The sequence below is a fragment of the Oncorhynchus gorbuscha genome, linkage group LG03 (genome assembly GCF_021184085.1).
Source record: "Oncorhynchus gorbuscha isolate QuinsamMale2020 ecotype Even-year linkage group LG03, OgorEven_v1.0, whole genome shotgun sequence".
Classification (NCBI taxonomy): domain Eukaryota; kingdom Metazoa; phylum Chordata; class Actinopteri; order Salmoniformes; family Salmonidae; genus Oncorhynchus; species Oncorhynchus gorbuscha.
The window spans coordinates 62,876,035-62,948,123 of NC_060175.1; the positions used below are offsets into that span (position 1 = coordinate 62,876,035).

At 43.8% G+C, this 72,089-nt stretch overlaps 2 protein-coding genes and 1 long non-coding RNA gene across 3 annotated transcripts in view; 1 reads left to right on the forward strand and 2 right to left on the reverse strand.

Annotated features, from left to right (window-relative positions):
* Positions 1-34,496: 34,496 nt before the first annotated feature.
* LOC124031682 (protein TASOR-like) lies at positions 34,497-58,666 on the reverse strand. Its single transcript, XM_046343243.1, is given in 22 exon segments — positions 34,497-36,347; positions 36,541-36,675; positions 36,838-37,016; positions 42,581-42,603; positions 42,605-42,690; positions 43,187-43,346; positions 43,743-43,865; positions 44,582-44,755; positions 44,758-45,879; positions 45,999-46,306; positions 47,173-47,949; positions 48,100-48,174; positions 48,290-48,362; positions 48,892-49,001; positions 49,368-49,471; positions 49,605-49,707; positions 50,227-50,521; positions 52,013-52,104; positions 52,600-52,672; positions 52,883-52,975; positions 53,275-53,420; positions 58,241-58,666. Coding segments are annotated over 22 exon segments (5,973 nt in total). The 5' UTR covers positions 58,551-58,666; the 3' UTR covers positions 34,497-34,935.
* A 3,164-nt stretch (positions 58,667-61,830) lies between these two features.
* On the reverse strand, positions 61,831-63,142 carry LOC124017349 (RNA polymerase II-associated protein 3-like; the record flags this gene model as incomplete). Its single annotated transcript, XM_046332605.1, has 1 exon — positions 61,831-63,142. A coding segment is annotated over one exon (1,191 nt), but the record flags the coding sequence as incomplete, so codon positions are not given.
* An 8,710-nt stretch (positions 63,143-71,852) lies between these two features.
* LOC124031683 overlaps positions 71,853-72,089 on the forward strand; it is a 986-nt gene continuing 749 nt past the window's right edge. Inside the window, exon 1 of the long non-coding RNA XR_006838156.1 lies at positions 71,853-71,934. This is a non-coding gene — a long non-coding RNA (uncharacterized LOC124031683). The remainder of the gene's footprint in view (positions 71,935-72,089) is intronic.

The window sequence follows — 72,089 nt, forward strand, 5'->3', positions numbered from 1 at the left end:
CTGTGGAGAACTCAATTGATTGGACATGATTTGGAAAGGCACACACCTGTATATGTAAGGTCCCACAGTTGACAGTGCATGTCAGAGCAAAAACCAAGCCATGAGGTCGAAGTAATTATCCGTAGAGCCCCCGAGACAGGATTGTGTTGGGGCACATATCTGGGAAAGGGTATCAAAATCATTCTAAAATTGAATAAATTTCGAACCACTAAGACTCTTCCTAGAGCTGGCATCCGTATAAACTGAGCAATCGAGGAAGAAGGGCCTTGGTCAGGGACATTACCAATAACCAATGGTCACTCTGACAGAGATCCAGAGTTCCTCTGTGGAGATGGGAGAACCTTCCAGAAGGACAACCATCTCTGCAGCACTTCACCAATCAGGCCTTTATGGTAGAGTGGCCAGACAAAAGCCCCTCCTCAGTAAAAGGCACATGACAACCCGCTTGGAGTTTGCCAAAAGGCACCTAAAGACACTCAGACCATGAGAACACAAGATTCTCTGGTCTTATCAAACCAAGATTGAACTCTTTGCTCTCAATACCAAGCGTCATGTCTGAAGGAAACTTGGCACCATCCCTAGATGGTGCCATCCAGAAAGTATTTACACCCCTTGGCATTCTCCACATTTTGTGTTATAGCCTGCATTTAAACTGGATTACATTTCTGTGTCATTGGCCTACACACGATGCCCCATAATGTCAAAGTGGACTTGTGTTTTCGGTACTTTTGACAAGCTAATTAAAAATGAAAATCTGAAATGTCTTCAGTTAATAAGTAATGAACCCCTTTGTTATTGCAAGCCAAAATAAGTTCAGCAAATAATAATAGACCGTTTGCAATAAGTGTTTAACAGTTTAAACAGTTAAAAGAAAACTGAGGTGGATCAACATTGTAGTTATTTCACAGTACGACAGAGTGAAAAGAAGGAAGCTTGTACAGAACACACATATTCCAAAACATGCAATAAGGCACTAAAGTAAAACTGTAAACAAATAACCTTATGTCCTGAATACAAATAGTTATTTTTGGGGTGATAACCAAGGCAACATATCACTGAGTAACACTTCATATTGTCAAGCATGGTGGTGGCTGCATCATGTCATGTCATCAGCAAACACTAGGGAGGTTTTTTTTTATAAAAAAAAGTGTATAGAACTAAACCGACAAAATTCTAGAGGAAACCTGGTTTTGTCTGCTTTCCAACAGACACTGGGAGACAAAGTCATCTTTCAGCAAGACAATAATCTAAAACACAAGACCAAATATACGCTGGAGTTGCTTACCAAGATGACACTGAATGTTCCTAAGTGACCTAGTTACAGTTTTGATTTAAATTGTCTTGAATATATATGGCAAGACTTGGCTGTCTAGCAAATAATAATGTGCAAATATTGTACAATCCAGATATGCAAAGCGCTTAGAGACGTACCCAGAAAGAAGTACAGCTGTAATCCCTACCAAAGGTGATTCTAAGATGTATTGACTCAGAGTGTGGAATAGTTATCTAACAAGATACAGTTGAAGTCGGAAGTTTACATACATTTAGGTTGGAGTCATTAAAACTTGTTTTTCAACCACTCCACAAATTTCTTGTTAACAGACTATAGTTTTGGCAAGTCGGTTAAGACATCTACTTTGTGCATGACATGAAGTAATTTTTCCAATAATTGTTTACAGACAGACTATTTCACTTATAATTTACTGAATCACAATTCCAGTGTGGCAGACGTTAACCTGTTAACCTATAACCTGTTAACAGGTTAACCCATACACTAAGTTGACTGTGCTTTTAAACAGATTGGACAATTCCAGAAAATTATGTTATAGCTTTAGAAGATTCTCATAGGCTAATTGACATCATTTGAGTCAATTGGAAGTGTACCTGTGGATGTATTTGAAGACCTACCTTCAAACTAAGTGCCTCTTTGCTTGACATCATGGGAAATTGAAAAGAAATCGGGCCAAGACCTCCACGAGTCTGGCTCATCCTTGAGAGCAAATTCCAAATGCCTGAATGTACCACCTTCATCTGTACAAACAATAGTAAACACCATGGGACCACGCAACCGTCATACCGCTCAGGATGGAGACGTGTTCTCTCTCCTAGAGATGAACATACTTTGGTGCGAAAAGTGCAAATCATCCCCAGAACAACAGCCAAGGACCATGTGAAGATGCTGGAGGAAACAGGTAGAAAAGTGTCTATATTCACAATAAAACGAGTCCTACTTCGATGTCACCTGAAAGGTCGCTCAGCAAGGAAGAAGCCACTGCTCCAAAACCACCATAAAAAAAGCCAGACTACGGTTTCCAACTGTACATGGGACAAAGATTGTACGTTTTGGAGAAATGTCCTCTGGTCTGATGAAACTGTTTTGCCATAATGACCATCGTTATGTTTCGAGGAAAAAGGGGGAGGCTTGCAAGCCGAAGAACACCATCCCAACCATGAATCATGGGGGTGGCAGCATCATGTTATGGGAGTGCTTTGCTGCAGGAGGGACTGGTGCACTTCACAAAATAGATGGCATCAGGAGGTAGGAAAATTATGTGGATATATTGAAGCAACATCTCAAGACTTCAGTCAGGAAGTTAAAGCTTGGTCGCAAATGGGTCTTCCAAATGGACAATGACCCCAAGCATACAAATGCTGTGGCAAACTGGCTTAAGGACAACAAAGTCAAGGTAATGGAGTGGCCATCACAAAGCCCTGACCTCATTTTTATATAGAATTGTGGGCAGAACTGAAAAAGTGTGTGCGAACAAGGAGGCCTACAAACCTGACTCAGTTACACCAGCTCTGTGAGGAGGACTGGGCCAAAATTCACCCAGCTTATTGTGGGAAGCTTGTGGAAGGCTACACAAAAAACGTTTGACCCAAGTTAAACAATTTAAAGGCAAGGCTACCAAATACTAATTTAGTGTATGTGAACTTCTGATCCACTGGGAATGTGATGAAATAAATAATTCTCTCTACTATTATTCATTTCACATTCTTAAAATAAAGTGGTGATCCTAACTGACCTAAGACAGGGAATTTCTACTGGGATTAAATGTCAGGAATTATGAAAACTGAGTTTAAATGCATTTGGCATTTGTGTATGTAAACTTCTGACTTCAACTGTATATTTGTGTTTTATTTTTCATCAAAACTGTCAGGATTTGGCCAGGGTTGTTCCGGTTTTTGGTCACTAGATGCCCCCATTGTGCCTTTTGACCTTTTGTTTTCCCTTGATCCCCATTATTATTTGCATCTGTGCCTCGTTTCCCCTGATTGTATTTAAACCCTTTGTTTTCCTCTGTTCTTTGTTCTGTGTTTGTATGTTAGCACCCAGCCCTAGTACTCTGTGATCTCTTGTTGATCCCGGTGGACTCTCTTGTGGAATTCTGTTTTTTTGTTCTTGTTTGTTTGTTTTTGAGTATCTTTTGAGGCTTTTTGTGCTATACCTTCCACCTTGTGGATTTACCTTTTTGTCTTGGAGGATTACCTTTGTTCTTGTGGAATTCCTTTTGAGGTTGTGGAGTTACATGTTTTCCTGAAGAACTTCACTTTTTACTTCATTAAATACACCGTCTCAAGTACTGCTGTGTCTGCCTCATCTTCTGGGTTATGCCAACTATTCGTGGCTCAGTTGGTTAAGTGACTGTTTCTCACTCTGGAGACCTGGGTTCGTAACTGGGTCCTGACAAAAACATTTTCCATGACACTATTATTTTGTGTATTTTGTGTAGATCGTTGACCCCAAAAAATACAATTAAATACATTCTAATATTCCTTGTAACACAAACATTTGGAAAAAGTGTGAATACTTTCTGAAGAGACTGTAATGGTCACCGTATTAAATGTGAATGTTTTAAGCCTTCAATCCCCCATCCTCTGTTAATGGCAAAAAGAAGGCAGATTGAAGAGGGAAAGAGAGAAAGAGGAAAGGGTCGCGAGAGAGAGGAGGAGATAACGGGGCGAGTGAGATAAAGAAGGCACAGCAGTAGAGAGTAAGGAGGGAAACAACCATCATTATTTAATCATGAGAGTGATGGAGAAACATGGTATGCTCTAAATGAGATTGTGGGAGATAAAGTGAGCTGTGTTGTGTTTGTAACACACAGCAAAGCACTGCAGGGTGTTTATAAAGCACAGCTCGTAGCTGGGGGATGGAAAAATCCTGCAGAGTAACTTTCACAGCTGACAGAGACTGAGTGAGAGAGAGGCATCTCTGCTCAGGATTCCACCTGGGGAGAAGGATCAGAAGCTTTCACTTCGAACAGAACAGTTGGATACATGTGGATAGCTTATGAAGTACAATTTTGGGGTCCTGAAGTTAGAAGCAACAATTGAATACTTCGTGAAGGATTGCTTATAATGAAAAAGTACTTTGGGGAAAGAGAAAACAAACAGGATTCATCCTCTTTGAGAAGTTTGTTTGAGCAGGTCTTGGAGGTGTCGTAGAGTAAATATCTGATAGTGTGATTAACTTCTGGTCATGTTCTTTAATCTTATTCATGACACTTATGAGTCAGTGGCAGCAATCAAGTTTTAATTGCATTTTGGTGACGATGAGGACATACCACCTTTTACAGGAGGGGAGTTACTCTTCAGGTAAAATTAACTGATATTCTGTATATTAACCCCTGGTACGTTTACTCTTGACTACAAAGACAGAACATTCTTAATGAAAACATGCATCAGGATATCGCAAAGTGTTGTGACTGTTTGTTTCTTCCTAAATACAATATTTGGTAGTTCCACTAGAATGAGTTAAATGCATATAATTAACAGGGCATATATGTGATAAGTGGATAATACAAGTCACTGGATAATTTTAAAAAGGGGGCACAGATAAAACTTCTAGAAAGAGAGGTAATTTACAGATTATAAAGACTTTCTATGGTTTATATAGTGATACATTTTTCATGCTTAGCCCTGTAAAAGTATTCTGACCATCCACTATTAAGATCTCTCTTGGGCATTTCCATGTAAAAGCCCCAATACCTCATTGTATTAACATGTGAAGTTCATAGGAGCACATCACACTTGGTGTCAAATGGAAGCTAAGAGTCTATATTTGAGAAATTAAGGCATATATATATATATATATATATATATATATATATATATATATATATATATATATATATATATATATATATATATATATATATATATATATATCAAACGTTTGGACAGACCTAAACATTCAAGGGTTTTTCTTTATTATTTACTATGTTCTACATTGTAGAATAACAGTGAAGACATCAGAACTGTGAAATAACACATATGGAACCATGTAGTAACAGAAAAGTGTTAAACAGATCAACATTTTTAAGATTTTAGATTCTTCAAAGTAGTCACCCTTTGCACACTCTTGTAGACCTCTTTGCACACTCTTGGATTTTTAAAACAAATATTTTGGTTACTACAGGATTCCATATATATTATTTCATAGTTGTGATGTCTTCACTATTTCTCTACTAGAAAATAGTAAAAATAAAGAAAAACCCTTGAATAAGTAGTCGTGCCAAACTTTTGACTGGTACTGCATATATAATTGTTCAACCATTTTCCATCCAAATGATTCACAGTACAGTAGTGCACAGTACACATTAGTACATTACAGTAAAGAAAAGTAGAGTACAGTATAGGTCAGTAAAATACATTACAGTTGAGCACACTAGAGTACAGTATAATTTACTGTATTGTACTGTGGGTTATTGAACTCTACTCTACTGTTTTGTACTGTACTGTGCTCTACTATGCTCTACTGTGATGTCCAAACTTGTGAAACATAGACATCTATGACCGGTACCAATTTGGTGAGGTCCCAAAATTTGTTTGGGGGTGGAGCTCATTAGAATAATAGACAGTGTCTGGAATAATACCATGAAAAGGAGGATATAACATTGTTCTACCTTTGTGTACTTATTCAGGACACACATAAAGAGAATGACATTCATAATTATGCATTTCTGTGTAGTACAAATCAGGGACCCATGATCTCATTCTGTTACCATCATTATTTTATAGTGTGTTAATCCACTTAATTTACTGTTCAATAACCAAAATAGATGTTTTCAGACTTAAGGTGTCATATCATAGCAGACACCCCATTCTTTCTGCAGACATCTTTGAATCTTCAATGAGAGAGGGGAGGTTTTACTAAGTAGAATATGTCATATCTAATTGTTTTAAGTTGGTCATACCGTAGATAATTTTGCTATTTGACATTCCATATAGGATGGCTTTAGGTATAAAAAAATATATATACAATAATTATTTTATAAAATGTTGAATTTGACCTTTTCTACTATAGCCCACAGAAACAGATTCATAAATGGCAAAAATGAAGATGTAAGAAAGCCCAGGAAAGATGTGTTTTTTTGGACACATATTTAACCTCTTATTTTTGTTGGCACAAAACTACCTCCATATTTCCATTAATTTGTACGGGTTACATTTAGACGAGTCTCGTGGGGCTTATGAGGGATCACAGAGCAAAATGTTGGACACCATTCTGTGTCTCCCCTTGCCATAGAGTGGTCATTCGTTTGTAGACCAAACCGTTCTGACAATACAGATGTTTTCGTGAGAAGACTGATTTTCGGGTTGTCTCATGGACTGTCTGAGTGGGGAGGGGAAATCTGAAAACTTGCTGAATAATTTTGCACGCCCAATTTTTCAGTTTTTTTATTTGTTAAAAAAGCTTGAAATATCCAATAAATGTTGTTTCACTTGACGATTGTGTCCCACTTGTTGTTGATTCTTCACAAAAAAAATACAGTTTTATATCTTTATGTTTGAAGCCTGAAATGTGGCAAAAGGTTGCAAAGTTCAAGGGGTCCGAATACTTTCGCAAGGCACTGTAGGAGGGGATGAGCATAGCTGAAGGACAGGACTGAAAACAAACTAAAGATAACTTGTTTAAAATATACTGTGTCCGTAAAATGTATTTATTATGTATAAGCTGGAAGTCAAAGCCTAAGTGGTGTTGGCCAGTAGTTTACTCCAATTAGGGGAGCGGTGGTAGGGTTAGCAGAAAATAATAAGGGGGGGGGGGGGGGGGGGGTTGGAAAATGTGTGATAGCAGTAATGTTAGCTTTCTTTGTGTTATCACTCTTTTTGCAGCCCTCTTTCCAATTCATTTTTGCCATAGGGATTTTACCCATTGTCACGCCCTGACCATAGAGAGCTGCATATTCTCTATGTTGGTTGGGGTGTGATAGTGACTAGGGTGGGTTATCTAGGTGAATAATGATCTATGTTGGCCTGGTATGGTTCCCAATCAGAGGCTGTTTATCGTTGTCTCTGATTGGGGATCATATTTAGGCAGCATTTTCTCCATTGTGCTTTGTGGGATCTAGTTGCCTGTGAGCATTATATTAGCTTCATATTTTGTTTGTTCATTTTTGTTGTTTTGTTCTTCAAAGTTTTCTATTCCAAAATAAAGGATGGAAACATACCACGCTGCATCTTGGTCCAATCCTTATAACGATCGTGACACCCATTGACAAAAAATGCCAGTAAACAACCAATTATTGCTCACATATAACCTTAATCATATGTTATGTGATTCACAGCTATACATCAGACTCATTTTCATAATGTTCAGGTCAACAGAACTTTGACCTTTGATATCTAGGGTATATATCAGAATTACCTGTATAAATAACTTTTAAAAAGAATCCCTGATACATTTTTAAGTGGTTCTGAAAGGTCATGAAATGTTCTAATTATATATAACCTTTGGAATTCAACAGCTACTCCTTAAAAATTGCAAATATTGTGCATTTACAATATAATGTTATGCATTATAATTGTATGGAACTGGGCAGCTATGTTTTAGGATTGTCACTTTGGTGATAGAGGCACCAAATTTCACACACACCTAGGTCAGTGTTTCAAAAACATGTATATACCAAAGATGGCGCCGACAGAGAGGGCTGCCTCGCTTCTAGTCCTTAGGAAATTTAGCAGTATATCGTTTTTTTATGTATTATTTCTTACATTGTTATCCCAGAAAATCTTCAGTGTTATTACATACAGCCAGAAAGAACTATTGGATATCAGAGCGACGTCAACTTCCCAGCACTACGACCAGGAATACAAATTTCCCAAAGCCACCTTACCTGTCACCCTAGACCCACTTCAATTTGCTTACCGCCCCAATAAATCCACAGACGATGCAACCGCAATCACACTGCATACTGCCCTATCCCATCTGGACAAGCGGAATACCTATGTAAGAATGCTGTTCATTGATTATAGCTCAGCATTCAACACCATAGTACCCTCCAAGCTCATCATTAAGCTTAAGACCATGGGTCTCAACCCTGCCCTGTGCAAAAGGGTCCTGGACTTACTGACGGTCTGCCCCCAGGTCGTGAAGGTAGGAAATAATATCTTCACTTTGCTGATCCTCAACACTGGGGCCCCACAAGGGTGGGTGCTCAGCCCCCTCCTTGTACTCCCTGTTCACCCATGACTGAGTGGCCATCCACACCTCCAACTCAATCATCAAGTTTCCAGATGACACAACAGTAGTAGGCTTGATTACCAACAACGACGAGACAGCCTACAGGGAGGAGGTGAGGTCTCTCGGAATGTGGTGTCAGGAAAATAACCTCTCTCTCAACAAAACAAAGGAGATGATTGTGGACTTCAGGAAAGAGCAGAGGGAGCACCGCCTGTCCAGATCCACAGGACAGCAGTGAATAAGGTGAAAGGTTCCTCAGCGTGCACATCACTAACAAACTGAAATAGTCCACCCACACAGACATTGTGGTGAAGAAGCCGCAACAGTGCCTCTTCAACCTCAGGAGGCTTAAGAAATGTGTCTTGTCACCTAAAACCCTCACAAACTTTTACAGGTGCACAACTGAGAGCATCCTGTTGGGCTGTATCACAGCCTGGTACGACTGCACCACCCATAACCCAGGGCTCTCCAGAAGGTGGTGCGATCTACACAACACATCACCGGGAACAAACTACCTGCCCTTTTTGGCCTTCCTGTCACAGGAAGGTCAAAAAGATCATGAAGGGCAACAACCACCCGAGTCACTGCCTGTTCACGCCGCTACCATCCAGAAGGCGAGGTCAGTACAGGTGCATCAATGCTGGGACCGAGAGACTGAAACACAGCTTCTATCTCAAGGACATCTGACAGTTAAACAGCCAACAATAGCTCGGAGAGGATGCTGCATACATACAGAATTGAAAAAAATTGGCCACTTTAATAAATGGAACATTAGTAACTTTAATAATGCCACTTTAATGTTTACATATCTTTCATTACTCATCTCATATGTATATACTGTATTCTATACTATCTATGCACGTTAGCCTATGCCGCTCTGTCAATGCTCATCCCTATATTTATATTATATATTCTTATTCCATTCCTTTACATAGATTTGTGTGTATTAGGTATTTGTTGTGTAATTGTTGGATATTACTTGTCAGATATTGCTGCACTGTCAGAACTAGAAGCACAAGCATTTTGCTACACTCGCAATAACATCTGCTAACCATGTGTATGTGACCAATAAAATGTTATTTGATTTCACAATGGCTTATTTAAACTGTTAACCCCAGTGTTGGGTAGGTTACTTTCTAAACGTAATCATTTACAGTTACTAGTTACCTGTCTAAAATTGTAATCAGTAACATAACTTTTGGATTACCCAAACTCAGTAACGTAATCTGATACTTTTAGATTACTTTCCCTTTAAGAGGCATCAGAAGAAGACAAAATATATGTTACAAATCAATGTTAAAGTTTACATAGTTGTCCATACATTTTTCTTTATGGGTTGGTTATGTAGGCTTTTTCTAACCCATTGCTTTCTACTACATGTAATAATATGATTAAACGATATCTAATATATTTAATTTATAAATACAAAATTGGATGTTTCAACTACAGATTGCCCCTTTAAGTCTATCAAAAGTGTGAGCGTTTCAGCCTGTGTGTCACACCCTGACCTAAATGTATGTTCTATGTTTTGTTTGGTCAGGGTGTGATCTGAGTGGGCATTCTATGTTGGATGTGTTGTTTGTCTGTTTCTGTGTTTGGGCCTGATATGGTACTCAATCAGGGGCAGGTGTTAGTCATTGTCTCTGATTGGGAGCCATATTTAGGTAGCCTGTTTTGTGTTGGGTTTTGTGGGTGTTTGTTCCTGTCTTTGTGTTTGTTACACCAGATAGGGCCGTTTTCGGTTTTTCACATTTTCTTGTTTTGTATATTGTTCTATTTTCATCTTTATTAAAGATGTATAAAAATAACCACGCTGCGTTTTGGTCCGCCTCTCTTTCAACAGAAGAAAACCGTTACACTGTGTCCATTAGGCCTATGAATTTTTTATCAGCATGATTTTTAATACATTTTTTTAACCTTTATCTATTTATCAGTTAAAAACAAATTCTTATTTTCAATGACAGCCTAGGAACAGTGGATTAACTGCCTTGTTCATGGGCAGAACAACACATTTTTATAACCTTTGCAGCTCAGGGATTTGATCTTGCAACCTTTCGGTTACTAGTTCAATGCTCTACCCAATAGGCTACCTGCTTGAGCATTGAAAGCCCACCTTTTATTCCATAGGCTGGGATCCGCACAATGCAGCTGTTGCAAGAGCGCATTTTTCACTTGCTGTCCACTGGTTTAAAAAACAATGATTGCTAGGCAGCTTAAATGTCTTACATTCAACCATTGTTGAGTTCAAATACACATTTAGATTTGTGAACAGCCATCCATAACAACCACAATAGGTAAGGCGCAAATAGGTCAATGAGAGAGCTGGAGTGTGATTCACATCAATGTGCTATGTAGATATTGTTAGCAGTTGATGTTATTATTCAATAACACAGACTTCAAAGCAAATCAGGGGGAGAAAAATAGGTTTATTCAAAGATTTTTTTTAAATCATAGTTGTTAGGCTGGGAAGTAGATGGTTATTCTTCCCTGTTCTCAATGATTCTCCACAGAACAAAGTGACAGAATGTAATTTATAACCCAACCCTAGCCTGTGGTTGACCAATTAGAATTCCTTGCAATAAAACTGGGCCAATGGCCAAATAACAAGTATCCTGTTTCTGGCTCAATGTATAGACAATTCGGACCAATGAGAACTTGCCACGTAGCTATGAGTCCCGGACTGAAATTCCTCCTGTGTCTCTGACCCATTAATCTTTAATTCCCTATTAAAGAAAAACAACTATTTCCATTGATCATTAATTCCCTCTTGACCTTTAGTCCTCTGCGTTGTATATTTATCTTCAGATATTCGTACAATATCAATAATAAGTGATATCCCTATCGCCGTAGACTACACATCTACTGTCATCCTTACCGCCAAGCGTTTATTCAAGTTGGATAATCTTTGGATGCCGACAGCAGTCACACCATTGGAAGACATAGCTTGGACTGTAGCCTAGAAAAGTCTACTCCTGCTCTTTTCCTGTGATCCATCAAACACATTGGGACTGTGTCATCATAGTGGTCTTTGACTTGTGGTCAGACTCGCTCAGGTGGAACAAACTTAAATTTGTTCCTTTTTTCAATGTTGATTTGAATGTAATTGAGGAAACAGTTAAGTGTCAAACATTCTTTCCCCGCAAATATTTTTTCTGAATTTAAAAGTAATCCTCAAAGTGATCATCTAGTTTTTCAAAAGTATCTGTAATCTGATTGCAATATTTTTTGCTGGTAACGTAACGGATTACAGTTACCGTTTTTTTTGTAATCCATTACTCCCCAACCCTGGTTAACCCCTTAGTAGTATTTTCCCAATTCTACACAGAAAATTAAATGAGAATTAGACAAATTAGGCAGTGGTTTCAAATCACAAAATATATTTGCTAAAATATTTTTATTTTTTGTTAATTTCTGTTCAATACATTTAAGAGTATATTTCTGGAAAATGTACACTGAACAAAAACATAAATGCAACATGCAACAATTTATAAGATTTTACTGAGTTACAGTTCATATAAGGCCCTAAATCTATGGATTTCACATGACTGGATATACAGCTATGCATCTGTTGGTCATAGATATCTTTTAAAAAAGGAGGGGCATGGATCAGAAAGGTAGTCAGTATCTGGTGTGACCACCATTTTCCTCATGCAGCGTGACACATCTCCTTCGCATAGAGTTGATCAGGCTGTTGATTGTGGCCTGTAGAATGTTGTGCAACTCCTTTTCAATGGCTGTGCAAAGTTGGTGGATATTGGCGTACACGTCCATCCAGAGCATCCCAAACATGTTCAATGGGTGACATGTCTGGTGAATATGCAGGTCATGGAAGAACTGGGACATTTTCAGCTTCCAGGAATTATGTACAGATCCTTGTGACATTGGACCAAGCATTATCATACCGAAACATAAGGTGATGGCGGCAGATGAATGGCACGACAATGGGGCTCAGGATCCCGTCACGGTATCTCTCTGAATTCAAATTACCACCGACAAAATGCAATTATGTTTGTGGTCCATAGTTTATGCCTACCCGTACCATAACCTCCACTGCCACCATGGGGCACTCTGTTCACAACATTGACATTAGCAAGCTGGTTGGACTTACTGACAAATTCTCCAAAACAATGTTGGAGGCGGCTTATGATAGAGAAATTAACATTACATTCTCTGGCTACAGCTCTGGTGGACATTCCTGCAGTCATCATGGCAATTGCACGCTCCCTCAAAACTTGAGACATCTGTGGCATTGTGTTGTGCTTATTGATATCCCACACCTGTCAGGTGGATGGATTATTTTGGCAAAGGAGAAATGCTCACTAACAGGGATGCAAAGAAATTTGTGCACAGAATTTAAGAGAAATACGCTTCTTGTGCATATGGAACATTTCTAGGGTCTTTTATTTTAGCTCATGAAACATGGGACCAACACTTTACATGTTGCATTAATATTTTTGTTCAGTGTACATTGTAGTTCCACATTGTAGTGTGGAGTTCAATAGTCATATTCATCATCTAGATTTTCCTCTTCTATTCTTTCATCTTAATCTGCATCTGATGACTGACTTTCACACTTTTGAAGTCTGCATGTCAGTGCACCTAAGCCAATTTGCCAAGCAGATGTGATGGTTGACCCTCAATCCAATTGATTTACAAACTGCTCAGTATTCTGAACCCTCTCCGTTTTCCATCCCTATATGAATGCCTATGGGAAGATGAACATCATCCAATGGGTGTAACATTCACATTCTACATCTGTATTTCTTGCTGTTTGGGGTTTTAGGCTGGGTTTCTGTATTGCACTTTGTGACATTGGCTGATGTAAAAAGGGCTTTAGAAATACATTTGATTGATGATTGAATGTATGTTCCCGAAAAAGTGCTCTCAGGAAAACATTGAACTACTACTGGGTATTCAAGTCACCCATCTCTTATAAGAACTGCAGAACATACTGTATGTACATGAACACAATATACAGTAGTTGAATGCAATGACTCTAAGTCACTCTGGATAAGAGAGTCTTCTGGATGACCAAAATGTTGATGTAAAAACAAACACTTGCAAGGCATACTGGGTATAATTATAATGACCTCCGCCCCCAAACAAGCATACATAGACGTCAAGGCCATGTTTGACAAGTTGAACAGCACAGAACGGCACAATTCAATACAGCCCAGTGTACATAAAGTATAGTTTAATTAGAGCAAAGTAGGGTACAATATAGAATATTATGCTGTACTATACTCTACTTTGCTGTACTGTACTCTACTGCATTGTACTGTACTCTACGCCACGGTTTTTACTGTACTGTGATGCACTGTATATTCTGCTGTGTATGCTTTACTGTACTGTACTGTCCAAACTGGGGAACATGGACGTCTATGATTGGTTCAGATTTGGTCCGGGACTGAAAAAATCTGAACCAATTATAGATGTCTATGTTAGGGCCAAATCAAGGCCTGTCCAGACCAGACCATATCTGAACAAATTGTGGACGTTGAAATCAAGGACTTGGCCGATCTGGACAGGACCAAAAAAAACTAAATCGGCACGTTCTTAGTGGGCACATTCAAACATGCTGCAACCACACTGCAATGAAGGACAGTGATGATCTGCACAGAAAATGACCTATAAATGAATTCAATTTGCTTAAAACCCATTTAACCTTTTACATGTAGGCTTTTACATGTAGGCTTAAGTCAAACTTAGTTTCAACTAACCCAAATGGGAAGACTGCCAGAAGCACAGCATATGCAGAGTTTTTGAAAGTGAATGGGAGTGTAGTTGGTTTTGGAACTGTATGAAACTGGGCTTAAGGATTTGTGCCTGACTGACTGAATGGAGATATTGCTGCAATAAATTACCAGGATGTACTTGGAAGCCCATTGAACAGTTGAAAATATGCCCTCCAAAGTAAAACACTAAATTAACCTTCAATTAGCGCACTCTGTCCTATTTCCGGCATATTTGTTTCCCGGGTTTTGAATTGGATCCAAAAGACTCGAAACCATGTGAATCAGGAATCCAATTACAGTGGATGTGGGCTTTGATTCAGAACAGCACAAGTGGAATAACATTCAGTAATGAGTGAAGAGTTGTCTCAGTCTCATGACAAGTCTACAATTGAACTGTCAAAACAGCCATCAGGGTAGAGAGGGACGGAGACATGCAGCTGCAGATGGCCCTCTAATCCCAGACACTGACATGACACCCACAGGCAAAGTGATGACAGGATGTCACGTATTCCAGTCCTTATTAAGCCTAAACCCTAAACACAGCCCTAATGTTAACCATAACCTCACCCAAACTCTCAATCCACATTGTCTCCTGTTTGATAGTAGCCAATGAATGTGCGATTGAAAAGCAATAGTGCTATGCTCCATGCCAGACATATTGCAGACATGTTGATGCTTGTATTGCCATCTAATACCTGCATCTTTCAAGTTTGTTTTGAGAGATGTTTCGCAAGTTCTGTCTCAGAGATTGAGCATCACAATCTAGCAAGCAAAAACAATGACATTTCTCAAAAAGGTAGGGGTTAAAATGATTGAAAAAAAAGTATACCCCCAAGACATACTAACCTCCCCTGTTATTGGTAATGGTGAGAGGTTGGCATGTCTTGGCTATATGATTTTTGACACTCTGTAACTTCCTCACTCATCATTATTCACTATTCAATTAGGATTATCCGTAATCATGGTAGCATCCACATTAATGTAACAAATTTTAGAGACATATTCTATTGTTATTTACAATAAAAGTAACTTCAAAATGAATAATTTACCACTAACCATGAATGAACTGCGAATGAGTCACAAGCTTGATGTAGTCATTGCATGCAAGGAATATGGGACCAAATACTCAACTTTTGACTACTTTATTTATAAGAATCTTTAGGGATGTCAAAAATGTTGACCCCTAACTTTTTTAGATAAAAGTATTGTTAAATACAATTGTATTGGTATAAAATAAGGGGATGGACTGGGAATGAAAAATGGCCATTGACTTTTTGACTCAGACCGGCCCATCAAAAGCCTCCCAGTGATTCTCCACCACCCACGCCACACTTTACGTAAACAAGATTAAATCAAATCAAATCTTATTTGTCACATACACATGGTTAGCAGATGTTAATGCGAGTGTAGCGAAATGCTTGTGCTTCTAGTTCCGACAATGCAGTGATAACCAACAAGTAATCTAACTAACAATTCCAAAACTACTGTCTTATACACAGTGTAAGGGGATAAAGAATATGTACATAAGGATATATGAATGAGTGATGGTACAGAGCAGCATACAGTAGATGGTATCGAGTACAGTATATACATATGAGATGAGTATGTAGACAAAGTAAACAAGTGGCATAGTTAAAGTGGCTAGTGATACATGTAAGGATGCAGTCGATGATGTAGAGTACAGTATATACGTATGCATATCAGATGAATAATGTAGGGTAAGTACATTATATAAGGTAGCATTGTTTAAAGTGGCTAGTGATATATTTACATCATTTCCCGTCAATTCCCATTATTAAAGTGGCTGGAGTTGGGTCAGTGTCAATGACAGTGTGTTGGCAGCAGCCACTCAATGTTAGTGGTGGCTGTTTAACAGTCTGATGGCCTTGAGATAGAAGCTGTTTTTCAGTCTCTCGGTCCCAGCTTTGATGCACCTGTACTGACCTCGCCTTCTGGATGATAGCGGGGTGAACAGGCAGTGGTTCGGGTGGTTGATGTCCTTGATGATCTTTATGGCCTTCCTGTAACATCGGGTGGTGTAGGTGTCCTGGAGGGCAGGTAGTTTGCCCCCGGTGATGCGTTGTGCAGACCTCACTACCCTCTGGAGAGCCTTATGGTTGAGGGCGGCGCAGTTGCCGTACCAGGCGGTGATACAGCCCGCCAGGATGCACTCACAAGTTTGTGAGTGCTTTTGGTGACAAGCCAAATTTCTTCAGCCTCCTGAGGTTGAAGAGGCGCTGCTGCGCTTTCTTCACGACGCTGTCAGTGTGAGTGGACCAATTCAGTTTGTCTGTGATGTGTATGCCGAGGAACTTAAAACTTGCTACCCTCTCCACTACTGTTCCATCGATGTGGATAGGGGGGTGTTCCCTCTGCTGTTTCCTGAAGTCCACAATCATCTCCTTAGCTTTGTTGACGTTGAGTGTGAGGTTATTTTCCTGACACCACACTCAGAGGGCCCTCACCTCCTCCCTGTAGGCCGTCTCGTCGTTGTTGGTAATCAAGCCTACCACTGTTGTGTCGTCCGCAAACTTGATGATTGAGTTGGAGGCGTGCATGGCCACGCAGTCGTGGGTGAACAGGGAGTACAGGAGAGGGCTCAGAACGCACCCTTGTGGGGCCCCCGTGTTGAGGATCAGCGGGGAGGAGATGTTGTTGCCTACCCTCACCACCTGGGGGCGGCCCGTCAGGAAGTCCAGTACCCAGTTGCACAGGGCTGGGTCGAGACCCAGGGTCTCGAGCTTGATGACGAGCTTGGAGGGTACTATGGTGTTGAATGCCGAGCTGTAGTCGATGAACAGCATTCTCACATAGGTATTCCTCTTGTCCAGGTGGGTTAGGGCAGTGTGCAGTGTGGTTGAGATTGCATCGTCTGTGGACCTATTTGGGCGGTAAGCAAATTGGAGTGGGTCTAGGGTGTCAGGTAGGGTGGAGGTGATATGGTCCTTGACTAGTCTCTCAAAGCACTTCATGATGACGGAAGTGAGTGCTACGGGGCGGTAGTCGTTTATCTCAGTTACCTTAGCTTTCTTGGGAACAGGAACAATGGTGGCCCTCTTGAAGCATGTGGGAACAGCAGACTGGTATAGGGATTGATTGAATATGTCCGTAAACATACCGGCCAGCTGGTCTGCGCATGCTCTGAGGGCGCGGCTGGGGATGCCGTCTGGGCCTGCAGCCTTGCGAGGGTTAACACGTTTAAATGTCTTACTCACCTCGGCTGCAGTGAAGGAGAGACTGCATGTTTTCGTTGCAGGCCGTGTCAGTGGCACTGTATTGTCCTCAAAGCGGGCAAAAAAGTTATTTAGTCTGCCTGGGAGCAAGACATCCTGGTCCGTGACTGGGCTGGGTTTCTTCTTGTAGTCCGTGATTGACTGTAGACCCTGCCACATGCCTCTTGTGTCTGAGCCGTTGAATTGAGATTCCACTTTGTCTCTGTACTGACGCTTAGCTTGTTTAATAGCCTTGCGGAGGGAATAGCTGCACTGTTTGTATTCAGTCATGTTGCCAGACACCTTGCCCTGATTAAAAGCAGTGGTTTGCGCTTTCAGTTTCACGCGAATGTTGCCATCAATCCACGGTTTCTGGTTAGGGAATGTTTTTATCGTTGCTATGGGAATGACATCTTCGACGCACGTTCTAATGAACTCGCACACCGAATCAGCGTATTCGTCAATGTTGTTGTCTGACGCAATACGAAACATATTCCAGTCCACGTGCTGGAAGCAGTCTTGGAGTGTGGAGTCAGCTTGGTCTGACCAGCGTTGGACAGACCTCAGCGTGGGAGCCTCTTGTTTTAATTTCTGCCTGTAGGCAGGGATCAACAAAATGGAGTCGTGGTCAGCTTTTCCGAAAGGGGGGCGGGGCAGGGCCTTATATGCGTAGCGGAAGTTAGAGTAACAATGATCCAGGGTTTTACCACCCCTGGTTGCGCAATCGATATGCTGATAAAATTTAGGGAGTCTTGTTTTCAGATTAGCTTTGTTAAAATCCCCAGCTACAATGAATGCAGCCTCCGGATAAATGGTTTCCAGTTTGCAAAGAGTTAAATAAAGTTCGTTCAGAACCATCGATGAGTCTGCCTGGGGGGGATATATACGGCTGTGATTATAATCGAAGAGAATTCTCTTGGAATATAATGCGGACATTACTGGACAATATTTATAACGATAACTTTAGTAAAATATATATAAAATAGAACAAGGGGAAGGAGTTGCTCTTAGGAGGAGGCTGGCAAAAAGGAGCACATATTGGCACAATGGCACTGGCAGTAAGGTGGCAAGAATCTCTGGAACCATCTGATCAGTAAAAAAAATCAAACAGGAATACATTTGTTGGTGAAAAGACTGGTGAGTAGGCAAGTCATAGGGAAAAAATAAAAATAAACATATTTCCTACCTCCTTAAATTAGCAATATCTGCAGCAGCTCCCTTCTCTCAGCAATGCCATCTATAACCAGGTCACTGTTCAGGGCCATTAAAACATCTCGCTCAGTAGCCATGAGCATAAAAGCCTCCAGGTGCTGTTCAGATAGCCTACTCTTGATTTCAGAGTAGAGAAGCTCCGCTCGCTACCTGGGTTACTGACAGGGTAAGTAGGAACCTGTAAGCAAGGCCCAGGAAGTGGTATGCGTCGGTCAATAGGTTGTACTGACTAAGAATACGGTAGCAACACACTGGACAATCCTTGCAAGATGAACAGCTCTTGTTCACCATCTCCATGAGTCCATGATCTTCCATAGTCCTGGTTGTGTATTCTTCAAATCCCAATTGTTTTAACCTAGTCCACTATTCTGCCAGACTCATGGGATCCCTCTGTACATTGGCCACTGTTGCTCTGCTGTCAAATGTGATCAAACATTTGCTTTGTTCTTGAAGAGCTCCGTGGAAGGCCACTGGCACTGGATGTTAGCTGACGGAGGTTTTTAGGGTCCAGAAGAGCCATGTCAGCATACAAAGTGCCATTACTCAGAAATCGCAGATGGATGCTATCTATAACTGTACCCAGAGTTTGATTATGGACACCAATCCTGTATTCACCCTTTTCGTTGACAGAGTGGTCTCTAACTCCAGGTCTGTTTCCTCATCCCGTTCCTGCAACTTCCTGTTGGCCCACTAAATAAATGTGTCTGCAGCTGCCTTGACTTTTTCAAAATATCTTGCCATTCCTTTCAGCTGCTCCTCTGTAGACAACCATGCGATGCGCTGACAGAATGTCCATTCCACTTGTTTGAAGATATTTTGAAACTGCTGAGGTGACCTGAAATATTCTGAGGAATATCTGAGCTGTAGGTATTGGTTCATACTTCAGCAACCCCTCAAAGTATCCTTGTGCCTTGACCCGTGCAGTAATGTTGATGTTTTTCTGATCTTGTATGGTTGAAAGAGTGAGAAGGACATCAACATACAGACCTTCATCTGCATTTCTAAAAGCCCTAAAGGCCTTCTTTAAGGCACTGTCTTTAGCCCACCAGCGTGTCTCTCAAATTGGAGCAAGACGTCTGTGTCTTGTGTCCTTGCTCTCCTTCTCCCAAATGTTCATCCTCTGGTAGGATTCACAGAAGAACACAGCTAGGTTGTTAATGAGAGAAAAAAGTGACCCACTTGCCAAGACACTCTTGGTTGGGTCTGCCAAAACAAGGTTCAAAATGTGTGCATAGCACCACACATGCACTTGATTGGTGGACTTTGCAGAGCCTTACATACTGGAGGCTCCATCAGTGGAATTGCCAAGGCACTTGCTGATGTCAAGCTTCATGTTTTCCAGTACTTCACTCAGTACCTGGACAAGGTATTGGGGGCAGAGTCTCTCGAATCACTCTATTACCATCGATAACGTCATTACCACCATCCAACACACAATGCAGGCCACCATAGCAAGTGAAATCCAGGAAGCTGGTATGTTTTATGACAGAGCATTGATCTTGTGTCGTCATGTCCTGTGTAGTGTCAGTATGGACTTAAAACATACCAGCTTCCTGGATTTCACTTGCTATGGTGGCCTGCATTGTGTGTTGGATGGTGGTAATGACGTTATCGATGGTAATAGAGTGATTAGAGAGACTCTGCCCCCTCTTGACACAGTTTTTTGCATTTCTCTATGCAGGCAGTGAGATGCTCTTTTATCCACAGGTCGTACTTTCCCAGCAGAAGGATCATCTCTAAAAAGGTGCCAAGTTGTCATCTCGCATATAAACTGCTTCAGACTGCATGCCTCTCTAGCTCAGACCCCTCTTGCCTATGGCTTTAACAACATCTATAATGTGCTCTAGCACTTGCCTTCTTCTGCGCACTTGGTCTCTATGAGCAGACATCTGACTGCCGATGAACAAGCTCTCAATGTTACCTTTGGAGGACCTTAGAAAGCAGGCCTCAGCATAACCTCTATGCATAATGCTCTTCTCATGCTCTTCCACTCTCTGATGGATATGCTGCCAGTCTGACCTTTCCATTCATGAAATGGTTTTTCTCTGTGGGCTTTGCAAATGCCAAACAAATGAAGCAGAATAAAGCATGGTTCTCTTCACTATATGACAGCCACTTCCTGTTGGTCCCATCTTTACAAAAGAAAACCTTCTGCACCACAGACTTTTCACACTTTTGTTGGGGGTGGAAACTAAAAAACATAAAATAATAACAAATTGGGGTGGCAGTGGCATCCTGGCTCTGGCTCAATCTACATCTGTCCACTGCAGATGCACTATCCTCAACCTGGATGTGTCACGCTTGCCCCCGCTCCCCCTCCCTGGCGCTCGAAGGCACTCCTGCCTTCTCCCTGTCACGTGCATCAGCGATTATTGGACTCAATCACCTCTGTCATTACCTCCCCTATATCTGTCTGGTTCCCCGCTCTGTTCCCCGCTTCAGCATTGATTGTCTTATGTCCTTGTATACCCGTGTGCTGACGCTGTTCCTGTCTTGTTTTATGTCTGTTCCTGATTAAATGTTTGACTCCCCGTACCTGCTGCTCAACCTCGGCGTCGGTCCTTACAGGATGAGTAATTAGTACAAATTAGTATATTAGTATAATATTATAATATGAAATAAAAGTATAATGGTAAATCAATAGTATAATGTTAGTATAATATTAATATATGAATTATATAATGTTAGTATATTCATATAATTTCATATATGTCACGCCTTGGTCATTGTATTTTGTGTTTTTGGTATATGTTTGGGTAGGCCAGGGTGTGACATGAGTTTATATGTTGTGTTTCGTATTGGGGTTTGTATTAATTGGGATTGTGTATGATTAGGGGTGTGTCTAGTTAGGCTTGGCTGCCTGAGGCGATTCTCAATTGGACTCAGGTGATTCCCGTTGTCTCGGATTGGGAACCGTATTTAGGTAGCCTGAGTTCGCTTTGAATTTTGTGGGTGTTTGTTCCTGTCTCTGTGTAGTGTTCACCAGATAGGCTGTAATAGGTTTCACGTTCCGTTTGTTGTTTTTGTATTTATCAGTTATTTCATGTACCGCGATACTTTCATTAAAGTCATGAGTAACCTACACGCTGCATTTCGGTCTGACTCTCTTCTTACAACAGACGAACGTCGTTACAGAAACACCCACCACCACTCACAGACCGAGCAGTGTGTAAACTGGCAGGAGCTAAAGGAGGACGTTATGGACAGCAGAAGCATGGATTATACGACGTGGGAAGAAATCGACAGGTGGGCGGCCGACCCAGAGAGAGTGCAGGCGCCCGCCTGGGATTCGCTTCAGCAGTGAGAAGAGGGCTACAGGCTAATGGAGTCAAAAAGGAAAACACGGCGACGCAGAGCGAAAACCGAAAGTAACGGGGGAAAGCGCAGAGAGAGAGTGGCTGAGTCAGGAGTCAGACCTGAGCCTACTCTCCCTGTTAATTGTGAGGAGCGGCAATATAAGGACTTCTGGTCTTGCGAGATGAAATTAGACGGTAAAGGACCCTGGGCGCAGCCGGGAGAATATCGCCGTCCCAAGGAAGAAATAGACTCGGCTAAAGCGGAGAGGCGCAGGTAAGAGGAGGCAGCACGGCGACGTGGTTGGAAACCGGAAAAACAGCCCCAAAAAATGATTGGAGGGGCTAGAAGGGAGAATAGTTATGCCAGGTAGGAGACCTGCGCAAACTCCCTGTGCTCACCGTTGGGCTAGAGAGACCGGGCAGGCACCGTGTTATGCTATGGAGCGTACAGTGTTTCCAGTGCAGGTGCAGAGCCAGCTGCGGCACATACCAGCCCTTCCTATTGGCCGGGCTAGAGTGGGCATCGAGCCAGGTAAGCTTGGGCAGGCTCGGTGCTCAAGAGCTCCAGTGCGCCTGCACGGTCCAGTCTATCCAGAGCCACCTCTACACACCAGTCCTCCGGTAGCAGCTCCCCGCACCAGGCTTCCTGTGCGTGTCCTCGATCCAGTACCACCAGTTCCAGCACCACGCACCAGGCCTCCAGCGCTTTTCCCCTCTCCTGCGCTATCGGAGTCTCCCGCCTGTTTAGCGCAGCCAGAGCCTTTCTCCTCTCCTGCGCTGCTGGAGTCTCCAGTCTGCCCAGCGCCACCAGTGCTCCCAGTCTGCCCAGCGCCGCCAGTGCTCCCAGTCTGCCCAGAGCCGCCAGTGCTCCCAGTCTGCCCAGCGCCGCCAGTGCTCCCAGTCTGCCCAGCGCCGCCAGTGCTCCCAGTCTGCCCAGTGCTCCCAGTCTGCCCAGCGCCGCCAGTGCTCCCAGTCTGCCCAGTGCTCCCAGTCTGCCCAGCGCCGCCAGTGCTCCCAGTCTGCCCAGCGCCGCCAGTGCTCCCAGTCTGCCCAGCGCCGCCAGTGCTCCCAGTCTGCCCAGCGCCGCCAGTGCTCCCAGTCTGCCCAGTGCTCCCAGTCTGCCCAGCGCCGCCAGTGCTCCCAGTCTGCCCAGCGCCGCCAGTGCTCCCAGTCTGCCCAGCGCCGCCAGTGCTCCCAGTCTGCCCAGCGCCGCCAGTGCTCCCAGTCTGCCCAGCGCCGCCAGTGCTCCCAGTCTGCCAAGATCTTCTAGATCGGCCAGACAACCTGAATCATCCAGTTCCACCAGCAGGCCAGGATTTACCGGAGCCTACTACCTGCCTGAGCTTCCTCTCAGTACCGGGCTTCCCCTCAGTACCGGGCTTCCCCTCAGTACCGGGCTTCCCCTCAGTACCGGGCTTCCCCTCAGTACCAGGCTGCTTCTGTCCCGAGCTGCCCCTCAGTCCTGAGATGCCCCTCTGTCCTGAGATGCCCCTCTGTCCTGAGATGCCCCTCTGTCCTGAGATGCCCCTCTGTCCTGAGATGCCCCTCTGTCTCGAGCTGCCCCTCTGTCCCGAGCTGCCCCTCTGTCCCGAGCTGCCCCTCTGTCCCGAGCTGCTCCTCAGTTATGTGGGGATCTGGGTGAGGACTATTAGGCCATGGTCGGCGGAGAAAGTGGATTATCCCAGGACGCGAAGGGGAGGAAATAGGACATTAATGGAGTGGGGTCCATGTCTCGAGCCAGAACCGCCACCATGGACAGACGCCCACCCTGACCCTCCCTATGCTCTTGAGGTGCGTCCGGGAGTTCGCACCTTAGGGAGGGGGGGGGGTTCTGTCACACCTTGGTCATTGTATTTTGTGTGTTTGGTATATGTTTGGGTAGGCCAGGGTGTGACATGGGTTTATATGTTGTGTTTCGTATTGGGGTTTGTATTAATTGGGATTGTGTATGATTAGGGGTGTGTCTAGTTAGGCTTGGCTGCCTGAGGCGATTCTCAATTGGACTCAGGTGATTCCCGTTGTCTCGGATTGGGAACCGTATTTAGGTAGCCTGAGTTCGCTTTGTATTTTGTGGGTGTTTGTTCCTGTCTCCGTGTAGTGTTCACCAGATAGGCTGTAATAGGTTTCACGTTCCGTTTGTTGTTTTTGTATTTATCAGTTATTTCATGTACCACGATACTTTCATTAAAGTCATGAATAACCTACACGCTGCATTTCGGTCTGACTCTCTTCTTACAACAGACGAACGTCGTTACAATATAATAGTATACTTTAAACCACTAGTATAATATTAATTCCAATTGGACAATACAGCAGTTTAAGAAATACACAACCAACATTTATAATTTGTAATCCCTTCTGCAAGAAAAATGGTCTACATTGGTGGTTAGTCTCTAATTTGTTAATGCTAAGTACTAACTTGTCAATAATCATAACCATTCATGCATAACAATGAGTTCAACATTTCAAAAGTTTGCTGTAGCACGTCAACCTTTTTTTAATATCCTGCCCCATTCAGGCTGTGATTGGTCGGTTCATGAAAATTGACATTGACGAGAGCTTGTTTCAACAAACGGCATCCAATATAGCTAAACAGCCAGCTAGCAAAACCCAAACATTGCTTATCTTATCCCTATTGTCTTCTGTCTTACCGCTTCAGCTGCAAAGCCTTGAGAAACAGTTTAACTGTTATTGCTGGGCTCAATGGACTGCTCTCTCTGCTCTCTCCTCTCTGCTGCCAGTGCCTTCAGGCGCACTAGGCTGAGATGATTGACTGGTAAAGGCGCCAAATTAATAATTTGTTATTTTGAAACATTTGGCTGTATCAGCCTCAAGGGACTCTTCTCTCTTCGCTTTTTAGCACCACCTTTGTTTTTTCTCTTTTTGTTTGTCCATCTTTCACCGCTCCACTATTTATCCAAATGTCACCACTTAACAGAGATGGGAAAGGGGTGGCGCCCATGTACAGTTAGAATGGACTGGACCAAAAGTAATTGGCTGGGAGAGAGAGGCTGACAGATGTAATACCCAACCACAGTGGCAGTGGGCCGGTAGCCCACTCGCCTGGCCAGTCAGACACACAGCACTTGATTATTTTTATTTAAGTGGGGGCTGGGGTTATTTATATTTTGTGTTGCATTGCCCCAATTGTTAAGTGGCCCACTGGGAAAACTCCAGATGGCCTTTCTCGCTAATGAAAGATAAGGGCCATATGTTTCGAAAGCCGTATCGCAAACTATGATTATTGACATTTCTAAACATTAATTCTTAGGGATTGGTGTCCCATCAACGGGACAGTTGTAAATCATGCAGCGCCTTGTGTCACGATCAGTTTTTAGAGAAACAGCAAATGTCGGTACATATAAGTGTATTATGTGTATTAAAACCACTTGCTCCTACCTGGCATGCAGGCGTCCCATCTAGAGCTCTGGAAATGCAAATGCGCTACGCTAAATGCTAGTTAAAACTCAAACGTTCATTAAAATACACATGCAGGGTATTGAATTAAAGCTACACTCGTTGTGAATCCAGGCAACAAGTCAGATTTTTAAAATGCTTTTCGGCGAAAGCATGAGAAGCTATTATCTGATAGCATGTAACACCCCAAAAGACCCGCAGGGGACGTAAACAAAATAATTAGCATAGTCGGCGCTACACAAACCGCACAAATAAAATATAAAACATTCATTACCTTTGGCCATCTTCTTTGTTGGCACTCCTAGATGTCCCATAATCACTATTGGGTCTTTTTTTCGATTAAATCGGTCCATATATAGCCTAGATATCGATCTATGAAGACTGTGTGATAAATGGAAAGAAATAGCGTTTCATAACGTAACGTAATTTTTAAAAATTCAAAAAGTCGACGATAAACTTTCACAAAACACTTCGAAATACTTTTGTAATGCAACTTTAGATATTAGTAAACGTTAATAAGCGATCAAATTAATCACGAGACGAAGTGTTTTCTATAGGGGTCCGTCTTGAAATACTGCCCGTGTATTTCTCAACCAAAATATCCGGTCGGAGACCAGAAGAAATGGGCTGTCTCTTGTTCGTTTGACCAAGAAACAAATCCTAGGCAAATGACAAGACTGTTGACATCGTGTGGAAGCTGTAGGTACTGCAACCTCAGCCATATTTAATGTCTTTCGCCCATAACAATGGGTTGAAGCGGAGGATGGATATATTTTTCTACTTTCAGTGATCAGATTTTCCTGCACTTTCCAATGAAACGCACGTTCTATTAAAGTCACAGCGATTTAACCAGTTTTATAAACCAGTTTTATAAACGTCTGAGTGTTTTCTATCCACACATACTAATCATATGCATATACTATATTCCTGGTATGAGTAGCAGGGCGCTGAAATGTTGCGCGATTTTTAACAGAATGTTCGAAAAAGTAGAGGGTAGACTGAAGAGGTTAAATTCTTGTTAATATAACTGCACTGTCCAATTTACAGTAGCTATTACTGCGAAAGATGTCATGCTATTGTTTGAGGAGAGCTCCTAACAACAAAACACTTTTTTCACTTCGAAAGGTTTGATAAATTCCCCTCTGAAGGTGAAATGTGCACTTACATTCTGAAATCTTGCTCTGATTTATCATCCAAAGGGTCCCAGAAATTAAATGAAATAACAAAATGTCACTTCATGTTTATAAAAAAAGGGTCTAAATCAAAGTCCAAGTATGCAGGATTGTAGTTCACATGAGGCAGTCGTGGACAAAGATAATGGCCGACTACTGTTTGATAGCTAGGGTAGAAGTTTCCTTTATGCACAGATCTAGGATAAGTTTAACCTCTCCGATTCCTACCCTTTACTTTACGGGAGAAGATTGACATTTGACCTGAGATGTATGGGTGACTGAGAAACATGGGCAACTTCATCCTAAGCTAGCAAAAGATGCCGGCTGATCCATTATGATCTTACTTCTCAGATGTAAACCAAAGTTTAAATAAATCAGGTTCTTCCATTTCATCTGAATGGCAAGAGACAGGTAATTGAATAACAACTTGGATGCTGTATCAAAATCTTACCTGGCTGAAAATCAGCAACCTGCAGATGTGTTGGTATGTCACAGCTCCATATTATCAATATTTGTGACCAAAATAATTATATGTACAACAAGGTAAATACTAAAAGGCCCAAACAAAAGCATACACAAACAAACACTGCCGAGCCACAAGGCCGAGAGGCTACTCCAAGCCTGCAGTCACTAAGAGAGCAATGAGAGCAATCACTTTCTTATCAGGCTTGGCAGAGCCTGGTTGCTGCTTCCACCTAGGGATGGGGTGTGGAAGTGGAAAATTGACAGTATAACAATGGACCATATATCCTAACAACAAGATAAACCCAAAAGTAAAAGTAATTTCTGAAATAAATAGGCATGCCAATGGCAGACATTCCTGCAGTATCTGGTACAAATATATACAGTACCTTGCGAAAGTATTCGGCCCCCTTGAACTTTGCGACCTTTTGCCACATTTCAGGCTTCAAACATAAAGATATAAAACTATATTTTTTTGTGAAGAATCAACAACAAGTGGGACACAATCATGAAGTGGAACGACATTTATTGGATATTTCAGACTTTTTTAACAAATCAAAAACTGAAAAATTGGGCGTGCAAAATTATTCAGCCCCTTTACTTTCAGTGCAGCAAACTCTATCCAGAAGTTCAGTGAGGATCTCTGAATGATCCTATGTTGAACTAAATGACTAATGATGATAAATACAATCCACCTGTGTGTAATCAAGTCTCCGTATAAATGCACCTGCACTGTGATAGTCTCAGAGGTCCGTTAAAAGCGCAGAGAGCATCATGAAGAACAAGGAACACACCAGGCAGGTCCGAGATACTGTTGTGAAGAAGTTTAAAGCCGGATTTGGATACAAAAAGATTTCCCAAGCTTTAAACATCCCAAGGAGCACTGTGCAAGCGATAATATTGAAATGGAAGGAGTATCAGACCACTGCAAATCTACCAAGACCTGGCCGTCCCTCTAAACTTTCAGCTCATACAAGGATAAGACTGATCAGAGATGCAGCCAAGAGGCCCATGATCACTCTGGATGAACTGCAGAGATCTACAGCTGAGGTGGGAGACTCTGTCCATAGGACAACAATCAGTCGTATATTGCACAAATCTGGCAAGAAGAAAGCCATTACTTAAAGATATCCATAAAAAGTGTAGTTTAAAGTTTGCCACAAGCCACCTGGGAGACACACCAAACATGTGGAAGAAGGTGCTCTGGTCAGATGAAACCAAAATTGAACTTTTTGGCAACAATGCAAAACGTTATGTTTGGCGTAAAAGCAACACAGCTATCACCCTGAACACACCATCCCCACTGTCAAACATGGTGGTGGCAGCATCATGGTTTGGGCCTGCTTTTCTTCAGCAGGGACAGGGAAGATGGTTAAAATTGATGGGAAGATGGATGGAGCCAAATACAGGACCATTCTGGAAGAAAACCTGTTGGAGTCTGCAAAAGACCTGAGACTGGGACGGAGATTTGTCTTCCAACAAGACAATGATCCAAAACATAAAGCAAAATCTACAATGGAATGGTTCAAAAATAAACATATCCAGGTGTTAGAATGGCCAAGTCAAAGTCCAGACCTGAATCCATTCGAGAATCTGTGGAAAGAACTGAAAACTGCTGTTCACAAATGCTCTCCATCCAACCTCACTGAGCTTGAGCTGTTTTGCAAGGAGGAATGGGAAAAAAGTTCAGTCTCTCGATGTGCAAAACTGATAGAGACATACCCCAAGCGACTTACAGCTGTAATCGCAGCAAAAGGTGGCGCTTCAAAGTATTAACTTAAGGGGGCTGAATAATTTTGCACGCCCAATTTTTATTTTTTTGATTTGTTAAAAAGGTTTGAAATATCCAATAAATGTCGTTCCACTTCATGATTGTGTCCCACTTGTTGTTGATTCTTCACAAAAAAATAGTTTTATATCTTTATGTTTGAAGCCTGAAATGTGGCAAAAGGTCGCAAAGTTCAAGGGGGCCGAATACTTTCGCAAGGCACTGTATGTACACACTACCGGTCAAAAGTTTTAGAACACCTACTCATTCAAGGGTTTTTCTTTATTTTGACTATTTTCTACATTGTAGAATAATAGTGAATACATCAAAACTATGAAACAACACATATTTGTATTTATTATGGATCCCCATTAGCTGCTGCGAAGGCAGAAGTTACTCTTCCTGGGGTCCAACAAAATGAAGGCAGTTTATACCATTTTAAAAACATTACAATACATTCACAGACTCTGTGCCCTCAGGCCCCTACTACATATATACAGTACAACATCCATGTGTACGTGTGTGTATAGTGCGTATGCTATCGTGTGTGTGTGTATATGCATGTGTCTGTGCCTATGTTTGTGTTGCTTCCAAGTCCCCGCTGTTCCACAAGGTTTTTTTTAATGTGTTTTTTCAATCAAATTTTACTGCTTGCATGAGTTACTTGATGTGGAATAGAGTTCCATGTAGTCAGGGCTCTATTTTGTACTGGATTACCCGTCTGTATCTCCCGTCTGGATTACTGCAACTCGCTGTTGGCTGGGCTCCCTGCCTGTGCCATTAAACCCCTTCAACTCATCCAGAACGCCGCAGCCCGTCTGGTGTTCAACCTTCCCAAGTTCTCTCACGTCACCCCGCTCCTCCGTTCTCTCCACTGGCTTCCAGTTGAAGCTCGCATCCGCTACAAGACCATGGTGCTTGCCTACGGAGCTGTGAGGGGAACGGCACCTCAGTACCTCCAGGCTCTGATCAGGCCCTACACCCAAACAAGGGCACTGCGTTCATCCACCTCTGGCCTGCTCGCCTCCCTACCACTGAGAAAGTACAGCTCCCGCTCAGCCCAGTCAAAACTGTTCGCTGCTCTGGCCCCCAATGGTGGAACAAACTCCCTCACGACGCCAGGACAGCGGAGTCAATCACCACCTTCCGGAGACACCTGAAACCCCACCTCTTTAAGGAATACCTAGGATAGGATAAGTAATCCCTCTCACCCCCCCCTTAAGATTTAGATGCACTATTGTAAAGTGACTGTTCCACTGGATGTCATAAGGTGAATGCACCAATTTGTAAGTCGCTCTGGATAAGAGCATCTGCTAAATGACTTAAATGTAATGTAATGTAAATGTACTGTGCACGTTCCTTAATCTGTTCTGGACTTGTGGCATGTCTTGTGGGGTATGCATGGGTGTCCGAGCTGTGTGGCAGTAGTTCACGCAGACAGCTCGGTGTATTCAACATGTCAATACCTCTCATAAATACAAGCAGTCAATGATTGATGAAGTCAATCTCTCCTCCACTTTGAGCCAGTAGAGTGAAATGCATATTATTAATATTTAGCACTCTGTGTACATCCAAGGGCCAGCCGTGCTGCCCTGTTCTGAACCAATTGCAATTTTCCTAAATCCTTTATAGTGGCACCTGACCACATGACTTGGCCAGGTCGCAGTTGCAAATGAGAACTTGTTCTCAACTAGCCTACCTGGTTAAATAAAGGTGAAAAAAATAAATGACTGAACAGTAGTCCAGGTGCGACAAAACTAGGGCCTGTAGGACCTGCCTTGTTGACAGTGTTGTCAAGGTAGAGCAGCGCCTTATCATGGACATACTTCTAAACATCTTAGCTACTGTTGTGTCAATATGTTTAGACCATGACAGTTTACAATCCAGGGTAACTCCAAGCAGTTTAGTCACCGCAACTTGCTAAATTTCCACATGATTTATTACAAGTTTTAGTTGAGGTTTAGGGTTTAGTGAATGATTTGACCCAAATACAATGCTTTAAGTTTTATAAATATTTAGGACTAACTTATTCCTTGCCACCTGCTCTGAAACTAACTGCAACTCTTTGTTAAGTGTCAATCATTTCAGTCGCTGTAGTAGCTGACTTGTGTGTGTGTGTGTACATACATACATACATACATACATACATACATACATACATACATACACACACACACACACACACACACACACACACACACACACACACACACACACACACACACACACATATATATATATACACTACATTCAAAAGTTTGGGGTCACTTAAAAATGTCCTTGTTTTTGAAAGAAAATCACATTTTTTGTCCATTACAAAATATCACATTGATCAGAAATACAAGTATATATATATTTATATACACTTCTCAAAAAAATAAAGGGAACACTTAAACAACACAATGTAACTCCAAGTCAATCACGCTTCTGTGAAATCAAACTGTCCACTTAGGAAGCAACACTGATTGACAATAAATTTCACATGCTGTTGTGCAAATGGAATAGACAACAGGTGGAAATTATAGGCAATTAGCAAAACACCCCCAATAAAGGAGTGGTTCTGCAGGTGGTAACCACATACCACTTTTCAGTTCCTATGCTTCCTGGCTGATGTTTTGGTCACTTTTGAATGCTGTCGGTGCTTTCACTCTAGTGGTAGCATGAGACGGAGTCTACAACCCACACACGTGGCTCAGGTAGTGCAGCTCATCCAGGATGGCACATCAATGCGAGCTGTGGTAAAAAGGTTTGCGGTGTCTGTCAGCGTAGTGTTCAGAGCATGGAGGCGCTACCAGGAGACAGGCCAGTACATCAGGAGACGTGGATGAGGCCGTAGGAGGGCAACAAACCAGCAGCAGGACCACTACCTCCGCGTTTGTGCTCTTCACAGATGAAAGCAGGTTCACACTGAGCATGGGACAGATACTGGAGACACCGTGGAGAACGTTCTACTGCCTGGAACATCCTCCAGCATGACCGGTTTGGCGGTGGGATCAGTCATGGTGTGGGGTGGCATTTCTTTGGGGGGCCGCACAGCCCTCCATGTGCTCGCCAGAGGTAGCCTGACTGCCATTAGGTACCAAGATGAGATCCTCAGACCCCTTGTGAGACCATATGCTGGTGCGGTTGGCCCTGGGTTCCTCCGAATGCAAGACAATGCTAGACCTCATGTGGCTGGAGTGTGTCAGCAGTTCCTGCAAGAGGAAGGCATTGATGCTATGGACAGGCCCGCCCGTTCCCCAGACCTGAATCCAATTGAGCACATCTGGGACATCATGTCTTGCTTTTACATAAGTATTCAGACCATTTACTCCATAGTTTGTTGAAGCACCTTTGCCAGCGATTACAGCCTCGAGTCTTCTTGGGTATGACTCTAAACGCTTAGCACACCTGTATTTAGGGTGTTTCTTCTCTGCAGATCCTCTCAAGCTCTGTCAGGTTGGATAGGGAGCGATGCTACACAGCTATTTCCAGGTCACTCCGGAGATGTTAGATCGGCTTTAAGTCCTGGCTCTGGCTGGGCAACTCAAGGACATTCAGAGACTTGTCCCGAAGCCACTTCTGCATTGTCTTGGCATTGTCTTGGCTGTGTGCTTAGGGTCATTGTCCTGTTAGAAGGTGAACATTCACCCCCAGTCTGAGGTCCTGAGCGCTCAAGCAGGTTTTCATCAAGGTTCTCTTTGTACTTTGTTCCGTTCATCTTTGCCTCGATTCTGACTAGTCAACAAGTCCCTGCATCTGAAAAACATCCCCACAGCATGATTCTGCCACCACCATGCTTCACCGTAGGGATGGTGCCAGGTTTCCTCCAGACGTGACACTTAGCATTCAGGCCAAAGAGTTCCATCTTGATTTCATCAGACCAGAGAATCTTGTTTCTCATAGTCTGAGAGTCCTTTATGAGCCTTTTGGCAAACTCCAAGTGGACTGTCATGTGACTTTTACAGATGAGTGGCTTCCATCTGGCCACTCTACCATAACGGCCTGATTGGTGGAGTGCTGCAGAGATGGTTGTCCTTCTGGAAGGTTCTTCCATCTCCACAGAGGAGCACTATCAGAATGACCATCGGTTCTTGGTCACTTCCCTGACTAAGGCCCTTCTCCCCCGATTACTCAGTTTGGCCAGCTCTAGGAAGAGTCTTGGTGGTTCCAAACTTCTTGATGGAGACCACTGTTCTTGGGGACCTTTAATGCAGCAGAAATGGTTTTGTACCCTTCCCCAGATTTGTGCCTCGACACAATCTTCTCTCTGAGCTCTAAGGACAACTCCTTCGACCTCATGGCTTGGTTTTTGCTCTGACATGCACTGTCAACTGTGGGACCTTATATAGACAGGTGTGTGCCTTTCCAAATCATATCCAATCATTTGAATTTACCACAGGTGGACTCCAATCAAGTTGTAGAAACATCAAGGATGATCAATGGAAACAGCTCAATTTCGAGTCTCATAGTGAAGGGTCTGAATATTTACGTAAATAAGGTATCTGTTTATGTTTAATACATTTCAAAAATGTCTAAAAACCTAATTTCACATTGTCATTATGGGGTATTGTGTGTAGAATGCTGATATTTTATTTGATTTAGAATAAGACTAATGTAATAGTTTTTTTTTTAAGTCAAGGGGTCTGAATACTTTCAGAAGGCACTGTATGAAGCCAATTTTATTTACAATGAAAGTGTCCTTTGACAAAGCACATTTATGGGAGCAGGATTTATGAACAGGCCTCGAAACCATGTCAGGACGAGTAGAAGCACCAGTTCTGATAGTAGGTCCACTTACTAAGGAAGCAGTCATAGTAGCGCCATAAGTCCAAATTGCAGTTCCACCAATATGTCTTTGGGTCTCTCTAGCATCATTCTGCACCTGGAAGACACTTGTTATACAAAACCTTGCAACAAATATAGCTTGCAACTTAGTTTCAACACGTCATGTACAGTGCCTTCAGAAAGTATTCATACCCCTTGACTTATCCACATGTTGTGTTATAACCGGAATTAAACATTAAAAAAAAAAAAATTATTCTCACTCATCGACACAAAAAAATCATGTTAATCACTATTATTGCACACAGAGCGAGTCCATGCAACTTATTATCTGACTTGCTAAGCAAATTTTTACTCCTGAACTTATTTAGGCTTGCCATAGAAAAAAGGTTGGATATTGTTTTAACGACACAAGACCGTTCAATGGAAACGCACCGTAGGAGGCAATTGTCACAAACTTTCTAAATGTCGACAACAAGAAACAGGTTATTCCACTTCTTCTGATATTGTCTAAAAAAAATAACCCTAGTGCTGACCTAAGCTATGTTGTATGCAGGATGTTGTGAACTGGAGAAAAAACTCAATTATTTTTGGACCATGCTCTATGTTATTCTCTCCTATGACATGGCTCTCAACCTTATCAAAGTCCCATTTATTTTGATGGGCCTACTATTGTTATACTTCTGAACCCGGCGGTTGCTAGACTCCATTAGACCAATAAGAGATGTCATTCAGATTATTGGAGGTTCATAGCACCACATACCAAATTGTTAGTATAGATTTGTAGCTCCCATCGATTGGCTTATAACGCCTCCATGACAGACTAACCCTCATATGTCCAAAAAGCTGCCAGGACAACTCGCTCATGGTTTGATCTCCAGGTGTGCAGATACAAAAAGAAAACTCAATAACAGGTGGTGACAGCTGTGGTGCATGCTTTTAGATTGCTAGTCATCATGATTATGCTAATAGTTATCAAAGCGACATATAATTTGAAACATGTTTATTTTAATAGATATTCTTCTTTGAACAACCAAGGATGTAAAAAAGAAAACCAACAGTGAAAAGTGAGTGCCTTCCACTTATGTTTTTTTTCTTTAAAAAAAAATTAGCCTGTCTCTTCCCCCTTGTTCAGAAACTGTTCTAAAACCGAAAATAACAAAAAATAAAAGGTCATTACATTTCTTGGCAATTATAAATATAGTGGTTGGAACAGGGGTCTGAAAAGGCGCACATGTAAAGAGCGTACGTTTATACACGACAGTAACGACACTCGGCACTGCCTGTAGCAAGTTTATTTGTAAAAAAAAAACCAGGATCCTTCTGTTCAGTATCAATTCAATGTGTTTATGACAAGTAAATATGTACATTCAGCTCTATCAGTGTGACGTGCCCATTACCCCCTCTCTATAATTATGATCGTCTGTTCAGGGGGAGTAGTTGTGTGAGTATGTGTAATCTGAGTAGTAATCTTGTTCACCTGGCCTGGGCCAGGGGCCTTCAGGTGGGGCTCCTCTACCTCGGCACTCCCCTAACGACCCGGGACCCATTCCCCTAGAAACCATGCTCCCGCGTTCCATACCCCCATCCATCTGTCCAGGCATGGCACCTATACAGCTGAAGCGACCATCGCTGAGTGGATGTACACTGGCCAAGCCGCCTCGACTACCTCCAGTACCTCCAAGGATTGGCAGCATTGGCCTAGCTATTGAGCCCCCCCTGGTGGCTACAGAGGCAATAGCCATGCCCGCTCCAAGGCTTTCTATACTGTTCACTGGAGTCCGGCCCCCCTGACTTCCAGGGGTACTGCCACCAGGAGTGCCTGTCCTCTCCCTCTCCCCGCTTTGGGTGAGACGGCTGTGGGAAACAGAGCCAGGCGTGGCCCCTCCCTGGCTGTTAGGTGTTCCACCTCCTAACCCCCATGGACTCTCCCCAGGCCCACTGAGTGTCCTGTCCCCCTGCTGGGTGGGGGTCCCATTAGTGCTGGAGCTGACCCCTTCCAGGTAGCCGTGCTGGGCCATTTCGCTCTGAGAATAGCCCAGGCCTAAGGAGGCAACAGCAGAGTCTGAGTATGTAAGTGCAGTGGATGGAGAAAAGGAAGAGACCTTTATGGCTGTGCTTGACAGAATGCTAGTACTGCTGGCTATAGAGAAGGATGCTCCAACACCAACTCCTGCTGCTCCAGTATCAGAGCCAGGCATCCTAAATGACTGAGACAGAGCCCCACCCAACGTGAGATGTGGTGGAAGGGGAGGCTGGGGGATGTCTGATAGGGTGAGGGGGGCCTGGCTGGTCAGAGGCCCTGTGGTGAGAGTGGAGCCTGGGGCTGTAGTAGGTGCTGTGGCTGGGTGTCTGTAGTCCTGTTCTTGGTTGCTGCTGCAGGGTGAGGCGGGGTAGGCCGGGGAGGCCGTGTAGCCGGAGGAGCCAGAGTAGGATGCCCACTGGGTGGAGGGACACAGGAAGCTCTGGTGGGGGTTGACAGCAAACGCTCCTGGCGAAGTGCTGCCTACGTCCGCCAAGCCTGCCCTCCCAACCTGGTTAGAGGCTTTGAACTGGGAGATGGCTGATTTGAGAGCAGCGAAGTCGGCCAGGTTAGTGGTGCCGCTGGAGTAAGAGAGGGAGGAGGGTGTGTGTCGGCCGGGGGTGTTGAGCTGGTCGGGAAGAGGGGGGCGGAAATCGTCTGACTCAGGTAAGGGGGGCTGCTGGGTTGCGTCCCCCATGCCCCCTCCTGTTCCCCCCTCCTGGCTTTGGGCAGGGGGCTTGGCGATAAGCTGGTTTTGGGTGTCGTCATCAGAGTCCAGCGACATATCTTCCTCTTCTACACACTCGTCATGCACTACTGAGAGAGTAGAGGGGGAGAAAAAGTGAGAGGAGAGGGGGGGACGAGGGGAAGAGAAGGAAAAGGTTATAGATTCATTCAAGTAAAATATTTCACATTTGGCCACACGTTTTTGAAAATTTTGTTCACAAATATCTTGCCATCACAAATAATTATGCATTTGAATTGTGAAGTCATTGTTCATGATACCCACCAGTAGAGGGTGGCGTGGGCAGCTCATTCAGATCACTGCAGCCAATTAGGCTGTGAAAACTTGTCATGATGTCATCGATGTTCGCTATCACGATGCCGTTCCTGGAGTACTGCAGGAACATCTCAAACCGCCTCTCTTTAGGGGCAAACAACAAAAGAGGGGTGCTCAACTGGAAAAGTAAATATTCTGATTTACAAAGAGAAAAAAAAATGCCTTATAGAGAGAGATTCTCAAAGCAGTGAGTGAGGAAGAGGATAACAAATGATAATGTTGTGAAAATTATGATGGTGGTGATACCTGTGAGGAAGATGATGTGGCGGTGCTGGGTGTGGTTAGCCTGGAGCTTGACCAGGCAGTCTAGATCAGGGGCCTGACGTGATTGGGCGTCACACTCGTGGTAAGGCAGGAACTCCACCAGGTGCTTCTTCTGATAGGCTGTTAGCAGGTTCAGAAGGGCCATGACATCACTGTTCAACCTATGAGAGGAGAGAGGGGGTGGGGATGTCTGTCTGTCGTAATCGCTCCTCTTTCACCCCAGCTGCCAAACTAACCCTGATTCAGATGACCATTCTACCCATGCTAGATTATGGAGACATAATTTCTAGATCGGCAGGTAAGGGTGCTCTTGACATGCTAGATGTTATTTACCATTCAGCCATCAGATTTGCCACCAATGCTCCTTATAGGACACATCACTGCACTCTATATTCCTCTGTAAACTGGTCATCTCTGTATTTCCCTATCGCAAGACCCACTGGTTGATGCTTATTTATAAAACCCTCTTAGGCCTCACTCCCCTCATCTGAGATATATACTGCAGCCCTCATTTTTTAAATTTCACCTTTATTTAACCAGATAGGCCAGTTGAGAACAAGTTCTCATTTACAACTGCGACCTGTCCAAGATAAAGCAAAGCAGTGCGACAAAATCAAACACAGAGTTACACAAACAAAGGTACAGTCAATAACACAATAGAAAAAACTATGTACAGTGTGTGCAAATGTAGAAGAGTAGAGAGGTAGGCAATAAATAGGCCATAGAGGCACTGGAGTAATGATGTGCAGATGATTATGTGCAAGTAGAGATACTGGGGTGCAAAAGAGCAAGAGGGTAAGTAATAATATGGGGGTGAGGTAGTTGGGTGTGCTATTTACAGATTGGCTGTGTACAGGTAGTGATCGGTAAGCTGTACTGACAGCTGATGCTTAAATTTAGAGAGGCAGATATAAGACTCCAGCTTCAGTGATTTTTGCAATTCGTTCCAGTCATTGGCAGCAGAGCACTGGAAGGAAAGGCGGCCAAAGGAAGTGTTGGCTTTGGGGATGACCAGTGAAATATACCTGCTGGAGCAGGTGATACGGGTGGGTGTTGCTATGGTGACCAGTGAGCTGAGGGGCAATTCCTAGCATAGACTTATAGATGACCTGGAGTCAGTGGGTTTGGCGACAAATATGTAGTGAGGGCCAGCCAACGAGAGCGTACAGATCGGAGTTGCGGGTAGTACATGATGCTTATTTTCAATGACGGCCTAGGAACAGTGGGTTAACTGCCTGTTCAGGGGCAGAACGACAGACAGTTTGGGATTTGAACTTGCAATTTGAACTTTCGGTTACTAGTCCAACGCTCTGACCACTAGGCTACCGTGCCGCCCCATCGCCAAAGTCAAGGATCGGTAGGATAGTCAGTTTTACGAGGGTATGTTCGGCAGCATGAGTGAAGGATGCTTTGTTGCGAAATAGCAAGCCGATTCTAGATTTAATTTTGGATTGGAGATGCTTAATGTGAGTCTCGAAGGAGAGTTTACAGTCTAACCAGACACCTAGGTATTTGTAGTTGTCCACATATTCACAAGTTAGAACCGTCCAGAGTAGTGATGCTAGTTGGGGTGGGACGGTGCGGGAAGCAATCGGTTGAAGAGCATGCACTTAGTTTTACTTGCATATAAAAGCAGTTGGAAGGAGTGTTGTACTGCATTGAAGCTCGTTTGGAGGTTTGTTAGCACAGTGTCCAAAGAAGGGCCAGATGTATAAAGAATGGTGTTGTCTGAGTAGAGGTGGATCAGAGAATCACCAGCAGCAAGAGCGACATCATTGATGTATACAGAGAAAAAAGTTGGCCTGAGAATTGAAACCTGTGGCACCCCCATAGACACTGCAAGAGGTCTGGACAACAAGCCCTCTGATTTGACACACAGAAATCTATCTGATAAGTAGTTGGTGAAGCAGTCGAGGCAGTCATTTGAGAGGCCAAGGCTATTTAGTCTGCCGATAAGAATGTGGTGATTGACAGAGTCGAAAGCCTTGGTCAGGTCAATGAAGACGGCTGCACAGTCTTTCATTGATGGCGGTTATGATATCGTTTAGGACCTTGAGCGTGGCTGAGGTGCACCCATGATCAGCTCGGTGGAGAATGGAGTGCATAGTGGAGAAGGTACGATGGGATTCGAAATGGTCGGTTATCTGTTTGTTAACTTGACTTTCAAAGATTTTAGAAAGACTTATATCCATCCTGCCCTGCCTATGACAGTTTGGGTCTAGAGTGTCTCCCCCTTTGAAGAGGGGGCTGACCGCGCCAGCATTCAAATCTTTAGGGATCTCAGACAATACGAAAGAGAGATTGAACAGGCTAGTAATAGGGGTTGCAACAATTTCGAGAAACAAGAAAATAATACAAATAAACATAAAACATGATATCATGCTGCCTGCTACTCAGGCCCAAAAGCTAGAATAGGCATATAATTAGTAAATTTGGATAGAAAACACTCTGAAGTTTAACTGTTTGAATGATGTCTGTGAGTATAACAGAACTCATATGGCAGGCAACCTGAGAAAAATATCCAACCAGGAAGTGGGAAATCTGAGGTTTGTAGTTTTTCAAGTCATTGCCTATCGAATATACAGTGTCTATGGGGTCATATTGCACTTCCTACTGCTTCCACTAGATGTCAACAGTCTTTAGAACCTTGTTTCAGGCTTCTACTGTGAAGGGGGAGCGAATAAGAGCTGTTTGTGTCAGGTGTCTGGCAGAATGCCATGAGCTAAATCATGCTCGTGGCCGTGAGAGGTAACTGCGTTCCTTTTCATTTCTAAAGACAAAGGAATTGTCCGGTTGAAACATTATTGAAGATTTATGATAAAAACATCCTAAAGATTGATTCTATACATCGTTTGACATGTTTCTACAAACTGTAATATAACATTTTTAACTTTTCATCAAAACTAAGCGATCGCGCATTGAGCATTAGGATTACTGGGCTAATCGAGCGAACAAAAATGAGGTATTTGGACATAAATGATGGACTTTATCAAACAAAACAACCATTTATTGTGGAACTGGGATTCCTGGGAGTGCATTCCGATCAAGATCATCAAAGGTAAGTGAATATTTATAACACTATTTCTGACTTTTGTGACACCTCTCCTTCTATGGAAAATGGCTGTATGTTTTTCTGTGGCTAGGTGCTGACCTAACATAATCGCAAGGTGTGTTTTCGCAGTAAAAGCCTATTTAAAATCAGACAGTGTGGCTGGCTTTACAAGACGTTTATCTTTATAATGGTGTATAATACTTGTATGTTTGAGGAATTTTAATCATGGGATTCCTGTTGTTTTGAATTTGGCACCCTGCAATTTCACTGGCTGTTGTTCAGTTCATATCCCAGAGAAGTTAAAAACCTGTTGTCCCTATAGGTTCCCATGCGGGAACTACACCTGTGCCGTTCAGCTGAAACGGTGGCGCAGGGAATACAAAAATATTATTTTAAATATTTAACCTCCACACATTAACAAGTCCAATACCTCAAATGAAAGATAAACACCTTGTTCATCTACCCAGCGTGTCAGATTTAAAAAAATGTTTTACGGCGAAAACATAGCACATATTTATGTTAGACCACCACAAAAACACAGACAATATGCAGCCATTTTGTAGAACAAAAGATACAATCACAAAAGCAGGATTAAAAGAAAACTCATTCACTAACCTTTTGAAAATCTTCATCAGATGACAGTAATATGACATGTTACACAGTACATTTATGTTTTGTTCGATAATATGCATTTTATATCCATAAATCTCGGTTTACATTGACGCCATGTTCAGAAAAATTCTCCAAAATGTCCGGAGAAATTATAGAAAGCTACGCCAGATAACAAAAATACTCATCATAAACTTTGACTAAAGATACGTTCTACATATAATTAGAAAGATACACTGGTTCTTCATGCAACCGCTGTGTCACATTTGTTTTTAACGTTACGAATTAGTTTACCATGCAATAATCTCAGACGTAACAATATTTCTCCGCTATGTTGGAGTCAACAGAAATACAAAATTACAACATAAATATTCCCTTACCTTTGATGGTCTTCGATCAGAATGTAGTGGAAGGAGTCCTACTTCAACGATAAATCGTTTTGTTTCATAATGTTCAATTCTAGTGTCCATGTAGAAGCATCTGCTAACACTTTCAGCTCAAATGCCCCAAAAATTACTTCTGGTCCAGAATAATTGTACATCAAAACTTCCAAATTACATATTACAGGTCGACGAAACTGGTCAAACTAAGTGCAGAATCAATCTGTAGGATGTTATAATCATACAGATCGAATATCATTCCAACCAGGACATCCATGTTCGTCTGAGGCCGATTGGAACAAAGGAAGCACTCTTTCCCAAGTGCGCCTTTCACGCACATGAAAATCCTTGCGACACTCACAACTTTTCACCCCATTAGGTCAAAGTTCACAGCATATGCTCCATTCCACGTTCTACTGAATGAGGACATCTAGTGGAAGACATAGGAAGTGTTTCCAGATCCATAACTTGTTGGGAAGGGAGGGGGCGATGACGTCAAAGTTGCCCCAACTTTCAGGATCCCAAAACTAGTTTGGAAGATTGCCTGCCCTGTGAGTTCTGTTATACTCACAGACATAATTCAAACGGTTTTAGAAGCTTCAGTGTTTTCTATCCAATAATAATAATAATAATATGCATATATTAGCCATTTAGGACAGATTGTTATGCAGTTCACTATGGGCACGCAATTCATCCAAAGGATGATCCAATTCATTAAGGAAATACCACCCCCTATCCTTAACAAGTTTTAAGAACAAATTATTATTTACGACGGCCTACACTGGCCAAACCCGGACGATGCTGGGCCAATTGTGCGCCACCCTATGGGACTCCCTATCACACCCGGGTGGGATACAGCCTGGAATTGAACCAGGGTGTCTGTATTGATGCCTCAAGCACTGACAAAGCAGTGGCTTAGACCGCTGAGCCCCTGTTAAAGGTCCCCAAAGCACACACATCCCTGGGTCGCTTGTATTTTTAGTTCGCTGCAACTAGCGACTGGAACAAGCTGCAACACACACTCAAACTGGACAGTTTTATCTCAAGCTCTTCATTCAAACACTCATTCATGGACACTCTTACTGACAATTGTGGCTGCATTGCGTGATGTATTGTTGTCTCTACCTTTTTGCCCTTTGTGCTGTTGACTGTGGCCAATAATGTTTGTACCATGTTTTGCGCTGCTGCCATGTTGTGTTGCTAACATGTTGTTGTCATGTGTTGCTGACTTGCTGTTATCTTAGGTCTCTCTTTATGTAGTGTTGGCTCTCTTGTCGTGGTGTTTTGAAAATCCCGACACCCGTCCCCGCAGGAGGCCTTTTGTTAGGCCGTCATTGTAAATAAGAATTTGTTCTTAAACTGACCTGTCTAGTTAAAAAAAGGTTAACTAAATAAAATAAATGCAAAAATCTTAATACATAAGATGAAAAAAAAGAAAAAGTTATTGATTGAGAGCATGATATCATGTCCTATGTTTAATAATGTTTTTTAATTTAAAAAAAATTGTTTCTCAGCGTTATAAACATCACCACTATTACTACTTTGAACCTCCCAGAAACGTCCCTTATTGGTTGATAGACTTTCTTACCAGTCTTTGTATGGGCTGGACAATGTTACTGAATGGCTTGACATAGACCTATGCAGATGGCCATGCTCAATGGTAATAGTGGAGGTAATTACTGACCTGCCCAGCTCTTTGAGTTTTTTTCTGGGACTTACAGTGGATCTTCCACTGCCAGGGGTTCTCTGGAGAGCTCTGTTCCTCTAGGAACCCCAGGAATGCCTGCAACCGGTCTGCACAGGAAACACAATAATACACAATGCATTACTGATCTGCACAGGAAACACAATAACACATTAACACACTAAACTTTATACTCGTACTGACCCCCCCCACATAAATGACATGGCTTATGCCCTTCTGCTATGTAGTCTATGAACACTTTACTAACCAGAATGTATTGTTTTATTTTATTTTACCTTTATTTAACTAGGCAAGTCAGTTAAGAACAAATTCTTATTTTCAATGACAGCCTAGGAACATTGGGTTAACTGCCTGTTCAGGGGCAGAACGACAGATTTGTACCTTGTCAGCTCTGGGTGTTTATTTTTTTGCTGAGTTTATATAGTATAGCTGCATGTTATTTCAAAATCCTCTAACGATGGCATTTATCCAACTTCATGGAAAGGACCGGTGACCGAAAACTCTAGATATTCACTCAAGATACCCACGTGACTGTTAACAATGACTGTTAAGGAGATTTTGCTGAGACCAATTTAGGCAGCTCACCGTGAGTTATGAAGTCTGGGTTGAGGACAAACTCGTCAGATACGATGAATCCTCCAGAGACAAAGAGCTCGTTGTAGGTGTGGTTCTTCACATCGTCTAGACTGTCCACTCCAGCAAAGCTCACCATGGACAGCTTCTTCAACGACACCAGGGCTGGGATCTGACAGGGGGAATGGTTCAGAATAAATAATGAAATAAGACACATACATACAGCTTTAAATTCATCCTCAACACTTAACATTAAAATGTACATTTGTGTTAAACAGAGGTAATGACCATAGCCAGAGAGTTACCGCGAGGAGCATGTCTTCCAGCTCTGCCTACATATTAAATTAATGACACTATGTTTATCTCTGTGCTGCATCCATGTTTTTTGTTGTTTTTAAAAATCTATTCCACAGGTTTTTTAGAATTTCATTATTTCAGATTTTTTTCTGGGGGGCTAATGAGAATTCTCTCTGGACAGACATTCTGTCTGGTGCCGTGGCGATGATGACTCATCCTAGCAGCCAGCCAGTCAATCAGGCAGTCAGTCAGCCGATAATGATGATGTTACCTTGTTAACGTGGGAAGAGATGTCCTCGTTCTGAATGATGATGAGCAGTTTATCCAGATTGCGGTTTTTCTCCAGGAATGTCTGGGGGTTACACTCTGTGTTACCCAGGCTCATCAAATACTCCTGTCACAGGGTGAGAGACAGAAATAAGGGCTTTAGAAGAGGATAAAAGACATCGACACACATCACAAAACCAAATTGACATGGTGAAGATAAGGGAATGAGGGAAAGAGGAGTCGTGCAATATTGTAAACAGTTTTTTTAATGGCAGTAGTGTTCTGCAGTAAAACAAGGAGAATACAATGAAGTGGGACTCTGCTCGTCTTCCAGAGGAGAAAGTTATTTTAATGATGTTTGTAGATCAACAACATGAGGGAACTCTTGACAAGTAAGTCACTGAGTGACCATTCACAATGCAGATAATGACGCAGGTTGACATTTATTGGGACAAGTCTTGTCCTGAAGGCAGAACTGAGCGATTGCAACGAGATGGGCCATCTGCAAAGTCAAAATTGGCTATATTGTAAAAATTCTCTTTTTGGTCTTAATTTAAGGTTAGGGTTAGGCATTAGGGTTAGCGGTGTGGTTAAGGTTAGGTTTAAAAGATAATTTTATGACTAGCTGTGCCAGCAAGTAGCCACTCTGCAGAGCTGCCCCCAGAACAACATTCATGATGAAAAATGCTAATCTGCGATATTTACAGTGGACAGAGAAACTTTGGATAGAGGTATTGGATAAAGGTATTGGTGAAGCGTTAGCTCAATCATTGGTGAGAAGGAGTTCATCTGTGGGCAAACATTGACAACATCGGTGCTAATCATAAGTGAGGCCTACAGTACCTTGATCTCCACACAGATGTCACTCTCCTCATCTCCAGAGTGGATGTAAAACTTGACCGTGTTCTTCTGCACGTCCTTGAAGATCTCCACCAGGCTGCTGAAAACCTCAGGCTTCAGCTGGCCTATCAGTAGTCCAGCAGCTGAGGCCGGGGTCAGGGGAGAGGGGGCTGTGAGAGGGGCTTGTTTAGGCCGGGTGGGGGTGCATTCTGGGGAGCCCATGGTGGCCTGGGAAGGGGAGTAGATCTCACACTCTGAGGAAGATGGCTCAAACTTCCTCTTCGTGGAGGGCTTCTGTGCTGCGGAGGGGTTCTTGTGTGGCTGTTTGACCGTACCAAGTTTGTGCCGGCTCTGGGAGGAAGAGGCGCTCTTATCCTGAGGGGGCTGTGCTTTGGTTTTGGGGACATGCTTGGGTGTGGGGGACGTGATGGGTACAGGGTCAGGGAGGTGGACGAGGGCAGTTGGGGGTGGAAGGTGAGGGGTGGGGGGAAGGGGAGGGATGGAGGTGAGGGAATGGGGTGGGGAAGGGAGAGTGAGAATAGGAGTGTTAGGGGTGAGGTGGATGTGATGAGGAGGTGGGGGAGAGAGGGCTTGGGAGGGGCGGGGGTGAGAGCATGTGGAGGGGGTGGCACAGTTGTGGGGGGAGCACAGAGGGTAGAACGAGCCCCATGCGCTTTAGCAGAGTCAGTGTGGCGGGGTTGGGGCACCAGTCGGCCCATCCTCTCACACAGGGTGTTGACGTGGCCCTGGACAGGGACAGACACAACATAGGGTGCCACAAAGTATGAGAAAGAGCTGTTGGGCTGCCAGGCGAGGCGCTGGGGCAGCCGTGGGGACAGCTGGGAGTTGTAGTAGATCCTCTGGGTCTCCATGAGGCCCTGGATGGAGTTGGAGAGGCAGTGGAGCCCCTGGCTAATGATGGTGTCCAAAGTGCTGGACGGCCTGGCTGGCCTCTCCACCCTGCTGTCCCTCTCTACGGAGGTTCCCCTGGCTACCCTCTCACTTTCCAGGGAGGCTCCCCTCAGAGCCCTCTCCAAGGAAGCCCCACTGGCTACCCTTTCTATAGAGGCTTGCCTCGTAACAGTCTCCCGCTCAAGGGAGTCACCACTCTGGCCTCTGTCACCCCCCTCCAGACCTCTCCTCTGCTCCAGGTGGCCGTCAGTCAGAACATCAAGGAAGGGGAAAGGTTTGTCTGTGTGAGAGGCCAGATCCAAGGTGAGTGGTGGATTTTCTGAGGTGTGGTGTTGTTCTCCTGGAGAGCCGGGGCTGAAGAGGCTGGCCAGACTGCACTCCGTCTGCTCCTAAACAAAAACCACCACCATCACCATGGTTAGTCACAATACTCCTTCACAACACCAGTGGATTCAGTACATTCAAAATGTCTGAGTCCGTACTTAATTTTTTCTCACAAACATCTCACCTCCAGGCAGTCCTGTCGGGCCTGCTCCACTCGCCCTGCGTACGGCGCTCCAGCCAGGGGCTTCTCCATGCTGGCCGTGCCCGTGGTGGGCTCCCCGTGGTCGGGCAGGTCGGTGGCGGCAGCACCCTGGGCCATGGCCTTGTTGAGGGTGGAGAGCAGGATCTTGAGCAGGCGCTGGGTCTCGTTGGCTGAGGAGGCCTGAGAGGAGTTGCCCCTGTCCCTCAGGTCAGTGTTGTAGATCCCCATACTCTCCATTACTGCTTCCAGGTTGTAGTTCCCACCCTCATCCTCCTCCTCCCCCTGGGCTACTGGGAGGACGGAGACAGTTTGGTTAGGATGGATGTAGCCTCACTTACCAGGTTTATACGGTAGGCTTCTACAGTACACACACAGAAAGGTTAGAAAGGATATTATTGACTATATAGGCCTAGATTTAAATGTTTTTACCTGAAATCAATATTTTCTCTTTGGTTGGCATATAAATGTTAAACACTATTATTATTAAACACTACTGCCCTACCAAACTTATGACTCCCTCCCACACTTGTTCTTTCCCTTATTCTTCAGTCTTGCACACACCGACACCCCGACTCCCACACCAACTCACTCATTCATTCATTCTCTCATACAATATTTTTTTTAAATTTTTACCCCGTTTTCTCCCCAATTTCGTGGTATCCAATTGTTTTTAGTAGCTACTAGCTTGTCTCATCACTACAACTCCCGTATGGGCTCGGGAGAGACGAAGGTTGAATGTCATGCGTCCTCTGATACACAACCCAACCAAGCCACACTGCTTCTTTAACACAGCGTGCATCCAACCCGGAAGCCAGCCGCACCAATGTGTCGGAGGAAACACCGTGCAACCTTGGTTAGCGCGCACTGCGCCTGGCCCGCCACAGGAGTCGCTGGTGCGCGATGAGACAAGGACATCCCTACCGGCCAACCCCTCCCTAACCCGGGCGACGCTAGGCCAGTTGTGCGTCGCCCCACGGACCTCCCGGTCGCGGCCGGTTACGACAGAGCCTGGGCGCGAACCCAGAGTCTCTGATGGCACAGCTGGCGCTGCAGTACAGCGCCCTTAACCACTGCACCACCCGGGAGGCCCCTCTCATACAATATTTTGCTCCCTCCCACACCATCCCGCTCTCTCACACACACGTCACAGGCTCACCTCTACTGGGCTCTCCGTTGCGGAAGTGGGCTCCCCGTAGATATTTATACATGGCTCTTGATTCGTCCTCCTCTAGTTTTCTCTTCAGGCCGTGGGGGCCCTCCCAGGACCCATCATCACCCCCCTCGTCCCTCTCCTTCTCCCCTGGCTCCTTCACAAGGGCCTTCTTATGCAGCTGGATCAGCTTCAGAAGCTGTTTCATCTTTTCCTTATCATAATCACTCTGGGCTAGCCTGGACCTCTGGGGAGGGGCCCCTGTCCTTGCTGCAGCCCCGTTAGAATGAGCCTGGGTCTGGGAAGGCCCACCTCTCCTCCTACTGCTACTGCTCTCTGGAGGCTGCCTCTCTGGTCTGTCCGACCCTCCTGAGCCCCCCCAGTCTGACACAGGGCTGTAGTCCGTGGTGGTGGGTGCCGGGGCAGACGGGGGCTGGTTGATCCTGTCCATCATGTCCCTGGCCTTGATAATGGGGAGGACGTAAGCCGAGGAGGGACCATGCAGGTAGGAGCGTAGCAGACCCTCCATGTTGGATTTGGGCCGGGGCGCGGGGTGCATGCTGCCCCTCTCATCCAGGTTCTGTTGGTACTCTGGGACAAGGAAGGCCCTGACACTGTCCCTCCTGGTCAAGTAGTCTAGGGCCTGGCGCTCCACCCCGGTGCTGAGGTGCTTGATGTCGGGGGTGGAGCGCATCTTGAGCAGGGCGTAGTGCAGGGCTGGGATGAATGGTTCCATGGAGACCAAGAGGGGGGGCTGAGGCTCAGATGTCAGGGGCTCCTGCTCTGGGGGAAGAATGACAGCAAGGACATGGTCAATGGCGGTAGTGGTTAAAAGTGCATAAGGTGCACATAAAAGGCTCTTACTAGAAATCACATATCAAGGAGAAATAAGCTACAACTGTGGTTTGAAGAAGGATCTTTTAGAATACTTACTGTACTTAATGACTCCCCGGGACTCCTGAAAGATAAACAGTGCCTGCAGGCTCTTTTCAAACCGCCCCTGTCGTTCTAGAATACACAAAACAACTTCCTCGGTAATAACCCACACAAACAACATGTCAGATCAGTTGAGAAATGAGAGGTGAGAATGAAAAAGACGTGATAAGAGATAGACAAGACGTACCCTTGGGATTGACCATCTGAGTAGATGACAAGAGGAAGAGAAAGCCTTTATCAAATAAAGGCTTCAGTAGCACCTACACGGGAGGAAACGAGACGTTAACATTCACTACATCTAAACAAACACTTTACATACATACACTGCAGCTGTGCAACACTATTCTTGACTTAACATTACAGCATTGGAATTACCTGATTCTCATTAGCTCTACCGATTAAAAACATATGGGGAACAAATGACATCGCCCCTTCTAGGGAATTGAACAATTTAGCTGCTCCACATTTCAAAAGTCATGGGGGACCAAATGGAAGACTGGGAGGATGTACTGTGTGACACTATGATCCATCCCCGCATCCCCTTCCCCACTCCTTTTCTTGTCTTTATGTGTAACCATTCAACTGTGACGTGATGTTCTTTAATCACTTGTCGTCCCCTGCACAGTCTCCAACCCTTATATGTGTTTGTACATTGTCAGTTGTTATTTTTATGTCCCGTTAAGGATTTTTGCTGATGTAAGGTACATTTCATTGAATTGTAAATATACAATTCTGTATGATCTATCTTGATTAAACATCCGCCAGAGGGACAGTCAGGGAGTGACTCACCATCCTCTCTCTCTCCAGTTTGTGTATTAGTCCTGATAAAGTGCTGGTGCTCGCTTTTCCCTTCCCATCCACCACCTCAAACAGGCTGCAGTACATCCCACACTTTAGCACTGAAACACACACACACACTTTGGTAAAAATAAAAAATAAAACACCTACACAGTGATATCAAGACTCCGGGTGACAGTTCCTACATTGTTGTTAGTCAGATTCAGTGTTGTTGTTGCTGTTGCCATTCTATAGCAGGGGTGTCAAACAATGACTCAAACCAAATCAAAATGTTTTTTTTTTATGTTGATGGCAAAGAAATATGTATTTTCAGTGTGGCCTCTCTGGACCTCGTTGAAGACCAAATGAGGCCCCAGGGGCAAAATTAGTTTGACACCCTCGTTCTATGCCTATGTACTGCTGTCTTCGTCAGAAAATAGATGAGCCAAACTAGGAGTAAGGCTATAGAGGTATGGAGTGTTTCTGACCTTCTCGTGTTCCGCTGTAGGTGTCCCAGGAAAACAGAACAGAGGGAATCTTCCTCTTCACCTGGTCCAGCTGCATCCCTATACTCATCTCCAACTTCTCCGCTCTGCAAATAGAACACACACACCCGTTAATCTACTTATTATATAACTTAATGTTTATTAACTATGAATTACAACTGACAGCCATGTTTTAGTTATAGAAATAAATATGTGTATAGATAATAAAGGGGTACTCACAGTTTGAAAGGGAGGAAATGGCGTGTAGAGCACAGACACACCTGGCACAACTCCTGTCCCTTGTTCACCAGCGGCCCACTCCACACAGTGTAGCTACTCCTCTCTGACAGGCAAATTAAACTTTATTTAAAGTGCATTCAAAACACTTTACATTTGCAATAGAAACAATGGCCCTAGTCACAGGTTAAATATGGACATAGTCAGCCAACATACAAGCTTGCTATCAAACTACATGCTACAATACCTACTTAAAAACAAACATTGGCACAGACAGTTTTTAATTTTTTATTTAACTAGGCAAGTCAGCGAAGAACAAATTCTTATTTTCAATGATGGCCTAGGAACAGTGGGTTAACTGCCTTGTTCAGGGGCAGAACGACAGATTTTAACCTTGTCAACTCTGGGATTCGATCTTGCAACCTTTCAGTTACTAGTCCAACGCTAGTAACTGCTGCCCCACACATGCATACACACACAACATACGCACTATACATGCACATGGATTTAGTACTGTAGATATGTGGTAGTGGTACAATACTTTCACCTCTACAATTACTAAATCCTTCAGTACAAACACATTAAAGCAGTGAGATAATGTGAAAAAGAAGAAATGGGAGCGTACTTCTGCTTCCTCCTTCACAGACAGTGCTGTTGAACCTGTGTGCAGCCATAGGTGCAGCAGCAGACTCCTTGCCTTTGTACTGGAAGGACACCACAGCGTATGGACACACATGCCTGGGCCGAGACTTGATCTCATCAAAAGCAAACTCATAGAAATACTGCTGCGTGAGCTCAAAGGCCCTGTATGACAGCAGGGAAGTGACCCGTGTGGCGTTCTTAGAGACATGACAGTCAAACTTGGGCGTGGGGTCCAGTACACTCTTGGGCATGTTCTCAAAGATGCTCTTCAGCCGGCCCTGAGGGACAAACACACTTAATGGGTTACAGATAAATATAATTTAAACTGGTGTGGTATACAGGCTGGTATATGTTGCAGGGATGCAAACTGGTGAGGGCCCAAAAAGGCGACACTTTCTTTTGCATTGAAACATGCAATCTAGGGGGAAATGCATGTTTTAAATAATTAAACAATGAATATGATCTTCAAGATCAGTCTCTGTGTGTAAAATAAAAAGTGGTTAATGTGAACACAGCAAAAAAAAAATGAAAGCAATCCAATGTTATTTGTTGCTTATACTTTACTGCAAATGACACAAGTCTTGAGAAAAAAACAATACACTAATATGGCAGTTAGCCATGACAGGCTTTATAATAGAAGGCTTATGACCACACACACATCTAAATATTGCACTTGGGGGGGAAAAATCTTAAAGTAGAAATAGAATGAAACAAACAGGCATTCTATTTTTGCTCTATTATAGTGGCCTCTATTGATCAAGTGCACAAGGTGAAAAAATAATGTTTACCGAGTAAAACATTTAACAATCCCACCCTTACTCACACACAAGTGTTACTGTCAAGTTCAACACAAAAGCAATATCTTTGGGCTACACATTATTACATTGTACACTTTCTGCCTGTGGACATACATCTGTTCTACAATGTGCCAGCAGAGCATGATACCCTTTGTTGGCATAATTGATCTCTTTCAGGCAGAGTACACCTGGCATACCCCTTTTAATCCACTTTATTGAAAAAGAGGGAACGTGTGTGTGCGGTTCCTTTCACTTCTATAGTGGCATCCAGCTTAAGCCAGGCCCAGCTCCAGCGACACTTCATCCCTGAATCAACTTGTTTAACAAGCAACTCATCATTTGCAACTAACTCTCTCATTCTGAAAATGAACCACATGCATTAGACGGAAAACATAATTTCACAGATAGTAGTTTGTTCGTTAGCTAGTTAACAGTTCAGATTGCCTGGGTCCAGTGAGCAACTAACGCGTTATAACTTGAGGAATGGCAAGGAGTCGTTTACCAGTTAATACTATAATGAATTGGTTAGGTTACTAACGCTTGCGCATCTGATGTTATAACCTTAGTTAGCTGTCTTGACTTTATTAGCCAGCTAATTTTCACACCATAAACTCAATTATTTGGTCAGTTGGCTAATGTTGCTCAACATTTCTCTGGCTAGTTAACGGAGAATTCGATCCAGCTAGAAAGATACTTTACCCCCCCCCCCCCCCTTGGATACAGCCAGTATTGCTCCAAACGCGTATCACTCGTTTGCTTACAGCCAGTAGTGATCGAAAGCACCCCCAAAAAAACTTTTCTCATCGGATCTACACGAATCGCACAGGTTACCTATTTTGGATTCAAAACGGGGAATTTTGCCGAAAGGTGATGTTGGTTGCACTCAACGCTAGGCTGTAGCAATGTAAGCAACTATTTTCTAGGTATTCATAAGATACATATAGTTTCAAGTTAGATAGGACATTTATTTACCCTCATGACTTTAAATACAACAATGTCTCCACAGGTTCCTGCTTCAAACGGGTTCATTTGAAGCAAATCAGAGAATTTGGACAGATAAACACCTGAAATGACAAAACAAAAGTAATGTCAAGCACAAACTAATGAGACAAAAACAATTCATAAACAACTTTCACTTTTGGCAAATCTAATTATGTGTGTGGGCTAATATTTTATGACTGAGGTTTGAGGCAGTGTAGTTTATGTATTGTAATAAATATTTCCACAATACTCAGCTGTTGCTAGGTCATGTATTGGGTATCGTCTCATGTAGCTGTATCTGGTAGAAATGCTAAGCAGTCCATCAGTGGACAAAGCTGCCCTTACTGTGCTGAGGCATAGTCATTGAGTCATTAAGTCATTAAACTTGTTCAAAAGGAGATCAACTTCAAACTGACATACACCAGGCCCAAAAACACAAGTGCATTAGCGAGAAAAGCTGTCCTTCCTGAGTCCAATCCTTAGAAGGTGAACAGCACAAATTTGACATTTGCAAACTCTCCTTAAAAACAACATAATGCATGACATTTGGTAATAAGTACACAGGCGCACACACTCACCCATTGCTGGATTTCCGAGTGCAGTGATCCTAGAGTGTCCCACGGACAGACCCTTCTCACAAATCAACGGGAGCTGGAAAAAGTAATTCACAAATTATAAGTCAAAAAAGAAAGAAAAATGGTTTTAAAGGAAAACCAGGAGTAAAGTAGCAAAACTCAGATTGTAGACCTAATGCATAATCCAAAGATCCAGACTTCACTGTAGCAGCAACATCAGATCAGAGTAGTAAATCAATGAGCTGTACCACACGCCCTGGTGAGGCAGGCAGGCCCTCAGGCTCACCTTAGACTTGTCTGGGAACATGAAGCAGTAGGACTCCACCAGCTCTGGGTCTGTACGGCCCTCCTGCTTTAGCTCCCTCCTCTTCTCAATGAACTGGCACACACACAGGAAACCATGGCATCATGAGAAAAGATGTGAGCACAGCAATATAAAGGGGACACTGGTTTTGTGGGTGGGTGAAGGAGATATGAAGTACGTATTTGTTATTGGTCATGTAAAATTATCAATTAGTATTTTGGGCCAGTCTGGGGACAATATCAGCAGTGAGTAATGTGTTTTGTTTGAACATTAGGAAGTGGAGCTGTTGCAAAACTTCAAATATCATCTAACATCTTAGCATTGACAACAGCCAGAGGCTAACTGGGGGGGGGGGGGGGGCTTGCTGATGCTACCTCTTTTTCCAGCAGCTCATTGTGAATGAGCCTGGCCTTGCTGTAGGAGAATGTCCCTCTAGACGATGCATCCAGGTAGGAGGAGGACAGAATCTTCACAAGGCACTCAAACTCCCGGGAGTCAGGGGGCAAAAACTGGTACAGGCCTAGGAGGAGAGAAGCAGTAGATTAGTGTTTGGGATGTGGTTGACACAAAATAGAACAGGATGACGTTGTTCATTTGTATACATTCTTACTTTTAAGCATTCAATAGGCTACTTTCTGGGTATCTGGTCAGTTTAAACTGTCAAAAGGGATTAGTAAGTGTGTTTAAGAGGGGGCAGACTTGGAAAAACATGTTTCACACTGTAATGACAGTTCTTTACAGAATCCCATTTACTGATTTGGGAATAGCATAGCAGAGCTGGCATCACGCATATGCATTCTGAACAGCTTGCCCCTACATCTAAGCACTTTATGGAGATGTCAAGAGATTAGACAGGTATTAGCATTATGCTTAAACCACCTTCCCTCTGAGTGACAAGGTGGATTTTTCTTCTCCGTATTGCTTAGACACAAGTGCCTAGAGGGTCGATCTGGGATTGGGCACATAAGGGTTGTGGAGGTGGTGTTGTGTGAGTAATGCTTGGAAGCACTGCAGAATATCAGGATGGTGCTGCAGCATAATCAGGATGAACTATATTTCCTTACAATGACACCACACACGCACACATGCCTACTGACGCCACACACACTTTCACACTCACAACATACGCAGCTGCTACTGCTGCTCCACATACACTACTGCTACAGCTCAGTCCATCTATCCCGTTGCCTTGTTACTTCATTGCTACCTATATGTACCTCAATAACCTCGTACTCCTGCATCTCAACTCAGTACTGGTACTCCCAGTATATAGCAATGTTATTTTTGCTTGTTGTTATTCGTTGTGTTTTACAGTATTCCTCGTGTTGCTATTTCATCTTTAATTCTTTGTTGGTAAAGGACTCATATGTAGGCATTTCAGTGTCTACACCTGTTGTTTCCGAAGCATGTGACAAATACAATTTGAGGAGAGGTTTAATAAATTGCCAGGTATGGAAAATCGCATTGGGCAAATAATATGGCAAGAAATGGCATTTGGGATCCAGAGTTGGGGTCAATTCATTCCGTCCTATTCTAAAATGGAATGTCATTGCTATGAGGAATGTCCCATGTCCAATGGAAATGGAATTGACCACAACTCAGATGTTCACAGAACACGAGGTCAGTATGATAGACAACATATCAAAACATCAACAGACATACCCCAACTATACAAGATGGTTATTACACTAAAGAGCTTCACTTTCCGAAATGGTTGCCATTGTTAAGAGTGATAGGATGGGGCTGACTGTAATGCGGACCACTACCAATAGCAATTCCCTATCTTCAACTAATGCTACTTCATCAGATCACCAAATGACCCTACCACCCTATATTCAATATTTATGCAAAAATGGCCAAGATCTCTCAAGGCACTTTGTGCTCAATTATGATGCTGATGAAATATTTTCAAACAAGTTTCATCCTCCAGTCTATTTTCCAACAGAGCTGGCATCACGCATATGCATTCTGAAAATTGGTCAATTGGCTATTTAGTCACATAATGCATGGGACATATCCATCAAGCAATAGGCTAGATTCTAGATCCAACATCAAATGAGAATTCATGTACAGTGGGGCAAAAGTGAAGGTCTTTTAAAGGAGTATGCCAGCACATTTGTTCGGTTAGGGTAAGCGCCAGCCGAACTGAAGCTTGCTGACGCCAAAAAAGGTTGATGTAAAAGCCAATAACAGCGCAGTAACCCATCTGAATAATGAACTAGCCTAGATAGCTAGCTAATACCAAAACAGTCCTTGGCAGCTTCTCCCAGTATGGCTACACTCCTGGATTGCCAATGGGTTCACTATTTCGAGTGAGCACGGGAATAAAATTAGAGTCTGGACTTATCTTCACAGATTTGATACCGATTATGGAAGACAAGGGACGACGGCTGACTATCTTTGAAGCTTCACTGAAGGGCCATGGTAACCAGTCTAGATGGGTGTAGTGTTTGTGCAACCGAGTGGACTTCACCACTATAGTAATTTTCCACCAAAAAGCCTTCAAATTGGGTCCTCGGCTGAATACCATCATCAAAACTACTTTTTCTCTCCACATCAGCCTGTGTAGACCCAAGGAATATGGAGGCTTGATAGGCAGTTGGCTGATTAATCAGACTATGATACAGAATTAAATTGGTATATAGCCTGAAACATAGAAGTGCAAAATCATGGAAATGTTCCTTACAAGACAGAATGTTTACATGGTTTTGCATGTCCAGCTGAAGGACCAACCGCACAGACAACCAGTTTAATTTGATTAAACATTCTTGTAAGAAACATTTCCACAATTTTGCACTCCTGTTTCAGACTGTATACCAATTCAATAGCGGAAGTGCTCAAAGATGGCGGCCCCAATGCATTTACCACAAATTCCTTGTTTTGCTAAGTTCTCAGTTACTCTTTTTATGTTTGGTCATTAGCAGAGTATGCGTGATTACAATTTTAGCTTCAAGACGCGGCCAATTTGAAAATCTAAAAAGTAGATTGTGTGGATTTATTGAACCATATCGCATGCCATAAAACTCAGTAGATGGTGCTAAAACAAAGACTTATCGGAATTCTGCCATCTTTATGCACGTTATCCATTGTATCAGTCGGGAGAGGCTATACGGACACGCCTAGTGCCAAAATTGATGACGTATGTTGCACAACTGAGAGTCAACTGGAGACAAATGGATTCGGTTCAGTCAGTCGTCCTGATGAGCCCTTCCCAGATATAGTTTATGCTGGCTAACTGGCAACCACAGAAGCATGACGCTAGTTCAAACTTGTCAAAGAGAGTGAAGTTTATTTCGATGGGTGAGGGAAAAATAACTTTGCCAATTAGCTAACATTACAGAAAGCCGGTGTGAATGACAGTACAACGGTGTTGTATCGAGGTGCAATTCTCAGATGCTTCCCACTGGGCAGCTGTATCATTTATTTGTATTTAACATTTATTTAACCAGGAAAGTCAGTTAAGAACAAATTCTTATTTACAATGACAGACTACCCCAGCCAAACCCTAACCCAGGTGATGCTGGGCCAATTGTGTGCCGCCCTATGGGACTCCCAATCACAGCCGGTTGTGATACAGCCAGGGTCTGTAGTGACGCCTCTAGCACTGAGATGCAGTGCCTGCTGCATCACTTGTGGTAGCTAGTGGCCAATTTGTTCCATCCCACTTGATTTTATTTATAGTGGGATAGCAGCCTACATGAGAAATAACTTGTAATATTTATAGTAACCATCAGAATGTCACCATCAAATGGGGAGAGTTTGCACCCGCTTGCCGGGCACTGCTGTCCTGCAGTACGGAGTGGAGGTTAGCTAGATCAGAGATGGAGAACTCAGATTTTTTTTTTTTTTATAAATTAGGAGTCGGGGTCTTATTTTACTGTTGAGAGCTAAGATAGTAGAATACACAAGGTGCAATTTCAAAATTTGGTTGTGCATCAGCAGTTTCTCTCTTATGTCAATCAAATAGTTCAGGTCAGCTAAAATGTTTTTAGATTGGTAAATTAGTCTAGCCAGCTATCTAAACTTGTATTAATAATGGTCGAATTCTGACCGCAGACCCCCATTGATTTTGTTAGTCACTCTCTCACCCTATGGAAAAATCTGTAGAATTGCCAGAAATGTGCTTTAAAACTGACAACCATTCTCTCCACCCCATAAAATTAGTCAAAGAAAAGTTGCAGTGTAGAATTGCGGCAAACTTACTTCAAAAGTACATTCTCCACACGCCATGACAAAATGTGTAGAATTGCAATAAATTAACTCTAAAATAAAAAAAATCTCTGTAAATGTTTTGCTCGCATGGTGGGTGAAGGGGAGGCCCAACAAAAGGCTAGGAACAGCTCTGATTGCATGTGTGGGTACAGACCCACGAGTCACTTTGACCCCTCATGATGAACTGAGTAGCCCCCTATCCCCAGGTAGGGTAGTGGTTAGAGTATTCGGCCAGTAACCGAAAGGTTACTGGATCAAATTCCCAAGCTGACAAGATAAATAAAATTGTTCTGCCCCTGAACAAGGCAGTTAAGCCACTGTTCCCCTTCATGCCGTCATTGTAAATAAGAATTTGTTCTTTAAACTGTTAAATAAATGAACATTTAAAAAGTTGCCCATCACCGAGCAAGATGGTGTAGCCAATATCAGGCCAGGATAACAGCTAAAGCATATTTATTTTAGTGATTTTCACCAAATGGCTTTGCTTCTTGAAAGTCAAATATCTTGAAACTCTGACTGAGGATATGCAAAACATTTTGGGACTGTATCAACAATGGACTAACGTCAACAAAAAAAAACAAAAAAAAAAAGTTTGGATTTTCCCTTTATAATCTGTTTTCTTTTATTTATTTGAAATACTCTGACAAACACGGAAAGTTTCTGAACACTCGAAGTCCCACCTCCGGCAGATAAGTCTCACATTCACGCTGAAGTTTCTAGCCACACGGGGCTCATTATGACTGACTGAACCGAATCCGTTCGTCCCCACTCAACTCTCGCTGCGCGTCATACGTCATCAATTTTGGGCACCGGGAGTATCTGTATAGTCCCTCCCTTATCAGTCTGATTAATCAGGCAAGATGGGCTGCGTCTCTTCACGTGCTTCCCTCCTTGCGCCTGGTCCGAAACTTACCTGCAATGCTGACCGAGTACGGGAACCGATATTAAGTTAACAAAGGCAATAACGAGGTTTGCGCGCAATAAACTAGCTACCCTCTGCAGATGGATCACATTTAATTATGTCAACCATCTAAATTCAGCCGGTAGGGAACGCGGGTTTGCAACATGCTGCACTTGAATTATGACACAAGGCAGCCTCTGTTGGAAATAGTAGAGAAAGGGCACAACCTTTCCGTTCCTTAATCTTCCTCGGTATCTGAAAATTTCTCCTTGGCAACTGTTCAGCCGGTCTCTGGCCGGGTAGCGGTGAATTATTGGAGCTTCTTGTGTCCGTGTGCCCGCTCCTCCGCCGCTCAGATGCTTCTTGTTCCGGCATTATACGGTCTTCACATCCAGTCTGATCGCCATTTTGGTTGGATGTGGCCGAGATGGCGGCTGACCACGAATTTTTCTTGCTTTCTCCGCTCTCCACGTCGAGCTCGCCGGTCTTCAGACACTGTATGTCCGTTTTTCTCTCCACTTTGGAGTTCAGGGCCATTTTTCAGGCACCGTGAGCGTCTTTCGCGGGCAATGTAGTTGGTTACTGCGCCGCTTCACTAACACACTCTCCTTCTCACCCTGTCTCCGCCATTGTGAATGACGTATGCCTTCTTCTCCACCTCTGCAAAGCGTTGTCGTCACTCTGTTTACGTTCAAGAAAAGCCGCGCCTCCTACAGGCCCTTAAGTCAAATAGCTTTCTTTGATACAGCTGCTGGCTGAGCGTGTACCTTTGTGGACAATCGTAGGACACCTGACTCTCATAACGGGACTCTGCATATGAGTATGACCAGGGCGTCATGCACCCCACAAATCTGAGGGGGCGTAAAATATGTGAGGATGGCTGGAGGTGGGCAACAATAATGCCACCCCCACACACACTCACACACATATGTAAATTGGAGAATTGTGCATTTTTCAAACACCTGAAACAGGGTTTTCCTGGAATCTAGAGCCATAATCATTATGCATAATTCTAAGTCTAAAATGTCTATAGTTCTGCATATCTAAGCATACCTCTAGCTGTCTATTCCTGATTGGTGTTTATTTTTGAAAAACTAAATATGCTTCTCTGCTAAAATCTGGATAAAAAATTAAAAGGAATGCGAGTCTTTTTCAGTACATTAGGTACTGAAGTAATTATTGCTTGCTTTTCTGAAGTCTACCAAGCTTGCCAGCAGGCATGCCAGCTACTCTAACTTGATTCATACCCTGAAATTGCTTGTAGGTAGGTATGTGTTTGGGAGATTGGGAACCTACTGTCTCTGGGTATGCTAAAGACAACTTCATACAATTGCTAAGTGGCTAGTAGTATTACGGGGGAAAATGATTAAATATTTTTACCAGTCAAAAGTTTGGACACCTATTCATTCAAGGGTTTTTCTTCATTTTTACTATTTTCTACATTGAAGAATATTAGTGAAGACATCAAAATGATGAAATAACACATGGAATCATGTAGTAACAAAAAGTGTTAAACAAATCCAAATGTATTTCACCCTTTGCCTTGACAGCTTTGCACACTCTTTGCATTCTCTCAACCAGCTTCACCTGGAATGGTTTTCCAACAGTATTGAAGGAGTTCCCACATATGCTGATCACTTGTTGGCTGCTTTTCCTTCACTCTGCAGTCCAACTCATCTCAAACCATCTCAATTGGGTTGAGGTCAGGTGATTGTGGAGGCCAGGTCATCTGATGCAGCACTCCACCACTCCCCTTCTTGGTTAAATAGCCCATACACAGCCTGGAGGTGTGTTGGGTCATTTGTCCTGTTGAAAAACAAATGATAGTGCCACTAAGCGCAAACCAGACGGGATGGTATATCCTTGTAGAATGCTGTGGTAGCCATGCAGCTTAAGTGTGCCTTGAATTCTAAATAAATCCCTTAGTGTCACCAGCAAAGCATCTCCACACCATCACCTCCTCCGCTAATGCTTCACGGTGGGAACACACATGCAGAGATTATCCGTTCACCTACTCTGCGTCTCACTAAGACACGGCGGTTGGAACCCAAAATCTCAAATTTAGACTCATCAGACCAAAGGACAGATTTTCACCGGTCTAATGTTCATTGTACTTGATCCTTGGCTCAAGCAGGTCTCTTATTATTATTGGTGTCCTTTAGTAGTGGTTTCTTTGCAGCAATTTGACCATGAAGGCCTGCTTCACAAAGTCTCCTCTGAACAGTTGATGTTGAGATGTGTCTGTCTGTTACTTGAACTCTGTAAAGCATTTATTTAGGCTGTAAATTCTCAGGCTGGTAACTAATGAACTTATCCTCCGCAGCAGAGGTAACTCTGGGTCTTCCTTTCCTGTGGCGGTCCTCATGAGAGCAAATTTCATCAAAGCGCTTAATGGTTTTTCGCGACTGTTTTGTTTGAATCTCTACCCGGCACAGCCAGAAGAGGACTGGCCACCCCACATAGCCCGGTTCCTCTCTAGGTTTCTTCCTAGGTTTTGGCCTTTCTAGGGAGTTTTTCCTAGCCACCGTGCTTTTACACCTGCATTGTTTGCTGTTTGGGGTTTTAGGCTGGGTTTCTGTACAGCACTTTGAGATATCAGCTGATGTACGAAGGGCTATATAAATAAATTTGATTTGATTTGATTTGACTGCACTTGAAGAGACTTTCAAAGTTCTTGAAATGTTCCGTATTGGCTGACCTTCATGTCTTAAAGTAATGATGGACTATTTTTTTCTCTTTGCTTATTTGAGCTGTTCTTGCCATAATATGGACTTGGTCTTTTACCAAATAGGGCTATCTTCTGTATATCACTCCTTCCTTGTCACAACACAACTAATTGGCTCAAATGCATTAAGAAGGAAAGAAATTCCACAAATTATCTTTTAACAAGTCACACCTGTTAATTGAAATCCATTCCAGGTGACTACCTCATGAAGCTGGTTGAGAGAATGCCAAGAGTGTGCAAAGCTGTCATCAAGGCAAAGGGTGGCTACTTTGAAGAACCTCAAAAATAAAATACATTTAGATTTATTTAACACTTTTTTGGTTACTACATGATTCCATGTGTTATTTCCTAGTTTTGATGTTCTCACTATTATTCTACAATGTCTAAAATGTTTTTTTTTAAATAAAGAAACCCCTTGAATGAATAGGTGTGTCCAAACTTTTGACTGGTACTGTATATATAGGATCTGAAGGGGCATGTGCCACCTATCGGCATGATGCCTCTGAGTTTGACTATATTTATTTCTTCTTTACAGATAGCATGTTCCACTCAAAATAAATATTCACAATGTTTCACTAAAGGATTATTATAGAAATATTTACAAAATCATATATTGTCAAATTAAACTGTTCTTATATGTAAAGTTATGCTTTTATACCATCTGGTAACTTAGTGGCATAAAGAGACATTTGTTTGAATCAGAGGAATGTCCATAGATAGCATAATAACTCCCTGACCTATCCGCTTTCAGTCTGACATTGGATATACAAAGAGTGGTGGTCAGAGTGGGAAAAGCTCATTTTGTTTTGTCTGGCCTATTTAATTGAGATCATGCATCCAAAATGACATCTGACAAAGCCTACTATAAGAACAAAAATGGACAGTCATATTTTCTCAGATTTAATACAATGGTTCACCACCAGAGAACAGCAAAGCATGCACATCTTGTTATACATTGTCCAATGTCATATGATGTGTGCCCATTTACATTTACATTTAAGTCATTTAGCAGACGCTCTTATCCAGAGCGACTTACAAATTGGTGCATTCACCTTATGACATCCAGTGGAACAGTCACTTTACAATAGTGCATCTAAATCTTAAAGGGGGGGTGAGAGGGATTACTTATCCTATCCTAGGTATTCCTTAAAGAGGTGGGGTTTCAGGTGTCTCCAGAAGGTGGTGAGTGATTATTTAGGGTTCTGCACTCACATCACACTCCATACTTCTTTTGCAGGGCTCCTACTGAAGCGTCCTCAAGTCCAGCTTGACGAAGAAAGTTAAACAATTCTTGTAGAACTTTCTTCTCAGGGTTGGACATGAACATGACAGCCATATCGAACCGCCTCACACCGGCCAGATTCCTGAGGATCTCCAGTATGACAGGTGGCTCTTCCTTCTTGATGTAGAAGCTTTGTAACGTCCTTAGAATCTGATTGAGCATGTCTGGTTCAAGAGAGCTCTGGAAGATCTTTGCATAAGCCTGAGGCTGGATTTGCTTCAAATACTTGTAGATGACTTCAGGGCCATTTCCAATCTTCCTTAGGTCTGCCTCTAGCTGGAAGCTGTTGGTGGGGGCAGGAGGTACGAGCTCAGTTGATGGTGTAGCAGGCGGTTCTGTTGGTTCACTGACAGTTGCCTCCCTGTGCTGCTGTGTCTGTGCTCTCACAGCATACCCTACAGGCCCTTTGACAGGGGAATGTGAGGGGAGGTTTGATGTTTCTTCAATCTTCGGGATCTTAGCACTGGGGGAGGTAGAGGGGGGTGAGGCCTGACCCTCTCTCACAGTGTCTGCAATGGAGGTGGTCTTCTGGTGCCTAACACGGGGGGCTGTGGTTGAAGTCAACACAGCCAAGGACTCCTCCTGGACCAGGATCTTTCCACAAACCTCTTCAATGTCCACTCTACTCAATGGCTTGGTTGACTGCAGGTCAGGTGGTTTGTTAATTGGCTGTACTGTTCTCCGCTGTGCATGCTCTTCTGTTGCCAGCAGACCACTGGTGTCCATGTCAATTGCAATCTTCTTCATCTCACAAAATGCCTGCTTGTTTCCTGGTTCTAGCTTCAGGACCTCCTCAAAATCTTCTTTAGCTTGTTTGAGCAGTCCCAGAGCAGCCCTGGCTGTCCCTCTGCGGGCAAAGGCCTTTGAATAGGTGCCATCCAGGGCTATTGCTTTACTACAGTCCTCCTCAGCCTCTTTATATCTCTGCAGCTTTAAGTAAGCCATGGCCCGGTTGGCAGGCAGGAGGACATTGGTGCTGTCCGCTTCCATGCCCTTGGTGTAGTACTCTACTGCAGCCTCATACTTCCCCTCTTTGAAGTATGCATTCCCCCTGTCTTTCTGCACCACCGCCTCCTGTCTCCTCTGCTGTTCCTCCATGAGCTGCTGTTGCTTGACGTCCAATGGGTGAAATGGATTTTAATGTTAGTAGATGAAAATAGAAGTGTTACTGAACCCAGTTCTTAAAGTTTTGTTTAATTGTTTAATGACAAAATACAATTCTTGTACATTTACATTTAAGTCATTTAGCAGACGCTCTTATCCAGAGCGACTTACAAATTGGTGCATTCACCTTATGACATCCAGTGGAACAGCCACTTTACAATAGTGCATCTAAATCTTTTAAGGGGGGTGAGAAGGATTACTTTATCCTATCCTAGGTATTCCTTAAAGAGGTGGGGTTTCAGGTGTCTCCGGAAGGTGGTGATTGACTCCGCTGTCCTGGCGTCGTGAGGGAGTTTGTTCCACCATTGGGGGGCCAGAGCAGCGAACAGTTTTGACTGGGCTGAGTGGGAACTGTACTTCCTCAGTGGTAGGGAGGCGAGCAGGCCAGAGGTGGATGAACGCAGTGCCCTTGTTTGGGTGTATGGCCTGATCAGAGCCTGGAGGTACTGAGGTGCCGTTCCCCTCACAGCTCCGTAGGCAAGCACCATGGTCTTGTAGCGGATGCGAGCTTCAACTGGAAGCCAGTGGAGAGAGCGGAGGAGCGGGGTTACGTGAGAGAACTTGGGAAGGTTGAACACCAGACGGGCTGCGGCGTTCTGGATGAGTTGTAGGGGTTTAATGGCACAGGCAGGGAGCCCAGCCAACAGCGAGTTGCAGTAATCCAGACGGGAGATGACAAGTGCCTGGATTAGGACCTGCGTCGCTTCCTGTGTGAGGCAGGGTCGTACTCTGCGGATGTTGTAGAGCATGAACCTACAGGAACGGGCCACCTCCTTGATGTTAGTTGAGAATGACAGGGTTGTTGTCCAGGATCACGCCAAGGTTCTTAGCGCTCTGGGAGGAGGACACAATGGAGTTGTCAACCGTGATGGCGAGATCACGGTTGATTGCAGATAAAAATAGGACATACAGTACACATACAAATACACAAAATTCCTCAATTTGTCATTCCTTACAAATTCAATAAATACAAATATCCTTTTAAGTTCCAAGTTGAAATACTTTTTACCTAACCAGTTTAACCCAGTTGGTACCAATTATGCGTTTAAATACCCAGATGACTGACAGGGGGCGATGTTTTATAACCCCCAAGCAGCCATTTAGGTACTCCTCCATTGTACTTTTTTTTTTTTTACTTTTGGGAAGGTATAAAAAATGCATTTACTAACATCTACATTCTACGTTTTTGCCAAGTATATTTTACTACAAACACCTTAATGTATACTTTTAAATGATATTAGGCTCCTGAGTGGCGCAGCGGTCTAAGGCACTGCATCTCAGTGGTAGAGGCGTCACTCCAGACCCTGGTTTCGATCCTGGGTTGACTCACAGCTGGCCGCGAATGAGAGACCTATGAGGCGGTACACAATTGGCCCAGAATCATCAGGTGTAGAGGGTTTGGCCGGCCAGGATGTTCTTGTCCCATCTTGCTCTAGCGACTCCTGTGGTGGGCGGGGCGCATGCACGATGACTTCAGTCGCCAGTTGTACAACACATTGGTGCTTCTGGGTTGAGCGAGCAGTGTGGCTCTTGACCTTCATCTCTATTTCTTTATTTTATTTAATCTTTATTTAACTAGGTAAGTCAGTTAAGAACAAATTCTTATTTACAATGGTGCCCTACCTCGGTAAAACCCGGACGACGCTGGGCCAATTGTACGTCACCCTATGGGACTATTAATCACAGCCAGATGTGATACAGCCTGGATTCAAACTAGGGTCTGTAGTGACACCTCTTGCACTGAGATGCAGTGCTTTAGACAGCTGCACCACTCGGGAGCCGGAGCACGTACGAGAGTTGCAGAGATGGGACAAGACTGTAACTACCAATTGGATATCAGAAAAAGGGGTAAAAAATCACAAAAATAACAATAAAAAAATATACAGCACCAGTCAAAAGTTTAGACACACTTACTCATTTAAGGGTTTTTCTTTATTTTTACTATTTTCTACATTGTAGCTCAGGTGCATCCTGTTTCCATTGATCATCATTGAGATGTTTCTACTTGAGTGGAGTCCACTTGTGGTAAATTCAATTGATTGGACATGTTTTTGAAAGGCACACACCTTTCTATATAAAGGTCCCACAGTTGACAGTGCATGGCAGAGAAAAAACCAAGCCATGAGGTCAAAGGAATTGTCCATAGAGCTCCGAGACAGGATTGTGTCAAGGCACAGATCTGAGGAAGGGTACCAAGTAATGTCTGCAGCATTGAAGGTCCACAAGAACACTGTGGCTTCCTTCATTCTTAAATGACAGATAGACAAAAGCCACTCCTTAGTAAAAGGCACATGACAGCCCGCTTGGATTTTGCCAAAAGACACCTAAAGGCTCTCAGACCATGAGAAACCACGATTAAACTCTTTGGCCTGAATGCCAAGTGTCATGTCTGGAGGAAACCAGGCATCATCCCTACGGTGAAGCATGGTGCTGGCAGCATCATGCTGTGGGGATGTTTTTCAGCAGTGGGGACTGGGAGACTAGTCAGGATCGAGGGAAAGATGAATGGAGAGATCCTTGATGAAAACCTGCTCCAAAGCGCTCAGGACCTCAGACTGGGGGCGAAGGTTCACCTTTCAACAGGACAACGACCCTAAGAACACAGCCAAGACAACACAGGAGTGGCTTTGGGACAAGTCTCTGAATGTCCTTGTGGCCCAGCCAGAGCCCGGGCTTGAACCCAATTGAACATCTATGGAGACCTGAAAATAGTTGTGCAGTGATGAACTCATCCAACCTGACAGCGCTTGAGAGGATCTGCAGAGAAGAATGGGAGAAACTCCCTAAATACAAGTGTGCTAAGCTTGTAGTGTCATACCCAAGAAGACGTCAGGCTGTATTGGCTGCCAAAGGTGCTTTAACAAAGTTATGAGTAAAGGGTTTGAATACTTTTGTGATGTGATATTGTCACGCCTTGGTCATTGTATCTTGTGTTTTTGTTATATGTTTGGGTAGGCCAGGGTGTGACATGGGTTTATATGTTGTATTTCGTATTGGGGTTTGTATTAATTGGGATTGTGTATGATTAGGGGTGTGTCTAGTTAGGCTTGGCTGCCTGAGGCGATTCCCAATTGGAGTCAGGTGATTCTCGTTGTCTCGGATTGGGAACCGTATTTAGGTAGCCTGAGTGCACGTTGTATTTTGTGGATGATTGTACCTGTCTCTGTGTTAGTCACCAGATAGGCTGTAATTAGTTCACATTCCGTTTGTTGTTTTCTTCTTCAGTTATTTCATGTACCGCATTTATCTTCATTAAAGTCATGAGTAACCTACACGCTGCATTTCGGTCTGACTCTCTTCATACAACAGACGAACCACGTTACAGAATCACCCACCATTCACAGACCGAGCAGCGTGTGAACTGGCAGGATCTGAAGGAGGACGTTATGGACAGCAGAAGCATGGATTATACGACGTGGGAAGAAATCGACAGGTGGGCGGCCGACCCAGAGAGAGTGCAGGCGCCCGCCTGGGATTCCCTACAGCAATGCGAAGAGGGCTATAGACGTATGGATTCGAAAAGGAAAGCACGGCTATACAGAGCGAAAACCGAAAGTAACGGGGAAAGCGCAGAGAGAGAGTGGCTGAGTCAGGAGTCAGACCTGAGCCTACTCTCCCTGTTAATTGTGAGGAGCAGCAATATGAGTACTTCTGGTCATGGGAGGAGGAATTAGACGGAAAAGGACCCTGGGCGCAGCCGGGAGAATATCGCCGTCCCAAGGAGGAAATAGAAGCAGCTAAAGTGGAGAGGCGCAAGTATGAGGAGGCAGCACGTCGACGTGGTTGGAAACCGGAAAGTCACCCCCAAATTTTTTTTTTGGGGGGTGGGCTTAGGGAGAGTATGGCTGAGTCAGGAGATAGACCCTGAGCCAACTCTCCTTGGTCATCGTGAGGAGCCAAGGAGGAGACCAGAACCAGAGCCAGTGTTAGAGGTGAGCGAAGCAGAGACTGTGAAGCAGTTAATGGGGAAAGTGGAGTGGAGAGTAATGAGGGAGTTGCTAGCTTGGTGCTATAGATATAAAATTCGTCCGACGGATCGTGTCGGGGATTTAATAGCACCTGAGTTAGCGCTCTATACTCAACCTGAGGTGCGTGTTAGTCAGCTGGTGAAGTTGGTGCCAGCCTCACGCACCAGGCCTCCTGTGCACATCCCTAGCCTTGCACGTCCTGTGCCTACACTGCTCTCAAGATCTCCAGTACGCCTTCACGGTCTAGCCCATCCTGTGCCACCTCCACACACCAGTCCTCCGGTAGCAGCTCCCCGCACCAGGCTTCCTGTGCGTGTCCTCGCGCCAGTACCACCAGTTCCAGCACCACGCACCAGGCCTCCAGTGCGCCTCGCCTGTTCAGCGCAGCCGGCGCTTTTCTCCTCTCCTGCGCTATCGGAGTCTCCCGCCTGTTTAGCACAGCCAGAGCCTTTCTCCTCTCCTGCGCTGCCGGAGTCTCCAGTCTGCCCAGCGCCGCCATTGCTCCCAGTCTGCCCAGCGCCGCCAGTCTGCCCAGCGCCGCCAGTCGGCCCAGCGTCGCCAGTCTGCCAGGATTCGCCAGAAGTGCCAGTCTGCCAGGATCCGCCAGAAGTGCCAGTCTGCCAAGATCTTCTAGATCGGCCAGACAACCTGAATCATCCAGTTCCACCAGCCAGCCAGGATTTACCAGAGCCTACTACCTGCCTGAGCTTCCTCTCAGTACTGAGCTTCCTCTCAGTACTAGGCTTCCTCTCTGTACTGGGCTGCCTCTCAGTACCGGGCTTCCCCTCAGTACCGGGCTGCCCCTCTGTCCCGGGCTGCCCCTCTGTCCCGAGATGCCCCTCTGTCCTGAGATGCCCCTCTGTCCTGAGCTGCCCCTCTGTCCTGAGATGCCCCTCTGTCCCGAGCTGCCCCTCTGTCCCGAGTTGCCCCTCGGTCCCGAGCTGCCCCTCGGTCCCGAGCTGCCCCTCAGTTATGTGGGGATCAGGGTGAGGACTATTAGGCCATGGTCGGCGGAGAAGGTGGATTATCCCAGGATGCGAAGGGGAGGAACTAGGACATTTATGGAGTGGGGTCCACGTCCCGAGCCAGAACCGCCACCATGGACAGACGCCCACCCGGACCCTCCCTATGCTCTTGAGGTGCATCCCGGAGTCCGCACCTTAGGGGGGGGTTCTGTCACGCCTTGGTCATTGTATCTTGTGTTTTTGTTATATGTTTGGGTAGGCCAGGGTGTGACATGGGTTTATATGTTGTATTTCGTATTGGGGTTTGTATTAATTGGGATTGTGTATGATTAGGGGTGTGTCTAGTTAGGCTTGCCTGAGTGCGTGTTGTATTTTGTAGGTGATTGTACCTATCTCTGTGTTAGTCACCAGATAGGCTGTAATTAGTTCACGTTCCGTTTGTTGTTTTCTTCTTCAGTTATTTCATGTACCGCATTTATCTTCATTAAAGTCATGAGTAACCTACACGCTGCATTTCGGTCTGACTCTCTTCATACAACAGACGAACGACGTTACAGATATCTTTTTTTATATATATACATTTGCACAAAAACAATTTGCTTTGTCATTATGGGCTATTGTGTATAAATTAATAAGGGGAAAAAATATTTCATCCATTTTAGAATAAGGCAAAATAAGGAAAGAGTTAATTAAGGGGTCTGAGTATTTTCCGAATAGGCTGTATTTTACTGTAAAGTACATTGAGACTTTGAAATGCACTTTGTTGAATAAAGTTTGATTTGACTTGAGTTTGATTCCTACCTCAGCAGAGTGTTTATAAGCTCCTAGTTTCCCAGCCACAGTGCCACCTGTAGACAGTTGACAAGGTCCTGGTTGACCATGAGCTCAGCAGATGGGACTGTGCCTGGACTGGGCACCGGCGCAGAGGAAGGCTCCTGCCCTGGAGCAGAACTGGACGTTGTGTCTGGACTGGGCATTGGCGCAGAGGAAGACTCCGGCCTTGGAGCTGGCACCGGAAGTACCTGGCTGGAGAGACGCACTGGAGGCCTGGTGCGTGGAGCCGGCACAGGTGGCACCGGACTGGTGACACGCACTTCAGGAAGGGTGCGGAGAGCTGGCACAGGACTCACCAGACTGCTGACAGGCTCTTCAGGTTGGAACCAAGGGCTCTCTATGGTCAGGGCGTGACATATACATATCTCCAAGCAACAGTAAGTGTGGAGATAGTGGGACAGAAATGATGACTAGTTCAGATAGGAATGATTCATTAGCTTTAGGAGGATGGTACATAAGGATAGTGGTCATGGAGCAAGATACTTTGTAAGCAATGTATTCAAATAGACAGTAGGTGGGACAGTAGGAGACAGTAGGTGTCACGCCCTGGCCATAGAGAGGTTTTTATTCTCTATTTTGGTTAGGCCAGGGTGTGACTAGCGTGGGCATTCCAGATTCTTTATTTCTATGTTTTCTGTTTCTATGTTTTGGCCGGGTATGGTTCTCAATTAGGGACAGCTGTCTATCGTTGTCTCTGATTGGGAAGCAATACTTCGGCAGCCTGTTTTGCCACCTAAGTTGTGGGTAGTTGTCTGTGTTAGTGGCCTGTATAGTCCTAGTCAACGTCACAGTCATGTCCTTATTCTTTGTTTTGTTGGCGACATTTATAAATAAAAAGAAATGTACGCTCACCATGCTGCACCTTGGTCCGATCATTTCCACCCTGGCGAAGATCGTGACAGTTCAGTTATTTTGACCAAAGAGAGTTAATGTTGCTACCAGTAGTATAGTTGAAAGACCAGTTGCAACGTGAGCCACGATGCAGGTAGCGGCGTCTACGTAGGATGTATGATGAGCGGGCAAGGATAAGTACATCAGAGGAGAGCCAATAGTTATATTTCAGGTGGCGAAGATCAAGGGGGAATAGAGAGGAGAGGAGCTAGTGAGCGGGTCTGTGATTTAGATCCAAGAAAACATCAGATAAATCCACACAGAAACCACCACAGTAGGCAAAGCAGCAAGCAACTAACCTACTTTATCCAGCTAGCACTAGAACCCACAGTCAAAACACATCTGAAACACAACCTTTGCCATTAGAGCAAAAGCAAAGAGAGAACGGAAACGTCCTCAATGAGATTGACGGCTGGAGCTCACACGATGGCAAAAGAGTGGAGGCTGGGTTACAATAACAAAAGCCAGGGAGAGAAGCGCTTCAGGGGAGAGGCTGTAGAGCTAGCCGGTGAATAAGCAGGGAGGAGGCGGGAGGTACACCAGGCCACGGGGAAAGCTAAGGAGGGTAATCCGACAGGTATTCCAGAGGGAGGTATTTGGCAAGGGAAATTCAAAATAGATAAATTCCCAAAGCAATAATCCATAGGTGGGTCAGAGAACCATGATTACAGCAATCAGAGGAAGACTGCATGCTGGTATGTGGTCACAGCAGCGCAGTCCAGACTCAGAAGTAGGCTAACTAGAAAGCTAGCTTACACTAATATCCAAGGTTGTAAGAGTCACAAAACTCCAGTAGGGCTAAAAGTGGACAAAAACAACAGGCCGGAAAATAGACAAAACAAACGCTTAACGAAAAACAGACAAGTAAACACTGCTACTATACAGTTACCAGGGAGAAGCGGCAGCCAAGTACGACGGTAGCAGATACTCTCGCCCAGAAAGTACCTCACAGTGACACATTACAAATGAGCAGGTATTATACCATTTGGAAGGTCTTACTTGGGGAATGAGCCATTGTGCTTGTTGCATTTCAGAAGGCTCTATTCAGTCATGTACTATGTGTCCTCGTCTTCATCCTAGTTCTTCTGATTGGTCATCCTGCCTCTGTCTCGTGTTAACCTGTCACTCCAGGTAGGGTTAACAAACCAGAGGGGTATACTACAGAGCAGCTTCAATTAGTTAGCCAGCTAACTTGGATAAGGGTTCAGAATTATTATTATGTATTTTTTTAAGAGTCATTTCATGCATATCTAAGTTTAGATTCTTAATGAACCAGAAAGCCAATAGTTATTTCTGGATGCTCATCAAAGTTAGCTGGCTAACTCATTGATTCTGGTTTGTAGTATACCCCTGTGGAAAGTACTAACTTCAGCTGGTGGAGATTATGTTTAACAGTCTTCCTTCTCTGTTCATCTACTTAGATACCGATTTAGGTAACACTTTACAATAAGGTTCTATTTGTACAGGGTTTATGAAGGATTTGTAATTACAATTACAACGGTTATTTAATCAATTGTTAATGCATTGTAAACCATTAATAAATGGGTTAACAAATTTCTCAAATTACTGTGATAGCCAGTCAGTGCTTGCCACATAGTGAGCCACTATTTACCTCCCTAATAACCATTTATAAATGCATAATGTGCGCCTAATATTGAACCCTTATGTATCATCATGGAACCTTACTTTCAATGGTTATTTTCTCACTTTTGGATGTGGTGCATTGTTGCACTGTCCCAGGAACAGAAATGGTTGGTTTTCAGAACAATGGTCAAGTGCCATGATGTGTCTTGCCCCATGTTTGAAACCCTGATGATGCATTGGTACACATTTATTACAGAAATTAACGCTCAAGGTTTCAATACATGTTATTGGTGTGAATCGTAGGTTTCTGAAAAATGCATCGGACTGTGAGATCTGTCCATCTGTGAAACGTGCTTGAAATAAAGACGACCTGGAACGTGCCCATAATGTTGAATTGACACATCATGTGACAGTGCCTCATAAATAATCAGTACGACGTGGCTATAACAAGTGTTCAAAATCCAGACAAGAGATTGCGTGAAAAAAAACGTTGTTCAAAGGATACAGGGTAAAAAAAACGTTGTTCAAAGGATACAGGGTGGAGAGGGTGAATTTGCTATGCAATTTGTTTCACCTTTGAATACAGAAATTCTGCTGGATTTAGTACGCTGCTCAGCTAGCACCTCTGTCCTACCTATGGTAGCTGGCTAGGAAACGTTAGCT